We start from the raw sequence: 72089 nt of genomic DNA, 5'->3' as shown, positions 1-72089 counted from the left end.
TCGTTGTTGCAAGAATACGTAACGAGTGTAGCGCCTAGCATTAAACCGACCACGCGCATAACATTAATCCGTATTACGCTGTTTTACGCGATCCCCGACGCTTACCGGGAATAATGCGGGATTACGTTGTAAATAATTCCGCATTGTTACGCGAATCGTGGGTGCACGAGTGGAAGATCGCTTTCAACGCATTTTTATCGATAAAGTCTAAACGACCGCAAATATCTCAAACTCATTGCATTCTTTGACTTATTAAATACGCTTGTAAAGAATGCATGCGTAATACAAAAGGTCTTTCAGTTAAAAGCAGCCAGCATCGTGGAAAAAAAATATGTATTAATACACTTCAACATACATATATACGCTGTTAAATTTATAATTATTTAAATATTAATAAAAAGGGCAACGAGCCAAGGTAAATTACAAATACAAAAACAATAGTACATACAATATAAAACAGATAAAAATTAAAAATTAAAATAATAAAGGGTAACCGAAATGGGGGTCGACGTTACACCTTGGATTGAGATAGTTGGAATTTGTATTGAAATCAGTGGCAACTTCAAATTAAGATTACGATTTATCGTTAGCTTTTTTCCAGATGTACCGGATATTATAATTATTTATATATTATACTTGATTAATTGAATTATTTTTAATCATTTTTCTTACATATCACTGCTCGTATTCAATATGCTATTAATTTAACTAAAACAATGGAGTTAAATATTTGAGTTAACAATTTAACTCAAGATATTAGATTTGACTCGAATTTTAATTTTAATATGTATTATATGCGTTAATACTAACATTGTTTACTTCAAAAATAACCAATGGAATGGATTAATATACATTTTGATACACATGGAAGTTAAAACAAAATGTTATTTAACTCAAGGGATCACAACATATTACCAGCGTTTTTTAAATATATTTAACAGTGCATCTTGCATTATCCTGAATAGATATTTCTATATTGCACATGTTTTGAACATATATTTTTTTTAACTTTTATAAACTATATTTTAATTAAGCTAATCGCTATCTTCGTTCATTGAACGAACGGTAACTATTTTGTGTAATCCCAAATAATTCTCTTTTCTCTCACTCTATCGAATTCTTTCGAAAACCGTGACGGTGGTCCCTATTATTTTTCTTAAATCGCAATATAGTGCGAGACTTAGATACACAAACGAATTTTAATACTAAAATGAATGTTTTTGCGACGGTACAATCGTAACCATTTAAATGAATTCCCACGACGCGGGCGGCTTTGGAACGGGACAAGGAGTACGATACGAATAGCGCAGGAAGACGCAGTGCAATCTGGGGGTAGAAACGGTTGGAGTTTCCCTAGTTTCGATATTTGCCTTTGCGAATGTTATAGCGAGCAGCGCGTTGCGCTCAAATATTTATCGGACACGCCTTACATTCCCAAACTAAAACTCCGGATTCCGGCAGTTACGACGTTATTAATGGTTCTCTACGAAATACTCGTAAATTTCCGGGAATTTAACGCCAATTCTCCTTTACATAAGGCTCGGCATCAAATTGTTTATACCATACCGATCGTCCTACTTTTCCCCGGTCTATAATCAGCGATTCTCTATACTGAAAAATAGACATCCATCTTGTTTCTTCAAATTATGAATCTGAATATAAGATCGGTATAAAGTCGGTACTTTTCTACGCATAATTAATAAATCATACGCTGTTCGTAATACCTGGTACCTTGCGCTTTCGCCGTTCCTTCATTGATCCTGTTACGTCGAGAACGATATATGAGCCTCTTATAAAGCGTTGAAGACACTGGTTCTATCTACGTATAATGCAATGTATAAAATTTACGAAGCAACTTACTAAGCTTGCTTTGTAGAACTTTTAATATTTCTGTAATGTACAACAAAAAGTTCACGGTGAAAACAAATTCTACAAATTTTTTAATTTGTAACAAGAAATAATAATTTATATTAATTATGCGTGATTTAAGATTTACAACTAATGTAATATATATGTAACAATTTTATTGAAGTAATTAAAAATTTAGTTACATTGTTAGATATTAAAGAAACAATGATGATCCCTTGAATAACATTTTGTTATTTTTAGCTTTATTGTGTCAAAATGTGTAAATCAATCCATTTATGTGATTAGTTTCAAAGAAAACATTGTCGATATTAACGTATGCATTTAGTAACAATCTAAATTTGAGTCAAATTTAATTTTCTTGAGTTAAGTTACTTAACTCTATGTTTTACTCAAATTAACGATATATCGGATAGGAGCAGTAATGATCTACGGAAATGTTTAAAAATAATTCAAATTTATGGATATAATTTTTAACATTATGAATTTAATGTAGATACATACATACATACAAATTGATACAAAATTTTGTTAGACTATTGAAATAATTATGTAAGACACTTAAGTAATTGTTAAAATGTTGAAATATTTTACAGCATATTCATCGTGTTCGATTTTTCTATATAAATATTTTAATGATTTAATGAAATTATTTTTATTAGATTTATGTACAACTAAATTTTTGAACTTTTCAAAATTATTCTTTCCATATAATAATTATAATATATTATACAATTATACAATATTTTGTTTATATCTTATCTGACTATGTGTATACTACATCTTTGTTTCAATATAGCTTTGTTTTTATTGTATTTCATACATGTATGAAAAAATAAAAAACATCGATATCACAACTAACAGAGGAAGTTGATATTTTTACATTCAATATCCATCTTTACTTAGCGAGTATAATAATATGCGCAGTTGTTATTATTATTTGTATACGTTAAAATATATTAAACGTAATACAAAAGTACACGATTTTTCGTATCAAGCATATTTTAACATTGTAACATTTTATATGACGCGCTTTAAACTGAGGTGTCTTAAAGGTCCTGGATGGTACGGTCTCTGTTGCAAACGTACGAGGCTTTACGCTCCACTTGCATATTCCCGGGTGTTTCTGCAGAGTATACGTCGACGTAAAAGCATCGAAGACGAAACGACATGGGTTAAGCTCGTCTTTTCCCCTTGCAAATGAAAAGTCGCTCTTCCGAAAGACGAACGAGGTTGTAACCGCGAATCCACGGGCTCTCTGTCGGCGGTTTGCACTGACGAATCGAAAGGGGAACCCTTGAAAGCCTCGGCTTGCCCTTTGAGAGAACGGTTAATTTGCGAATGCTTTACTGGAATATCCTTCGTATTTATTCCAAGGGATACGAAGATCGTTTGATATAAAAAGAGCGAATGCATCATCGTGAAATAACGTTAATCCGAGCGAAACTAATCCTTTCGACTATTTTCCATATGCTTTCCCATTTAATCTTTTATTTCTATCGTAAAATATCGAAGCTACGATAAATTGAGATATTAATCTCGATCGACATCCTATGGAAATCGTTCGAAGCACAAACGCTTTGTGAATGATTTTTACTTGTGAAAATGTATACCTATAAGAAAGATGAAAATCGCAAATAAGGCGTTCAATGTTTCTTTCTGGAAGGAACATTTGAGAGCTGAACCATCGACGTTTACCACCGTTTTTCCCCCAGCACTTCTCTCGTCACTCTACCCAAATCCATTAATAAAATGGAGCAAGTGAGGCAGAATGTGTCCGTATATATGCATTTGTATTCTCGTGTTCGCGCGTAAGACTAGAGGTGGTAGATCGGTAGGAAACTGCAAGGACAAGGGAATACGGAAGAGAAGAGGGTACGACGCAGCGGGCCGCGTAGCATGAAACGGAGTACTACATAGTGGATTGTGTAGCTGCTCTACATGTAGAGTGTATAGCGCTCATAGTACGTCGTATATACGCACGTTACGCGCGTACCTATATGCGTCATACGCGTGGAGCAGGGCGCTATTCGCGCTATCGTGTTCTCGGCTCAGCTCGCTCCTCTCATACTCCAATATCGAAAACAATGCGATTTTACTGCATGGCGAAATGCACACCATGTGCGTCTCCTTCGCGCGAGTATACACTGAGAGGCTGGTACTAAAAACCGTGCGTGAAACGCGGGCTCCATATTATCGTTATACATCGCGTATTCGCAAAGTACGGTCGAAGGAATTTTTGGCTGGGAGTAATAGCGCGATACGCTGCAAGTGCGCCGTTAAACTTTAAGCGTTTTGCCCAGCAATTTGCGTGTTTGTGCAGTCGAGAGTGGCCCCCTTGCATCGCGCAATATTGCCGTAAGTATTTGTCTGCGTGTGTTGCATATACGTTAAATTTTCGCCTGAACTAGGCGTAATTAAGCGGACGAGGACGGTGTAAAAGAACGCGTCCCTTTAATACTTTATCCGCTTTAATATTCAATGTATACGTCTGCGCATATAATGGTTTCCGAGCTTATTATCCGAACGCATTATCCGAAATGGAGGAAGAAAATAATTATGGAAAAATATGGAAATATATAAACAATATATCTATTTTCGCAAGTTATATTTCTTCTATATCGATAGACTTGTCGATCTTTTCTTTGATTTTTACTTATTACATATATCTATCTGAATTACAAGTTATACGGTTGCATAATCAGTGGTTGGATACCACTGAGAGCGACGTAGAAATGACATGCAGAAATGCACATACGCATGGAGCAATTTTGTCCAATTTTACGAAATTATCTGATCTAATTGCACGGAACGAAAATATCGTTGATCGAAAAACAGTTGATACATTCTTAAAGTGATGTGTATCTTACAAAGTTGCTGAGAATACAGCCACTTCGAATTTTATTTTCACGAGAAAAACTGGAACCACAAAAATTACATTGATTAAATCTTGAAGCAAATTTTATAAGCGAAGTCTATCTGCAGTCTATCTACGCGATATCCGCCGCAGCGATCGACCCCATAAATTCCTCAAAGTATTCAACGATGCTTGAAATCTCCTTGGTAAACGACGTCCGCTCGCTCGGGTCGAGCAACACGGTCTCTGTCTGCCCGATTTAGTTTAACCTCGATCGAGTAGATAAGATTGAAATATGACGTCGATAATACCGATATCGCGTTACATGCTTCGACGCTACGGTTGAGTATATCGAGTAACTCCGAAGCTGGCGATGGATGCAAACCATTAGACTAAAGACACTACCTCCGCGAAATCGGATATGAACAGATCGTTTCATGATCCGTGATTGGTGAATAGCAAAATTAATCTAGAATTAAACGAAAATGTATACGGAATAAATGATTTTAGTAAAGAACACTATTAAATTCACAGTGCCAAATTATAATCAAATTGAGATATATTTAATAATTTCTATAAGTCGTCACTGTTTTTCAATGTATTGTTAATATAATCAATCAATTTAATCAATCAATGTAACTCAAGAAAATACATTTTGATTTAAATTTAATTCATAATTTATAGTATTTACTAAGTACATATATACATTAATATATGGACATTGTTTACATTGAAAATAACAAAATATTATTTTCCTCACGCGTGCACGTAATACGCCCTATACCGCAACGCTTTTGCGTGCGGTAAATAGCCAATACCTCAAGCCGTTGAGTTATTTCTCTAACCCCACGCAAAAGCGTTACGTTAAAAATAACGCAACGCAGTGGTAGCGCTCCTACAAATATCCTACAATACAGTATCTATAAATATCATTCAACTTACAATAACGTTTAAATTTATAATTTCAAATTGTAATAATCTCACAATTATAATTAATCGCCCCCCCCCCCGAACCCCCCCTGCTTCCTGCGCCCCACGCACCATCCCATAAGTCGCACTCGCTTCGCACAATAAACAACTTTAACACACATGTTACATAATGTACTATTAATGGATTGGATTATTATTGTTCTTTTGAACGTATCTAAAGGAAGGATTAAGAGGTTTAAATCTTCCTCTGAATAGTTTTATTTATTTTCTGTTTTTAATTATAAAAAATACAGTTTTACTTTCGATTCTTCTTGGTTTTATTTGTCATTTCTTCTTTTCTGTTATTTAATTTTAATTTAGTATAATATTTTTAATAATATTCAGCAATGTTTCTCATACAAAAATTCTTTCCTTCTTTTTACGTTTTTCTAATTTTTTCTTAAATTCCTTTTTCCAGGAAAATTATCATGAATATTTTATACATTTGTAATAACAATAATGATAGTGTAATATTAAAAAATTACACGTTTTTTTAATAATTGTATTTTGTCTGTTTTTTTTTTTTCAGGAACAGATAAAAACTGTAATTTATAGAATATAACATTTTTCTCATTTAAAATCAAGGAACGTCGAGGAATCATTCTAAGTTCTAAAATATTTGAAAAAACCAACTTATTAATACAAAATAATCAATTTATTAACGCAAAAAAATATTGTTTATACGATAACAGAAAAAGGTGAAATCTGTTCCGAAAAAAATTCCGATTCTTAGGCTCCTTTGATATAATAATAGTATATCTAAAAATTTGGATAGTTATAGACTTCAAAACAATTTTTCATGATAATTTTCCTGAACTATCAAAATAATTATGTCAAGCTATGAAATATCAAAATATTTTGCGTTGTTTATCCTACTTGAGTTTCCAACATAAATATTTTGATGATTCAATAAAATTATTTTCAGATCTGTATCTACCTAAATAAATATATTAAGTATTTATTTTAAATATATATTTCAGCAAAATCGTTCTTTCATATACGTTTTACCATACAGAAAATTTTTTATATAATGCATGATTATATGGAGACTAATAATTTAGGGGTGCACCAGGAAATATCCAGTATCCGGGAAATATCCAGTATCCGGTATTATCCGATACTTTTTGCTATCCGGTCAGATAGTAGGATATCATTAGTATTCGGCAATATATCCGATTAAAATTTTATTTAAAGTTTGCGTCAATGATGTAGACTTCTATTCTTTTCAGCTTGTCCCGGAATTCGATCGGATACCCGGAAAATATCGGATATTCGACTCAAAAATTGCCTTCCCGATATTACATTCTTTTTGGATATCCAATGTCCAATAATTTTACAATCCAGTGCATTCCTATTGGTAATAAAAATCCTAATCACTTAAAGAGACACTGTAAAACGTCTTTTATATTAACTAGAAGAATTCAGGCAACTTGCTAATTTAATCTTTTACGATCGTACCTTTAGTTGAATATGCTCCACTGCGGAAATTTAACGCGCGTATTTGTAATAAAGAGTGCCATGCGCCATTCTTCTTTTGGATACAAAAAGGCATTACTGTGCAGTGTTTCGACCCGACGCTCACTACGCGAAACAAAGGCATTCGTTACATAGACTGCACTGACGACCGCACGTGGTAATTTTTCTTCCGCCGATCGGCGAACGCTTAATGATTAAAAGACCATTTCGTGGCACGAGAAGTTTTCTTAATGGAAGGTGCATAAAATGACTCGCAATATCAGTTACTGTTGCCATCGTTGCGATCTCGTGTACACTGAGAACGTAATTATTTCATTGACGTTAATGATGTCGAGCAAGGAATAATGAAATTATTATTGATTGCTTGCGTTTATAATGTTGGTCCACAGTAATTAATTATTATATCAGCGAAGATAATATATATCGCGTATTATTAGGAATGACACAATAGGGGTATAAAAATCCATTACGGATTGAACGGATTCGTGTTAAATATTATTATGAATTACAGTGTGCGCATTTACGTGAAATCGAGCACTCAATGTACGGATAAAATTGTCAGATTTGTTATTTAATTTTATCTGCTATCAGATTATGGCAAGTCGGTAATCTGACCGGGTATTATAGGGGTTAATAACAGCATATATCTACATACATATATGTATGTACGTATATATATATTGATTTAGGTCGCCTAGCTGCGATGGTTATGTTGTTTAGCTTGCACTTATCTGAATTACACGTCATTAAACCGAAACTTTTATGTCTGCTGACGCTAGTTGAAAAGCATTATCAGTATACAGGAAGATGAAACGAAACCAACTTAATATCTTGAAATCTTTATTTCATGCATTTTATGCGCTATATTTTTCATTGAAGACTTTTTGCTATCTATTTTTATGACTTTTGAAAAGAAGTAATAAAATACGTTTCAACGTGATAATAAACGCGTACAATATTTTTATCAAGTTTTATCACTTCTTTCTCTCTATTTTTTTTTGATTAATTTCTCAGTCAAAATTTCTGCAGGTTCGAGCAAGCGACAATTCGCGACGATAATGCACATCCGGCATGCGCGGAATTTCGGTACAAGGAAATCCGGTTCGTCAATAACCACCGCGTAATCGCGATAACGCAGTAGCAAATGGTGATGACGCTTCCCGTGGCCGTTAATTCGTCGAGCACGACTGTAAAGCGCTTTCGCTTTAGCGTACTCGTTAAAATGCGCTCAATCTGCGTCCTCTCGTCGTCGGGCCGACACGGCAGACGGCGCGGCGACGGCGCCGGCACGTACCGAGATGGGCGAAACTAATTTCCGCTCGGAGATGAAACAGCCACCGTCGTTTAATTCGTGCCTTAGTGTCAATGGGGCCATTAACGCTTCATCGGGGTGTGGATATTTTGCGCGTCGTCCATTCGAGAAGAGCGCCGCGTCGCACCGTGGAGGGATTCCGTTTTTAACGGATTCATTTCATTTTATAATGCGCGGTAGCACGTCGCATCGCGAGCTTTGCATTTTGATACCGTGATGCCCCGCGTTCGCGTCGAATATGCTTCGTTATTCTGCCGGTTAATGATTTACGGCGTAAAACGTGGCTTCGGAACTCGAACACGTCCGCACGCAGCACTGGCTCTCTGCAGTCCCTGTCAACCCGGCAGTTAAATTACTCGATGCGTAATCACGAAATCACTAATTTCAATTAATTTTTTGTCAAACTTTTAACTGAATCTGCCGCTACTGAATTTATTTACAATTTGTGCAATTATAGTTGTGTACCAATTGTTGTTATGTTATTAACTGATTGTTAATTGATTGTCCTAATCATGCTATTGCTGCTATTATCTACCACGTGATTTACTTATTTTTGGAATTAATGTAAATGGTAAAACAAACATTGTTACAGAAAATATCTTTATATTTGAATATATGTGTCGCGTAAAAAATTTATCTATTACACAGTATTATAATTTTAACAATTATATTAGTTTGCTGTAAAATATTATAATTAATAATTTTACCTTTTGTAATGTATAATACTTTTATCTGCTAAATACAAATCTGTTTTTAAAATTTGGCTATTTTGTCACAATTAGGCGACAAAAAGGCAAAAAAAAATGACAACTTAGAGGATTTTTATTACATTGCAACACTGGCGGCAATTTTATTTTTAATTTTGTTAATGCCACGCAAAGGTATCAACTTTTAATTTCAAAATGCATTTTGTTTCGGTATAACTTTTCATTCAGTCAGATAATGATTCAAAGCGTAAAAATTCACAGACTGATGTTATCGATAGAACCAATCGATTTATTTCGGTAAAAGGTCCCCCGTGTTTCGAGATACATCGAAGGTATCATGTTTTAGTGAGAACAAACAGAAGCGTCGCTCGTGCCATGCGAGAAAGTGCAATGGCGACGCTTTCGTCGACCGAAAGCGCAGCTTTTCCCGGCTGGCACACCGCATAAATGATACATAAACACTGGCATCGCGTAAGAGTGTACATAAGCGGCGCGAAGCGTGAAGGCAGCCTTCGCCATACGTAACGAAGAGGTGGCCCCCTTCGGCGCTGGGCAAACAAATGCAGAAATTGGAGCCTGGTACTTCGCCGTCCTCACCGCCGCCACCGCCGCGGCCGTCGCCGTCGCATCGCCGCCGCTATCCCTCCAAGTGTTGCAAGCTCCACGGTCAATAAACACCGACGCCTCTTCCCTTTCTTTCTCCGTATCATTCTCCTCTTTCGGAAGTCGCTGTTGCGAATGATGAATTGCCCTGAAATACGCGCGCTTCGCGTTCTCACTGTAAATTCGCTATAAGAGGATTTAACTCGGTAATTACGTTCGTTGCGTATATTTATTCGCGAGAGATGCTTCGCTACGGTGCGTCTTGCAATGCACTTTATTTATCAGGTTATTTACAACATTATTTTCTCAGGCAGATGCAAAAGCGTTTACGTATTATACATTATCTGTGCAACGCACACAGAGAGCTATCGTCAACTTTGCCTTATAATCGTCTGAATTTTGATCTTAAGTTGCAGAGTGGCATTTTGTTTGTTCATTAAACTCGCTACTCTTGTCGTAAGAGACGTTTTGTATAAAATATCACATATCTGTTCGACACAAATGTTGGTGATTTTAACTTATAACGTAATGATATTTATTTTAATATATCGCTATACGTTTAAATATTATTAATTATTAATTAAAGAATTAATTAAAAACATACACGTTTCTCTGTGACGTTATTGTGCGCGTGATATTACGAGAAATCCGAGTTTCTCTAAATGCAAACTTCCACTGTATACCAATATTTTTCACACTTTTTTCATTTATTCTCATTGAATCTCGGGAATGCGTAGATATCATGCAGATGATATCGATGAGATAGCAGTATGCGCATAAATATAAAAAAATATACGCACTTTTTATTTCTATGCACACATGAAGTAAAGATATGAATGATATCTGCTGACGCTTTTATATTTCTTGCTCACACAGAGAAAAGCGATACCATGGTGACTTTAATGTTTGAATTCATATTGGCTTTTCATGGTTGTGCCGATTGCAAAAAGGAGTGTTTGTTTTTTAAAGCAGAGTATGATAAAATACCTATATTTGTACAGAATATTTCGAGAGATTCGCAAATGTAAATTTTTATTTTCAACGATAGTTTATGAAATAATAAAGATTAATTATTGTATAAAATAAAAATGTACCCATAACTGCTTTTACTTAACTTTTTGTAAACTTTCTTAGACATTTTGATCTGCAAATTTCGAGACACCCTGCACCTAGACATTATATAGAAAAGTTTTAAATTTATTTACTTTAAATAATTTTCTGATGCCGACAAATAAATTAATGTTTATAAAATTTACTGAGAACTCGCTCCCTATATGATAGTAAAGTTCTCACGATTTGCAATGTTCAAATTCCCCTTGAGCATCGTCGACAATTTCTACGACATTGTTCAAATGAGTTTCCAACTGTCTTTTGTGGTTACTGTATGACAGTGAGATCGTTTCTAAAATAAAGCGGATATTGGGAAATGTCACGGAGAGATCGAATCATACTTCGCTTCGTCGATAGTTCTTCGAAACGTTCCGTTGTACTACTTTGCAACAGCACCCGAGTACTACTTCCTTACAAAGAAATCACTAACATCTGTCGTCCTCGCACAGATCTTTTTATCAAAGCATTCCTCAATGTTCCGCTGTTATACTTTTGTGATTACTTGCTCGGCATTAAACTTTCGCAAAAGTAACAATAATAGAAAGTGTTCTGTTAAAAATCTGTTCAAGACACATCTCGAAGAAAGTTTAGTTTATAAGTACGGTTACAAACCTATACACATGATTAATATACTAAGAAAACAAGCTGTTTGTAATTATAATTACTATAATTATGATTATGTGTATTATAGTATTAATAATAATTATTATATGTATAGTTCTATAGATAATACGAGTAGTTGGCAACCGAAAATAATTACAATTTTAGTTGAAATCGATACATGTTTATTGTTTATTAAAGAACCCTTAAAGATATTTTATATCATTAACAGTTTTTTAATAATGTCAATTTTAGGCATTCTGCTCATTGCATAATTAAAAAAAAATTACGGAATTTTAAAAATAGTAAAGGATTTTTCGACTCATTTTAGTTTGCTCTATTTACACGTAAGCGCTTTGTCAAGTTGCTGGAGATTTTATGTTTAGTTACTATTACTAATACTACGTCATAATCATAATTATAGCAATATACAATTACAGTTACAGACAGTTTTTCTCTCAGTGCAGTATTGGATAATAATTAGCAACTATTATTAAATACATTAATATATATACGTACTCTCTCTATAAATTAGCGACTTGTTTTCCCATTTTTAAAAATTAGTACTTGTTTGTCTATACTAAAACAAATTTTGATTAAATTAACAAGAAGGCTAAACTAGATTGACATTTCGGTGAGTCCAAACAAAATTTCTGGTTATCATAAACGTTTTCAACTCATCGTACACAGTTTAATCATTCTTCCGTGTATATTTTAAACCACAAAATAAATTTGTTTGTTTCGACTCCAAGTTACGTATTTCGCTATTAGGATTGTCCATGTGCGCATCGTATTCATTAAGATTCCTCGTGCATCAACGATGCGTTTCTCTCGTGACTTTCTTAAGAACTACTCGCAGCGTTCGTTGCTCTGTGGTTTCTACCTCTCTTGGCAAGCTTCGTAAGGATAACACTGGATACAATAATGGCAATTATACGGCTTGGAGTGCCGTTAATTGCCAGACGTAACTCACGACTGCCGCGATGTTCGCCGCACGCACGAAGTTCGTGAGTGGGTTGCGGAAACTTGCCTCATAATGCGCTTACATAAGGTCGTCCCAAGTCACAGCGGCGAGGAGGAGTAGGGGGTGGAGGGGGAGGGGGGAGAGAATGGGATAGAAATAAATTAATTTCTGTCAAATGAGAAACGGGGGCACAAATTACGCGAAACGGTAGAGCACATTAAACGCTCGCGGAAACGGTCGAAAGCGATGCTGAAAGGAGCTAGGTGAACTGCATAGTAGACGTTTGTTAGCTGCGAACGATAATACGAGAATGTACGGTCTGTTTGTTTGACTTTTTCGCAAACATTTGCGCGTAATGGAAAGCAAAGAACTTTAACCGATGCCTTGCATCATTATTGCACCACTCCTCTTGCACCGCCATTAAAGTTCATAACTCTCGACGAGTTTTTTTTTTTTTACGAAAGTTTTTACCTCTTTTCTGAATTACAGGATATGCCAAATAAGAGATATGTGTAGCTATACCTATAATATGATATTCGCATAATGATATTTTCAGATATCTTTAGGATGTTAAGCATGCGTGTCACTGCAATTTGCTTGTGACTTGCTGTGATAAATAATGCAATCATTTATAGCAATCGCGATAGAAGATACGGCAAGTCCATTGCATTGTTTCCTGCAATTTTACGATTTCTCGAACAAGAACCGCATTCGGTGTAAAAGGTCTCCAAGGCGTATCGGAGAGTAAGGTTTTCACTTCCTTGATAATTTCATCACTGCTTGTAGAACTTTCGCTCTTGGATAGAGTACTTTCCACTGAGATTGTCTTTACAAAATATATATATATATTCGTGAATATTCTAGAAATCTAGATTATTTCCTTGCAGTTGTTACGAAAGGTTTCTGTATTTACAACAAGGCTCATTGTGACATTATAAATTTATTACGTTGATGATGTACGACAATACTTTCTGCGACTTTCTTTGTTAAACTTTATACACTTTGGCCCGTATTCAAAACGCGCTAACAACGATATAGCGCGCTAACAGTTTACGTCACGTATACTATAGAATTTCAGAGATAAAGGCGCGCTATTATCGATAAAAGTGCGTTCTAAATACGGATCTTTAAATATACATATATAACACGATAAATGTACACTGTTAAAAATACAATGTTAATTTTAGCACTTTTGCTAAATGTTTTAGAAAATCCACTATATGTCATTAAGTTAAAATTAACATTTTATTTTTGTAGTGCAATAGTAAGAATAAACTGCGCATTTCTATGCAAGTGTCACTATCAATTTAGAAAGCGTGAAGTGGCTTGAATTTTCTCTCTCTCTCTCTCCCTTCCCCTTTCTCTATAAAATATCGAGTTAAAGAGAGATGTACGTTTAATTCTTTTTCAAGAAATGCGCAGTCTGTATATGTATTGTATTAGATCTATGTCTGAATAACAATTTCTTTCAATAATAATTAGGCACACAAAAAGACAAATTTTATTAATACATACTATTTCATACAATGTTTAAATTGTATTTTTTAAATGACAAACAGGTCCCTTATAGTTGACAATTTTGTGCCCTAAATTGTTGAAAAGTATTCCGGTCAGTAAATCTCAGATTGTTTAACTTATGTATCAATCAATTTATTTAAAAAACTTCGTCGAGGAACTTACATCCCGTGTTTAATTTGCTAAGATTGCATAATCATCTACCGACACAAATGTCTGTTATAACTGTTGTCGCTTTGCGAGAGAACGCGTGTCACGCAAATTAAGATCCTCAAAAAGATCTTAATGAGACAATAAATGATGATGATATAGTGTACACGTGTTTACTTAAAGGACCTTCGATAGATCGGTTTTTATTTTGTTTAAAAAAAACTTGGGACAATATTTTAGATTCATCAAATCTTGACAAAGATTCATCAAAAATGATATGTCAGAATGAAAATACATCTGACAACAACATTCTTGCAAGTCGTGTGAGAAAGAATTTCCAATTACACTTGGTTTCCAAGTTACACAAGCGCCGACGAGAAACTGTCAGATGTTGCGTAATGAAAAAGAAAAAAAACTTTGAAAAGCTTGGCTTAACGTGGCGTAGATGAAGCGTAGTACGTTATCGCAACACACTCATTCGAGAAAAGCTTTTCCACTTAGAGAGCCATTCGCAGAATTTACGCTCGGTAAAATGTAACACTTTTTAAATCTGGACAATCCATTCTGCATCTCATTATTAAATTGAAATTTACATTAATATTATAATTGTGCATTGTAATAGATGAGATTTCTAATTCAACAAACATTTCTAAAAATATTTTAATTTAAAAAATGTGTAAAACGTAATATTTTGGTTAGTAATATTATAAATATTATAAAAATTGTATAAATTATTATATACGAAAAAATACAATAATTTATAATATTATTAACAAAACAAAATTATAACATTTCTATATTTTGTCGTAATTACAATTTATTCTTTAACAATGATTACCTGTAATAAATTTTATATATTGCACAACATATATTGTACACTGTATAATCTATTACAATCGTTATTACAATCTTTACAGTAATAATGTCAAATTCAAGGCTGTGATAGAAATATAACTTCGTACAAGGAAATGCTTTTGCCGTTTATAATTTTCGTTTTATCTGTATTGCGCTATCTCGTTTACACATAGGTATAGACGGTAGTTGCTGCTATACGTAAATCATTTTTTCGCCCTTCTTTTCCGCTGTTGTTACGAGAGTAAAACCATTTTCTACCATGTTCTTTTTACTTAATTCCGTACTCGGCTATACCTCCGCATTTTTCTCTTCCTCGCATATACGCGCTTCTTTGTTTGTGGCTTTGAGAGACGCGCATTTTCTTCGATATTCTTTCTCGGTCGTCGATGGCGCTAACAGTGAGTTCTATATGTATGATTCATCTCGGAGATTTTTCTCGCAAGTCATAGCCTGATTAAACGAAATCACGAAGAATTTATGACCTCTTATAAAAATTTCGAGCTTGTTGAAGCTCGTGCGAGAGACTATTCAAAGAGTAAAGGCAGAAAGTTGTACCCTGAAAACGGCAATGAAATTACTGCGCTCTTCGGATTATATCAACGTTCTTTAATCTGCTAGATTGGAAGATACTGAGAATGGTTATACACTCATAAAAGGAAAGCTGTGCAACAACAATAGAAGTATCGCAACTTGTTCCTTATTCCAATTAACCGCCACATAAATTCTCCAACCTCTTAACAATGTTTCTCCGTGTGGACAAAGAAGATATCCAGATAGCTTTCTAGTAATAGAAAATGTTACGTTAAACCGTTTAGTGTAATCTTTTAACTCTTTTTATGTAATACGAAAAGAATGATTTTGCTAAAAATTTACTTAGATCTAAAAGTAGTTTTTTGTGCTATTAAAATAATTATGGAGGAAAGTCAAATATAATGAATAATGCTGCAAAAAATTTTAATGTTCTAGTAATCAGTATGAACGTCATTGTTTTTACAATTCAATCAAATAATTTCAGATCTATTATCTAGTTAAATTTTTAAATACTTTAGCAAAACCATTGTTTCCGAAAACTGTTTGATGTTAATAATACAGAAATTTTAAAATAGCATTAGTGAGCCAAAGTATGTTTATATTGGAAAAAAGGTATCTTCTTTCCTCATGATATCGAAGCGAACGAAGATTTCGAGAAAATCTTTCTTGATTCTTATATTCTTTATACTGTAAAAATGGTCAGATTATCATGAAACGTTGCATTAGCTGCGAGATTCGCGAGTGCAGCTATATACACAAAACGTACGCGGCATTCGTTGCGGCGATCGTTCCGGCCGCGTTTTATACACTTCCGCGATAAAACTCCTTGAAGAGCCACCGGATAGTCGTCGTTATTGTCGAGGTTTTAAGAAGTACAATGGCCGAGTTTCGCGGTGAGGAAGACGTGCCAAGGGCCGAAGAGACTGAGGACAATTCTCAATGGCATGTGGCTTCCGCCATCACTGCGACTACGCGACAAGACTTTTCCATCCCCTGAAAAGTCTTATTTTGTCGCGGACGGTTAAATCAAGCCGTGCACATGCGAGTTACAAATTCCATTAATTGAAACCATTAATTGAACGAAGAGGAGAAAATAACGTTGCGCCATGGCGAACTTACATTTTCTTTAGATTCTACTTGATTCTAGAACCACGCACGACCATTGTATCTATCCGCCTGCTGTGGTCGAGCTTGCGAGTCTCGACGTTACCAAGGAAATAGAATGGCTGCAATTAATCTCGCCCTGTACAATCGGACCAAGAAGGTGCGCCCTACGTTTATTACTGCAATATCTCTCGCACTGATGACGTTCGCCAGTCGAGTGCACGTTCGTCACGTAACATATCCGCCATATAACATCGTTACCTACTCGTTGTACAGCTTGTTTTGTAATATATTGTCGACAATTTTTGGTTTAATTTTAATTAGCCAATAGTAACGTAAATCTAATAGAAATGACTATACTGCCCAAATTTTAATTTATATATTTATATAATCAGATGTTTTTAAAATAACAAGGAGATGAGACACAACTTGTGAAGTTTCTGTCAAATTCTTTTTATAAATAATTTTTAATTTTTCTATACATGGAAAGTATAGTTTTGTTGAAGTAACTAAAAATTTAGCTAAATGCAGATCTGAAAATAATTTTGTCGGAACGTCAGAATAATTATGTAGAACGCTCAAGTATAATGATAATGCTGCAAAAAGTTTTGACATTCTAGCAACCAGTTTGAATATTCTATTTTGATAGTCCAACAGAATTATTTTCAGAATTGTGTCTAACTATATTTCAGGTACTTCAGCAAAATTATTTTTTCCGGATAGAAATAATTTTACGTATCAAAAATATTGTACAAGTTAGTATACGACGTGTGAAAAAAAGATGATCATACTGCACGTAAAAAAATTATCATTTATATATTAATACGGTTCTGTACCATTGAAGAAAAATAATCATTATGTAGGTCTCCGCGGAACTTTCGTTTATTTCAATCTTGCTTCATTACACGTGTACGCGTAAGAAATACGGCTTTTCAGTTTTCGGTGAAATTTCCGGCAGAATTCGAGCGTGCGGACGGTGCAGAAACACATCGGGTAACTGCCGCTTGAGAGTTTCAAGTACTTCTGCAAGCAAGAAAGATATCTGTTCTAGCTCGCGTAGCAGGTGAAGGCGAAATAAGATCGAGGAAGGAGGCGGGATCTGCCCAGCAACAGCTGTTAGAAAACTTTACAGACCTTTGGGGTAAATAATCTCGAAATGGCGAGGCGCCCGCTCGGAAGAGAGAGAGAGAGAGAGAGAGAGAGAGAGAGAGAGAGAGAGAGAGAGAGACTCTCGTTTCTCGAGACTGTCGAGTTATGATAATTCTTGCAGTTTGCTTGGTCGCGCGAATCCAAGGAGAGAGGATGACAGAACTATTAGGGAGTTTAGAAATACTGGCAAAAATTTCATGCCATTGATATGGTAGGTGATATTTGTAAAACGATCAAAAATGCTTAAATCTTACTATAAAATATTGACTTGAATGACTGAATAGCTTAACGAAAATCAATAATATCTAGGACACATGTTGAATATATTGAGAACAATAAGAATCTTATTAGGCCGTATACATGAGAACACAACCAATAAGAAATTGGAATTAAAAGCCTATAACGGTCGAAGCTAAATCTTTGATGCCTAAATAATTCAATGTGAATTATACACACACACACACATATATATATATGTACATATATAATACATACATATATGTATAACATATTTAATAGTTATTTTGAACTGCGCGCCGAAATTTTATCGGACTTAAACATGCAGCTAAATTGAAATAATATTACAATTATATTTTGATGCTCAATATCAGGTATCTATTAAAAGAAATCTTAATATGTCGGAAATCTCTCTGTAAATAAATTTATTTATTGTAAAAAATACGATATTACCTCGGCCAAGAGTTAAAATGGATCTCTAACTTTCGTTGAATACATTGCTTTAATTTCATATTTTGATATACAAAAAAGTAAACAATTTTTGTCACTATAGATAATAAAACGTTATCAATTTACTACAATATTTCTTATGTAAATTTATCAGCGTTATCGCGAAGAACTATTTTCATCTACATTTAACAAGTTATAGAGATTTTTGCGAAACGGTTCTATGGAAATAAGAAGCATAGAACGGATTTACAAAAGGTCTTTGATGCTCCCTCTCTCGAATGTGCTATTCTATCGTTCCAGGCACGCCAGCATAACTCACTTTTGTAGAGAAGCAATCATATACATATTTACTCGGATATATACATCTTATTCATACCTGTTACAGTTAAATTGAATATGTACACCTACCACTTCCTTTTCGATCTCTCTTTCTTTCTTGTGCTATTTTAACCCGTTCTTTTTATCCACTATCTGCTGTGACTTTTTTTTTAGCTTCGCAACCTTTCAACTTGGCGGCCTCTCGTCGACAGCGAGAAACTTCGTCTTTCGTGAAATAGACGTTGCCAATTATTATTATGAAGGCGCAATTCCAACCACCACATCCAATTATATCTCACGAAACTAATTCGCAACTTTCTTTGCTAAATTTCACGTAATAGGATTTTGAAAGCATAACTCGACTCAAACTCTCACGCTGCTCACGCGAACGAAATTTTTGCTGACAACGAAGAGCGGAAAAAATGGGATGACGTACGTTATGAAGTGATGAGAATATCCCACCGTGAGATAGACGTCACCGTCCTGATTGTGTTACTGCGAAAATGATAAAAGAATTTAATTTGCATGAGTTTAAAAATAACTGAAAGCTTTCAAGCAAATTATGCGGGAGTTTTTAATGTATTAGATAATATAAATTTTGTGCAGCACCACGTCACGGTTAAAACACGAATGAAATACAGTGATGGAAGAGAAGAAAATAGTTTTAAGAAACGAAAAAAATCTCTTATTTACAATATACAATTTTATTTTTACATTTGTATAATAATAATTTATTACATACATAATTGTATATCTTTTTCATCGAAATTGCTACTTATTATTATAAATTAAAAATAACTATGTATAAGTAGCGCGAAAGTAGATTTTTATATGCATTTTATTATTATTCTAAACTATTGCTATTCAAAGTGTTATCCTCGCATTGAATCCTCGCATTCGACCACGAAACAAGACGATTCTTATACGTTGTTGCATGCATCGCAGCTTTCGCCGGAATTTTGCGCATTCTATTCTCAAGAGAAAACGTACAAAATCTGCAAATATTCCTTGTTTTCCTTGTATCCCTTTCGATGGATGGAATGAGTTCAAGTCAGCATGGCGATGCATAAAAGAGAACGTGCTGAAAATATATCTTCGTTGATACTACCGCGCCTAGAAACTTTCACCCAAACGTCATTTCCTTATGCAGGCGTCTCGTGCAACTCTCACGAATATTTGCAAAGCGTTACGTACAGTTCCAGTCGAGTATGCCTTCAGAATCGATCTCGTCAACGGTCGTGATACTTTTCTTACGTAGAAAAGAATCTGCGATGGAATTATTTGTGAAGAGAATAAAGTAAAAATATTATTAATATTATTAAAATATTAATGATAGATATATACTGCCAATATTTAAAATGTAAAACGATATATATAGATTAATCGACCAAACAGGAGTAAACATGACAACAAAAATGTAGGAAACGAAATAAAAATTAAAAAAAAAAGTTCAATTTAGTGTAACTCTGCAACTTATAATGTAATTAAAACGTAAAAATGAATATTAATCATAAAAATATTTGCCCAGAGCACAAACCAGTTTAAAAAATATTTTCCTTTTACAAATTTTTGCAAAAAGATAACCTTTTTATGTACAAAAGGACATAATAACTTTTATCTAACTTATGCGCGTAATAAGGATGTACGTGATGCAATATACGTGACGATAAGTATCACGGGTACGTATAAGAAGAACAGATGAATCATTTTTATGATATTAAGATTATCCTCGTTCACACAGTACTTCCGAGTGGCGGCCGCGACGCAGAGGATATAACTCTCGATGTCGATCTCTTCGATGATCGGAAATACTTCTCGTTCTTCCTCCGTGAGACGTTCCTTCAGTAGGTACACGCGATTCCTTTCCGCTGGCCAGGACCTCGATGAAATTGACTTCAAAGGTTCAAGTGCATTACGAACTCTGTCGTACTCCGCGAGAATCCTAGGGAGCAGTAAAGGTTTTACCTTTAGTACCGGTCGTTTCTTTTTACCTCTTTCCTGCCATTAATGCCCGTCTCGCCCGATCCTTCTGGCACTCGAACTCTTAACGATTTCGACTATTTGCGTCTTTCTTTACTTTTTTCCGTAGTACGGGAATCTTTTTGCGATATTTAGACAAAATCGTAGTTTTCTCGAATATATATGAACACGTATATGCGATAGGACGAATAAAACGTCTCCAAAATTGATTTTTAAATAGCCATTTCAATCGTAGTCGAGAAAAAAGGGATCGCAAAGTACCATTAAGTGTGAGCGGGATAATAAAAAAAACTTTCTCCGGTCCGTCGCAAACTATATAATTTCCAATCCAACTTATTACGAAGGAATTGCAGAAAACTTGACGGGAGAGTTTCCTTTCAAGAAGGAAGAAAGCTCGGGCTAAGTTAGTGCGCAAGATTTACTCTGCACGCGTCTGAGAGTAAACGAAAAAATCAGAAAAGTATTTGACAAGACGAACGCCGAAAGCGAAAATATTTTCGTTCGCCACTCGATCCACGAATCGGTTTCTATAACAACTTTATTCTCTTTGTTCTTCCTCTTCCTTTTAATTGCACTTGAAAATGAGACAATGTCTATTATTTAATGTAAAATTAATATAAATGGTATAATAATGTCAATCATTTATTTGAGATTCTAATCCTATTTTTCTATAGCAATCTTATTTTTCTTATTATATTTCTTTTCTTTCTAATTGTGCATAAAAATACACATAAATGATAATGTCAATTATTTATTTCAGATTCTAATGCTGCTAAAAAAAACTTTTTGGAAAAGTCTCTCAAGAAGTTAATCAGTGGCCATTGTTTGAATGTAAATTCTGTCGATAATAGTCGCTGATCGTGCCATTGCATTGTAATAAAGTTCAATACGCTCTAAGGGCACATAAAAACGAAATTTCAATAGCCCGTCAAGATTTTCCTAGTCTTGTCGCGACTATGGCATCGCACTTTATTTCTCAAAGCGATCAAGCATCGAATGGAGTAATTATTGCAACCGCGGAAAAACGAGTTTTTCCGTTCGAAGACGCAATTTTCCTTTTCTGAATATGGTATTCACTCGCGCGAGCGAAAGTCAGCGAACCTGTTTACGTTACTCGCGCCTAAATCGCAGTTCCAGATAACTTTTACTTTTACGATTTGCGGCATGTTAACTGAGTGCACCGCTACAGGCCTTTCACGATGCGGAAAGTTGAAGAGACCGAGCGTAAGCGTTCGTGATCACGATCAAACTTTCGCATGAGTCTCCTCGTCGAAACTTACTCGCGATCGCGAGAGTAGTTATCGGTGAAGTTCGAGGCTTCATGTATGAATGGCTTTAATCATTTCTTAATGTTCGCGTATGCAACGAAGGATTATCTCCTAGGTGCATCAAGATTTAATACTGTTGGCTAATCTCGCGATCTCTCGAATTTATGATCATCATATTATATAAGCGATTAAATATAGAGACATTGTAGATTCTGCATAAATTTTGTTATAAATAATAATCCTGTGCAATATTTTGCACAAATGGAAATAATCCTATTAAAGGAAGTTGACGGTTTTATAATTTAGTTGAAAAGTTACATGGAATTCCTATTTTAATTTTTAAGATGCATATTTTAACGCAGCGTACAAGCTATTTATAACTTATAAATTGAACCGTAATATCAAGTAGTAAAGCGTTACGCTCTTGGAAAATGACTTAGTACCTTTAATAGTGTTGCGTTCTCTGAACAAGTTAATATCGCGAGCAAATTTAATATTGCCAGCTGTTGCAGAAGAGCACTGCGAAACCAACTTTAAACTTAGACAATACACCGGTACAAGCAGCTTATCCATGACCTCTCAATCAAGTATCTAATATATAAAGAGTACGCGTAATACGAAGAGTAAAGTGTAATATCTATTTAAGCGATAGCTTCGCTGACAATTTATGTGTTCTGTTTACATAAAATATCAATAAAATGCGGATTAAAAGTTAACGGAGAAGAACAACCTCGATACTTTTCAAAGGTATTAAATCATTTTACACCGCAAAGTTAGTGATGGCGATAAAAATGGCTGTACTGAAATTTCCACGAGACTACGAAAAGACCGCGCCAATGAAGACGTTGACGAAACTATGACGATAAATTCGTGACATTTCACGATAAATTTCGAGTTCGTGGTACCTCTGTTTTCTGCCGCATAGACCAAAGACAATGTCGCAGATTAAAGATGGCAGCCATTCGAGGAATATCACCAAAATCCAGTACAGCGACACAATGGACGTCATTCCACGAATTCCAAAGGTTGGATAGGGAAACTTCGAGCTGGCCCGTCGACTCTTTTTAATTAGATCATCCCACGTGCAGCCCAGCAATGGCGCATTATAGACGACCGGTTTTGCAGCGTTGGCTCTACGCGAAAATGAGAAAATGCATGAGAAAGAAAGCATATTCAAGTGCCATGTGTCTGACGATAGCAATTATTCTTTGTATGTCATGAAATAATTAATTGTTTCACATTCGCAGTGCATTTTATTTTATTCTAAATCGTATTTTATTTAATATGTAATCATTTATGCGAATCATTTATGCGTATTTGCATTTGTATTAACACATCGTAAATTTTAAAGCTTTAAATTTTATTATACCTAATTTTATTATATTTTATGGTCATTATTTAATTCATTATAATTTATTTAATTATAATTATATAATTAGAATTTTATTTTTCATTATAATGTCCTTTGTTATGATCAGATAACGAAAGAATGTATCATCATGTTACAAAATTAAATATTAACCTTTTTGTGTATGCAAGAAAAGATAATTCATTGTTAGAGAAATTTTTATAATGCAGGTAACAAAGGTTACAATTCTTATAAGAGCTTAAGTAGATTTACTTTTACAATTGTCAATAATTAATAGTATTTCTGACTAGTGATTCCTCTTAAATACGAGAATAATCGGTGAAAGCGAACGGAGAAGGCACGAGAGGCAGATATAGCGCACTTTGCTTCTTGCAAGGCGAATGCAATCAACTTATTCGCAGTTCAGTCGTTCGGAAATACTTCAGAGTGAAACGAAGAGATGCTTCTGGTTGAAACTAGAATCAAACGTAAGCTCTTCGGGTTTTCTAGGAAAAGCCCGGAAAAGCCTAGCTATAAGTTTTATTCGATTGGTTCGTTGTTGGCTGACTTAAATAAAGATTGCGCTTTAAAAAGTCCAACTTGATTCTCGTTATGCGTATCTTCTAATTAAAACCTTAAAAGCGGATAGAAAACAAAGTTTGACAAGAGATATCATTGAAGGGAATTTATCTTAAAGAGAAATCGTTTCTTTCGTGATTTAGTACTCGTGTCGACGTCCTCATTACAGTATTATTTTAGATTTGAAATTCATTTTCATACTCTGCATAAACCACTTTCCTAGTTGACGTGCCCTACAAGTGTAAATCAATGCAACATCTATATCTTTTGATTACTTTCTTTGATAAACCAATTTGATGCAACTTAACCATTTCTACCAAGCGCACAGAACATAATTTAGCTATTGATTTTAATTACCTTCTCGCACACAATTTCCGATAATCGCTTTCCTCATTAGATAATAATCGCACAATCGTCATACTTCGTGCAAAACTAAAAAACACAACTAATATAAAAAAATATCGTATCCTTTTTTGAAAATTAATGAGAAATATAAATTTTTCAGTTGATATTATTTAAAACTTAACAGTATATTGTTGCGATCGTCAATTTAAATAAAACACGGTTTTTTTTAATATCACGCTATTTTAACGCAATGCCACATTGTAATCATGTAACGTATTAAATAAATCTCACGTTAACAGCAGCAGGAATTAATGAACAACTAGTCATGGAAATTGAAACGAGAGTAATTTTAAAATTTTAGATAACATTACAAGTTTTTCGCGAAATAATATTGAAATAAAAGCATTTAAAAAATGACCAGTAATAAGTACATTTTATATTTTCAATATATGGGGCATAGGCAATATATATTGTTGATTGTAATTAGTCATTAAAATTTTTGTTATTTAGTACAGTGTTATTTGAAAGAACTCGCAGTTTTGTTCTGTCGATACAATGAATGCCAATTTACAATACTGATTGACAGTTTATTACATATAACTGTGCTAGAGAAGTTGTCGGAATATTCATTAGTTTTTTCAACATACGGAATTTATGATTTCGTCAAGACGGGAGTAATCATGCTTTCACCGGTTTGAGGGGTGAATCTCGAACAAAAATCGAGAAGAACGAATTCCGCTTTTTACAATTGGAACGGAAGCGTCGAATTCGAGCAAACAGTAACAACCACGGAAACCGCGCGCACATGCAAAACGTGTTTGCCCGCATCCAATATTTCGCAGTGGAAAACTAGATAAGCCGCGTCTGCAACAAATTCCGATATGTTAAAACCTATAACAACGGATCACGAAAAAGGTTTCATATACTTTTTTTATTATTAATTTAATTATTTTAATTAAACAATTTATTTTTCCGGATTACAGATCCGTTAATTCAAATAATCAAATTTATATATATATATATATATGTGTGTGGGATTTTCTATGGATTTTCGCGCATTTCAATTTTTATTTATTTTGCACTTTATGATTTTCACAAAGGCAAGATTCTCTTACCGATCCTAATTATAATAACACTATTCTTTTCTATAATCATTTTTAATTTGCGCTTGATATCACTTTAATAACATTAGCTACAAAAGAGATCGAGCAGCTTCCTTTTTCAGCACCAAGGTTCTATTGAAACACAGTACTGATAATTATTTTTCTGAACTGAGCAAGAAATACTATGCTTTGAGAAAAAATAACGGGTTGCGCAATATATTCTTTGAGAGGAGATAGTTATCGCTGCTTTCTGGTTCACGTCTCGTAATTAAACTGTACAATGTTGATTATTATTACTATTCCGTAACGCTGTACGGCGTGTACACGTGAACGCCTTTAACATTGGGGTTAACTTTCTCTTTGTAATTAAATGAACGTAATATAAGAGTAACTTGATAATCCTTACGTAAATAGGTATATTGATAAATGGCTTTCTGTGCAGAAATTTAATTATCACAATGAGACGAGTTATGGCATGTTAAGTTTGATTAATGCGAACGTAATCATAAAAGTTCGCAGCAACGAGGATTAAAAGCGCTTTAAACTCGAGTTAGTAGATTAATCCTTCTTTGGACTGTCATATATCCTTATTATTCTTATAAATGAATAAAATTTTTAGAAATTATAACGTAAAATAAATAAAATAAGATTTTATACGTACATGCCGACTTCCCATGCGGCTGCAATCATCATATTTACTGCTAGATCTACAGGGATGATTTCGGCCGGCAATTCCGAATTGCCACACGCGAAACCCGCACCAATCATGAGAGCGGTGGGTCCTTTGAGAGTCTCGACAAAGCCAGGCATAGGTTCCTTGTAAGCCGGTCCGATGTAAGGAAAACGCACCAAGGCAATCGGTAAGTCGGGAATTTTTTCATTCTGCAGGCATTCGGCTATCCTGCCGCGATGCCTGAAAATGCTGGACGCCACGACGATGCTCTTGAGCTTCGGTAATTCCTGACAATATTCCAGGAAGGAGTCGTGAGGCCCGGCGGCATGAAAGGCCACGGTGACCTCTCTCAACGAGGCTTTGTCCTCGACGCTTAGAGCGAGATCCTCGTAAAGCAGATTCCCCTCGAACGTTTTCACGCGCGAGATCGCGCCCGGCATCTCCTGCCTCAGTCGCTCGTACCTGCCGAGCAATAATAACGTTGTGACGCAAATCGGCTTTGGAATTTACTGCTAGGAGGTTTCATCAAAATGGAGATGCGCCGCGGCGCAAAAAGTAAAACGCACGCCATTAAAAATATCAAGCACAATCATCAGATTAATACACAGAATTACGTTATGCGATTTAAAATCTCATTCCTGAACTTATATCGCCGGAATGCACGCGACTACTAAAGATATCCGGAAATTAAGGTGCGCAACGCAAAATTAAGGAAAATAATGAATATTGATTATTGTAAAAAAAAAAACTTTGAATTTTATTTTATTGAGAGATACATTTACATAACAAATTATTATACAATTAGAAATTAATTTATGTTCCTTTGAATTCAATATTTATATTTTACTGTATATTTAAAGTATATAAAACACACAAATTTCTAGAATATCTTCCAATTCTATGCACTTTTTGCTGCGTTTTTTTTTTGAAAGAATAAAAGTAGAAAGACGACATATTGTTATTTCGAATCCTGCCTAGGAGATTTTTACAATTAACACCGTAACTATTTTATGCGGAACAATTTACGAGAAATCGCAAATAGTGCGAGGAAAATCCGACAAGCCGCCACAGCCGAGAGCGATTTCGCCGAATGTAATAGCGTTGAAGCGGTTGCACCTTGAACGCTCGAGCTTCTCGTCCATTTGCATTTTCTCATTTACGCGCGAGGCGATTCTCTTTTTCAAGCGGAAAACGCAGCGATCCGGCGGTAACTACGATTTCCCGGGGGAAGACAATCCTTTCGCGGATTTTAATTTCGCGAAATTCAAAACGCGCGGACGAATTTTCCGCGCGGTCGCGGATTTTGTGAATGTGAGAGAAAGAGAGAGAAAGAGAGAGAGAGAGAGAGAGAGAGAGAGAGAGAGAGAGAGAGAGAGAGAGAGAGAGAGAGAGAGAGAGAGAGAGAGAGAGAGAGAGAGAGAGAGAGAGAGAGAGAGAGAGAGAGAGAGAGAGAGAGAGAGAGAGAGAGAGAGAGAGAGAGAGAGAGAGAGAGAGAGAGAGAGAAAGCACCCCGGGCCGCGTATACTTCATAATCTTTCTAAAGGGGGCACGGAGGCGTGTGCTAATGAAAATAAATCTCTCTACGAGCTTTTAGCCGCCCCTCCCTGAAGGCCGACAAAGGCGGCCACCGCCCGCGCCATGATGCAACGGTGCTGAGTTCCACCTTGTGAGTATCTTTGCGATTCGGGCGATCGTTACGATGAGACGAGCATGAGACGAGATCTAACAAGGCAATTCGATTTGCGCGATTGACTATAAACACGTGCGTCCGATCGTATCTCGCTTACTCGTTCTTGATCCTATCGTTATTACCACGCGATTTTGAACGAGCAATTGCAATACTATTGCAAGTACGATACTGTTATTTCACTCGATATCGTTTGCGGTAAGTTTCCAATTGTTAAAATTACAAAACGGTATGAATTTTACCAGGAGATTTAACAAAGTGCAAAAATCAAATCGAAAGATTCGAATTCTTTTGTTTTACTAATCATTTATCTATAATTTTTATTTTTTGTCTGCAATATGATGGGCCTTTTTGTCCAACCCAAGTTTCTTTTTACTGTTCTATAGACTTTCAAAAAAAGTAGAAATATTTAGGAATACTTTTCAACATTTTTCATCTCGAATAGTTTTTAACTTTTTAAGTTAAAATATAATCTTTATTTGATAATAGTTAATTAAGTAAAAATAAGGATGAAATTTGAGAATCAAATATTTATGCCAAATAAGAAAGAAAGAAAGTTATCTTACATGTTATTGTAAATGTTGGACGGAGAAGGAAAATGTTACAAACAATGTACATAGTTTATTACATAACACTGATATCAATTAAATTTATATTGAGCGAAATTTTTTATCACGATTATCACGAATAAAGAAAAAAAGAAAGAACCTCACACTAATTTTATGGAAAAAGTGATTTCAGTCAAATTAGTTGAAACTGTAATATTTTGTAACTTATGAGACGTTATCCTCTCTCTCTCCTTCTCTCTCCTCCTCTCTGTGATTGAAAATTTCCACAACCATAAAAGATGGACAGATTTTGCTGTGACACTATTTGATAATGGCTATTTTTAATTTAATTTGACCGAAAATATCTAACTACATTAATTTTTTAACTATACATTGATACAATTAATCAGAGTGTACTTTTGATCATTATCTTAGAAATTACAAAATATCACGATTTTAGCCAATTTGACTGAAACTACTTTTTCCATATAATTAATACAGAATCTTTCTCCATATTATCCAGCATCGTTTTTCATGATTACATAAAACAGTATAATAAGAACAATAACAATTTCATTTTGTGAAAATTTTTGAAATGTGGCGTCTTTCTGTCACTGCACGTGACTATTTCTGAAACGAAAATCTAATTTTGCAATTGATTCCCAACGTAAGGTACACTACGTTCCCGGAATTCTTGCGGAAAACCACCGAGTGTAAGGAAAAAGAGAGAGAGAGAGAGAGGTGTCGTTTTCAGTTTGATGACCTCTTAAATAAATTCGGCACACGCCCCAGACCGGAATCGCGGTCACAATTTAACGTTCACAAAGGCGATATCGAGCGACCGGCGCGGCGCGATTTACAGGCACAAGGTGAACGCGAGAAGGATATCGTTCGTACCCGGGCGACGCGAATATCTTCTTTAGCCGTTCCTCGCCGTTGAGACCATTTTGGGATCTGAGAACGACATGCACCCTGACATCCGGTAAGCACCGTAAAATCTTCTCCAATAGAGCGCGTCCCAATTCACCGGTGACTCCCGTAAGGAGCACCTCGCGTTTCGAGTACCACTCGCACAGAGACATTGTCGATGACTGGCGGCCTGCTTCGAAAAACGAATCGCGGTAAACAGTACGAGGCGCTCGATTCTACCTGGTGATAGTACCTGGCGGGATACTTACTCGCGAGAAAGGGAAGGAAGCTACATATTCTGGCCTGGTGCAACGATCAAATGCATGTTATTTCAAGATTATAACGAGTAAATTAATATCATTTTACATAATTTGCGGTAAAATAATTTCCTCAATTAATGAATTATGCATAGAAAAAAAATAACGTTGTATTAATAGCATTAACACAACGGTCTAATTGAAACTAATGTTTTTGCTTTATAATAATAATTCAATGATATACAATAATAAAACGAATAACATTTTATTAAATCAAGAATATGGTATTTTGTTTTATCAATACTGTGTGTGTGTATGTGTGTGTTGTGTGTGTTATTAAATTAACAAAATTAATTCTAATTTGAAATAAATGTTATAAGTTAGTGTTGTTGATATGTACATCTTTTTTTAATTACATTAAATAATAGTATGCCAAACATTACAAAAGAGAGATATCCAAAACTGCATTTGGAAAACGTGTACTATCAATGCTGTTGTGTTCTTGTATTATATCTAATAAATAATAAAAATAAAATGACACGATATAGCGTTGTTAGCACACTCCCCGAACGCAGTCTAATAAATAAATATAATAAAATATAATGTATGTGTACGAAAGAGTCTACGAACACATACGAAAATGTAGAACATCTTCTAAAATGCTTTTTAATATGTTTCTCAAACATTTGCGAAATTATGCGGCTTTTTCACGCAATGCACATGTTTACCAAAGTTTGTGTACCTGTGGACTACTTTCTAAATGCGTTTTCGATGTTTTTATCGTATGAATTTCCTTAGCAAAAAAAAGTTTCGTTTAAACATTTCTTTCTAACCTGTGTATATTGTTTCGTAAGAGCAAAATTAAGAACTCTAAACTATTTTGAATTATTATTTCAAATAATTCAGATTATCTTCCGCAAATTAATTCTCTTGAAATAATTAATAAATTATATTCAATATATAGAAACATCAATCTTTAATTGAATAAATAATATAGGTATTAAAATTATACATTAAGACATAAAATCGAATATAGTATGGCAAATTGATTGGGTTATACAATAGTGATACATTTTGATGAGACGTGTCTTCATTGTTGCAAGTATCGGATAATCAACCGGGATAAAGGAATTGAACTGGTAAGGAATTGGCAGTGCAAGGAATCTCATTGATATCATTGATATTTCGATGTAAATGAGAACGACATTTATCGCAGCTACACGTTTACCAAGATTGTTGGTTACATGGGCTTTACATTATCATAAAATCTATAGCTTCAACTGCGGTCAAGTGCTTCATTGTACTTAAATCAGAACACCACACGTATCTCTGATTTACAATCAAATAAATTAACGAATAAAAATGTCTGCAATTTTATCACACTTGATAATTTCGATTTATATAGTGAATAACTACAGTATTTATCAAACAAAAAGAAAATTAATGTACCTCCATTACTGATTTAATGAGATATAGTCTTTAGTACAATATTGTATTATTTTCAATAAATATCTATATTTTCAGGACATATGAATTGCAGTAAAGCTGATTATGTAATTAGTGTGTAGTACTGTAGTCTTAATCTTAATCGATGAAATCAGTTAATTGGCCAATTAGCGTTAGTCGTACAAGTTGGCTATTGATTAACTTTACCGATAAGATTACTTAGAATTACTGACTACCGACTCATTGTACAATCAGCATAAAATATTGTATATCAGTATAAAATATTTACGCATCGTATGATTTCTCATTACGATTAAAAAATGTACAAAAATACTTAGATTTTAGATATAGATTACATTTGCTTCGAAAATGTATAGATTGTACAATATAGAGAGGTGGTGTTCTTACGACATCGGCGGTGAAATGGCGCGCTCCATTGATACGATTCAAGAGTCGAAATTGATATTAGGACGGTCAATTGGCACAAATAGATACGGCGCAGGAAATATTCGGATTTTTGACGCGTCCAGCTATTCGACGCGCAATTTCCCTGTAACGTCGCGCCACACCCGGCCTCGTTTTTTTCCTGCCGGCATTTCCATGTATGAATATGTGCATTTTTTTGTTCTGGTGCATGTTTCGTTTCATACATGCCTGTCCACGCGCGCCTGTTGTTTTCAATGCCCAGGCTCGACAAATCGCGCCCGACGGTTCGCTGTTTACGAATAAAAAATCAAGCCAATTTGAAGCAAACCGTGGTTTTACACACGGATGAAAATCCGCGAGCTTTTCAGCGATGGCCGTTGCCATAAAGGCCGGTCAATAATGATAATACGTATAATGATACCATGTATGCAAAGCAAGCGGTCTCGCACGTTTAATTACTTTTTCTGATAAGCCATGCTGGTTGTTCAATATTATTTGTACTAGAATTTCATTATCTATTTCTATTATATTTCATTAGCATGCACAATAATAGCATGTGCTAATATAACTAATAAAATATGTATATCTATACGTCTATATAGCACCTTGACATAATAATATTAATCAATTTAACTATAAAGAGATCGGTATTATATTTTTGTCTAGATTTTTTCTCATCTACTTGTTGTAATGTATAAAGTATTACATTAACTTTTTTAATTTCAAGGTGTTGTGAGATAGGCCGACAGATTTTAATAGCATGTACACACAAAGCGCGGGCACAATGCAGAGAGCATTGTGACAATCTTTCGACAGTCTAATTCAGATTCATGTTTGTAATTATGTTTGTAATTATGCTTGAAGTAGAAACTACACTACACACATAAAAAGCTACAAAGTGTGGCCGAAAGTGGTATCTGCATATATGACCGTAACATCATCAGCTCGCGTGAGTGCACCAAGATAGAACCGGTTTAACACGGCGTTGCATAACGAGTATAGAGATCGCATGAAAGTGTTCGCGATATCGCGATTCTTCGTATCGGTGGCCAAGTTATATAAGCCCTAACGACTGTTTGTTTCTCTTAGTTTCATGCCGATGCACTTTGCCTTGCGAGATGCACAGCAGAAACAAAAGGAAAATAACAATTAAGCACGAGCACCGTTAACTGTTTTTCTTCCATTTATTGTACTTCGCGTACTTTCCGTTACACCTAACTTCTCATTTATTTATTCTGTTCCCGCGGGGATGACTGATCTGCACAGTTATTTGGGCTTAGTGAACCTACGGACTCGAATTCATTACACTACAGACAACCGTATACATTTATATATCACACACGTATTCACATATACATGAATTTTTATGAACAGTAATGTAATAATCATTTGAGGAAAGATGGAAGCAAGATACAACTTAATTTAAAACATAAGAAATATAAAAATACAACTAAATTTAAATAAAAAAAACGTATTTGAAGATAACGAAAAATTAAGATAATAACAAAAGTTTATGTTTGCATCATTTAATTAAATAGAAATTAATTATAGAGTCCGCATATATAAAAATGTGTTTAATAGTACAATAAAAATATAAAGAAAAATAAAAGCAAGATACAATCTAATTTAAAACAAGAAATGAAAATAGGAATGATAACTAGATTTAGATAAAAAAAAGTATTTAAAAAAACATAATTTAATATTAAATATAATAGCAAAAAAGTTTATTTTTTATTTATATCTTATAATAAAATAAAAAATAAATTATGCAGTCTGTGTGCATATATAAAAATGATTGAGTTTTTATAAATGACAGTATAATAAAAATTTGAAAAAAAGTAGAAGCAAGTATAATTTAATTTGAAATAAGAAATATAAGGATAGGAATAATAATTAAATGAAAAAAAAACCGTATTTAAAAAGAAACGAAATTTAATATTAAATACGATAACAAAAGTTTATTTTTTATTTATCTCTTAATTTCATAAAAATAAATTATATAGTTCGTATATAATACATATAAATATATAATACATATAAAAACGAGCGCTTCTCAGAATATGTGATCATCAATCTTCCCGGCCCAATAAATCGAAATAAACGATTACTAGGCGATCATACCTTGACGAATGATATTATACATCGGAAATAAGGAAAACCAGTACTTTATGCATTTATGTATTACACAGAGCCGAAAGTTTCTTTGGCAGAAAGACGTAGCAGTTCTACCATTCGAACAGTCGATGAATAAAACAGCATCGCCAGACACTTTACTCGATCTATCTATATTTTTTATCGTCCGAACTCGGACGCATTTCACGCATACATTCTGTATATGTACTGATTTCTCTCCGTGTGCAATATTTTTTATGTCGTAAAATTTTACAATAGTGGAAACAATGATGTAGTACATGCCACTTGTCAGTTCACTCTGTATGCGTTACATACCTCAAAAAAATTATATTGTTTATGTTACAAATATAATAAAATATTTTTTGAATATCTTATTTAACTGTTCTATTAATGCGATGTAAATTCATGAAATTTTTAATAAATCAGTGACTTTATATTTTTTATCGAAATTGACGATGGCATAATTTACACATACGATAAAATGCGATGAAGTTAAGCTTTGTAATATTAATATATATAACATAACATACATTTGTTTTTACTATTTGGCTTTGAAAATATTTTATACCGTATTTGCATATAAATGTTGGTAATGTGAAAATTCTTCAAAATACAAGTTATTGACACAGTTCAACAAAAAAAAAGCTTTTTTGAACACTGGAACGAGACATTTCCTGCAATTTTTTGGATACTTAATATGAATCCAATTTCGTATTTTGTCATATTATAATTATGATATGTAATATGTTGAAAAAGTTTAATTACAAAATTTTTATATTAAAATTATGAAAGATCTTTGTACATCAATTTTTATAATATCTGACATTTTTTAAATTTTGACATCTGCCATTTTAAATTTACCATTTTGAATTTATCAATTTTAACATTAGATTTGTATTCAGCGAATCCTTAAAAAACGCTTAAAATACATAGCACACAAAAGTGTAATACTTTTTTAAATAATATATCTTAATGTAATTATGTTTTTACATAAGAATCTTAAGATATCGTAATCGCGCGCGCGCGCGACATAAAAAATTTCTTTTAAGATCTAAACATATTCTAACAACTTAGTCAGCTAAATCTGTTTAAACAGATTGTACATACAAGTGAAGTACAACCAGGAAGGTTACAAATTTGATACTGATTTGTTATATCATATGATAGAATGCCATAAAAAAATATAACAAAATTTAATATCACTTGACAGCATAGGTACTAGTGGTAGAAACCGAGCAGATTTACACATAAGTTTGACGTAGATTGACAGCAGAAATTGAGCAGAATCTGTGTTCGACAGATTCTGCTCGATTTCTGCCGTCAATTTGGATCGACAGGCTTTAGCAAAATTTTAGATCGACAAGCTTGGCAAAACGAGCTTAATGCGGACACAAACGGTACCGAATTTGCTGCCTTTTTTTATCGAATTTGCTGTCGATCCGTTGGAATCCTGCGGACAATTTGTTTACTGAGATACTTAATTTTTATTGCAATACAATTTCTCGAGATTGTAATTATAATATGACAGAGTACGTGAAAATAACTCGTTTTTGCAATTTTAACTGCAATGTCTCAAAATTGTGATGTGATGAAGTAATTTGGAAATTGGATTTGCATTTAACATAAAGAATTCGATGAAATATGAATAATTAATTTTTTAATTTCTTTCTTTATTGAACTGTATCAATGTCCTTTAATATTCCATTGATAAATGCAATACAATTTCAGAAAAGATTTTACTAGTAAGATTAACAGAAAATGAGGAGGCCAGAAGTACTAATTAAAAGGATAATTGGCTGTTTTACAAGTTTTAACGTCTTTAAGAGTTCACGGATGCTTCTTTCAACTTGCGCAACTCTGGGTTTACTTTACCGTTATGATAAGTGCAAAATACGACATACTTGGAAGCATTGTTTTTCCCTTAGCCAGACAAATAACCGTTACGGAAAGGGTCATTTGTGATAGTGTGCAAAACACATGGATTCGCGTTATTACGCGGACAAGATTAAAATTTGAATTGTAACAGGTATAAATTTCTCCGTTATGGTGCATCCTAAGTGGCCAGATATTTCTAAACGGTAACAACGCAGTTTATAATGTTGATATAGATTATAGTGCATGTATACTGTTATTAAACAATTCATACAGCATCCGTGTTAATTCGATAAGAGAAACTACAATAATGTTGTCGACGAGCTTTTCACAATTTCGCACTAATTTCATTAAATAAGACAACGATCATGATATTGTTGCAAATTGTTTTCATTGACGAAAATGCATTATCGTGTAAGTTATAACGGTACTATAGCATTATATTAATTCGCTATAAACTTCTTGATTAGCTCAAAACTAATATTTTATATAAAACCACATGAGATTTAATAATAAAATTAAATGATAATTATTAATTAGTAAAATATTATTTGTTTATGTAAAAATAATATATTAAAAATAACCTTCCATAGAACAATTTAAGATCTTTATAATCGATCTTTTGCATTTTTTTGTACTAATTTGTATTTAATGGTTTCGACGATCAAATAATTTGAATATTCGCAGCGCATAAGAGATGATTTTTTTTTATGAATTACGACACTTACAAACATAAATAACTTTACAAAGAAAGTCTCAATTTTTTTCGCAAAACACGTTTCTCATATTGTTATACCAATTTGTAGAATATATCAGCAAATTAAAAAATAAAATAAAAATTACAAATATTTCGAAGGCGTCTGGATTGACGTGGAATATCTTATTTACGTATCAAGATTTTTTGCACATAAGTCACTTATAAATGCATAATATAAGAAAAGTTGTTTTCTACCTCTTGCGACGCAATTTTATAATGAATATCTAACAGGTTACTCGCGTTTTTATATATTTAACTATAATTTATAAATACAAAAAGTTTTGTAATTATATGTGACGTCACAAAATATTGAAGATTCTCCGAAGAAAGAATAAAAATGTTAAGAATATATAATTTATAAGGATATATATAATATATATAAACTTTTTTAAAATTTTTTTCTAGATTATTGTATTATATTTCATATCATAAATGTGCTTCAACGAACGTAAATAACTTTTTATTTAAGAAACATACATTTATTTTATAATATCAAACAGATAAAAAAGAACCGTTTAATTCTTAAATTAAATTAAAAAAAGTCGTAGTATTAAAGATTCATATGATACTGTAGATTAATACAATTAAAGTCAATGGACGATTGACTTTGTAGTCATACACATAGCCACTTCCGGAAGATCTGGCAATAACTCGAGCGATCTTGACGAGCAGATTTCTCGTTTCTGCGGCTTTCGGTTTTTCCACGTAACCCTTTAACACTCTATCAATGTCTGGACTGTGAACGCACTGTCCTATTTCTGAATTGTAGACGTAGCCAAGTTGGCAGACACAGACGAAATGACCGGGCAGATTAAGGCAACTCTCAGCACCTCGTGTACAATTGTGTGTATCTCGAACGCACTCGTTCACATCGACGCACAGCCCGAATCTGGAGGACCACTCGTAACCGCGTCGACGACATTCGCAGCTCACATTAATCTGATTCGCTCTGAGCGCCTGGAAGTCGCGATTCTCGTCCCGGTTCAGCATGCATTTTCGATGCGCTGCGAACACGACCAATGGTAATGGTTGGTTCGCTTGAGGGTGGAAAGACTTCAAGGGTGGTTAATTGCGCGCACGACGCACGTGGAATGTAAACGAGCATGCAAAGCTCGACCCTAGTAAAGTGCCGGCTCGTTATGTTTGTCGTAGACAAAACGAGAATCCCATCCGTGGAGTTAACGTCTTTGGAGTTTACGATAATACGGCTCTGATTTATTCACACAAATTTAATTGTATACGCGGGTAATACTAGCGATTTGATAGTTCCAAAATTGAAATTAAAAGGTTACTACACGGAAAAGATCATTTTTGCAAAGTATCTAAAAATTTAATTGAATACGGATCATTAAAATAATTTTGTTGAACCATCAAATTATAAAAAAAATCATTTTTCAAACATGATGAGCAATGTAAAAAGTTTTGATATTTTAGCAACCAGCTTGGACATAATTATTTTGATTGTGTTGTGTGTGATCTAACAAAATTATTTTTAAATCTATATCTAACTAAATTTTTAGATACTTTAGAAAATTATATTGTTTCCTAGTATTGTTAGGTAGAAATGATATAGTCATTGTACTATATGACAGAATTTTTATCAACGTAATGCAGTATGATTATATTATGTAAATATGTACTACGCAGAATTAACTTAGCTAGAAAATATAAATGAGCTGTTCTCGCGATGCAAGTGTCTGTAACAAGCGTCCACGCACCTGGTTGATTCTCAGCGTAGCAAGGGTTGCTCTGCGACTGATAACAGTCTTTCATGTACCGGATGTGCTTCATGGGACAACAATGGTCCGGGCAGAAACTGTACAGGGCACAGGCGTACGGTTTCGTGTCGTCCGCTCGTGGATCCTTGTTATGAACGCCGTATTCATCAAGGCAGTTGGCGTGATTGTCACAGGGTTCTCCGAAGGTAGTTAAGTCTGGGACTCCTAGCATCGTGTACCAGCACATATAATAGCTAACGGTAGTGCGCCATTGGAAGCGTTCTAAAAATAGCATTCAATCTTCGTGTGCGATTGAAATAACATTATCTGATATTATCTCTATTAATTTATTATTTTTATATCAGAATCAAACGATTTTTATGTATTGCAACCTGAAGTTTTTTTTACGCAAAGAAATTATTTATATAATTTCTTTGAAATGTCCTTGTTTTTATGCTACCTCAAGTGATTATTAATACAGTTTCTTTTTATTAAATATAATTTAACGTAATTATATCTAAAGAAGTTGATATCTATACTACATTATATCAGTAATATAGTCTTTAAACAGAATCACTTTTTAACCGTTTATAAGTTATAAGTTGAAAACTTATACTGGATTAATGTGAAAATATTTGTTTAGATTCTAGTCTCTCTATAATTCATAATGTTAAACGTCATATTATTATATTAGTGTCTTGTGTGGTCTAATTTCGAAGAAGCAAATACATCAAGTCTATATATTGCTAATTCAATTATTCAGTCGGAAAACGATTTAGCCGCTAGCATGTGCAAATTGAGCTTAATGTTTCAATGTGATTAGATATGCTCATGACAAATTGATGCACTTGCCGATTGGACCCTGAAATGGAACTACAGTGAGACTGTCTCGCCTTTGGGCTGTCTGGCAGTCTCGTTGAACAGCCATAATCTGCTTGGTATCGTTCACCAGGTTCCATTTTTGCTCCCTCATGATTGTGACGGTGTCGTTCTCACGCTTGAGAGCTGTAAGCCTAATAATCCTTTCGAGATACTTGAGGCACTCGATGAAACTCGCCTCGCAATGTTTACGCACCTCCCAGTGCAAAGATCTCAGACCGGGTTTCGGGAATTCTTCGTACAGCTTGCTCGTAGCCTCCTCCGCGCTCTTGAAGTACCGATGATCATAATCGTGAAACTTATGGGCGCGAATAAAATATGCCACGTCGCGAATCACTCGATTCCTGTTCAAGCTCGAATCCGGTATGTTCGTCGCTTCCGGGTCCACGTCGGGCACGTCGCTCACCCGTATGTTGTGATCCATAACCTGCTCGGTCAGCGGTACACTTGGCATCTCAACCTTGTCCTTCTCCGCTGTCGTGCTCAAATCGGTGACGGTAGACTCGATAGTAGATTCTATTGTTGGCGGCAATGGCGTTGTGACGGTTATTATTAGAGGTAAGCGAAATATGATAAGAGAAATAGAAGTGAGACGTAATATACGTTTAGTGAACTCCATCTTGAATGTTTACTTTTTGCAAAAAGATTTTGTTTTTTTTAATGTAAAAGAGACGGATTCTATTTATAGTGTAAAAATGTAATACTTATATTTATGTATTTATACGTATTTATAATATGTACTTATTTACGCGTTATCAAAATGTTCCCAAATGTACTTGTGTGCATTTTGTATGCCTTTATATGTTTGTGACAGGCTTTTTTAGAAAAAAAGAACAGTTTATTATGTATATAAGATTGCGAACCTTTAATCCAGTATGGAAACTTTGGAGTGGGGAAAACATCAACAATTCATATATCATATATATATAATACATATTATTGTAATAGACGGTCTGTATGAAGTTTTTATTAATTTATATTTTACATAAATTAAAATATACTGAGATAAACAGTATTTTTTCCTTTTCGGATTCATTCTCTTTAAAATTTCGCCCATTTGCGAATTTTAAAAGGAATAAAAGCATCTCGTGCCGGATTTGAAATAAGTATATTTTTTATTCCCCTCTAGTTTCATGAATGTATCTTGGATGAATTGATATTTTCTTCTCTGGTCGCGTTGCTCTGAGTATCGGGCAAGCTCGGAAAGCGCGATGCATCCTATTACCTGGCGCGCAGATGCACGTTCAAATTACTCGAATTGCAAGGGAGACGCCACCGCCTATCCGTCTCCAGCTCGCGACGCTGAAAAGACGAAATGAGAAGACGCAGAAGCACGAGAAAAGGAACGAGGTACACGGGAAAAAGTTATATTAAGCCGTATCCACTGTGCTCGAGCGTTATTCATCTCGCGCAACGTCCGCCGACTTACGGTTTACCATTATACTGGCGAGCATCTTACTAGGGAGGGTAAGTATCCTGTTATATCTCATTCAGTCGCGGCTTTATTCGGCCGGGTGACTTCGCGTTGAAGACGACCTCGCTTGTCTGTGTCTTAGCGCGAGCTTACAGAAACTTCGTATAGAAACGCGTAATAAGAGGCACCTTCGCGAAACGAGGTGAATCAACTTAACCGGTTCCCTCGAGAACGACTACTTATTTAACCCTTTAAAGAGTACTATCGACTTTACTTCATTAAATGTATTCATAGTATACATGAAGGATTCTTGATAGAAATCATCTATTTAAATGAAGTTAATCAAAAAATCACGTACCTTTATATAATAAGGTGTACAGAACATGAAAGGAAGAACTTAATTTGTGTTTCTTTGTTATTTTTATTTATAAATAAGAACCAAAATATTTTAATAACACGTTCAGCTTAAATATTTAAAAATTTAATAAGAGAAAGAATTCTATTTTCGGTCGAAATACCAATTTATGATTGTGTTTTGAGTATGACAAATTGAATCGGCGTGCAATTTGTAAAACTGAAAAATATATTTTTATATCTATGGTATACACACACACACACACACACATGAATATAATTAAGCACCAAAATTCGCTTTGACTGATAATACGATTCTTTCTATCTTCAGATTTATTCTTATCAATTTAATTTGCACTTATATTTGGAAAATTAGTTATAAATAAGTATACTTATTTATAATTTTAACATTGGAAATTATGAATAAGAAAACTTATTTAAAAGGTCGATTATTTTCTGTTTAGATTCTCATTTGACATTTTGGCAATACTTATAAAGAAATTACTACTTATATAAAGAAAAGTTATGAAATAATAATCGGCACACAGTTAATGGAAATGAAAAATGTATTTGTAAATCTATATATGTGAATATTATTTAGTATCAAGATTAGAGTTTTGACGATAATATAATAAAATTCTTTCTCTCACTTGATTTATATATTCCTATCAATGTAATTTCCACTTACGTTTTAAAAATCTAGTTATAAATAAGTATTTTATTTAAAGTTTTAATGTTTAAACCGTGCCACAGTATTTTCCATTCAGGCTGTTTGATATAAAGAAACATAGTTCTGAAATAATTTTTTATATCATATGTGATACGTATAATTGATATATACCTATATGATGCAACCTTTAGACCTTTATCTTCATAATAATAATTTTCGTAATTTATTTAACCATTATGAAATATAATGTATATTATGTAAGAGGATCCTAAAGTAGTTTATATTACCGATCCGACTAAACACATATAATTTTTGTATAACAATTTCTTTTTCACAAATTCGAAAATTCTTTTCCAGGTTTAAAATATTATACCCATTAAAACGTGCGAGATCGAGTTTATATCGAGAACAAAAATTTCGAAACTGAGATCTTTATTCTTTTTTACCATTTCTTATAATTAGTCTAACATGGCTGTCATATCATGACAACACTTGCTTCACATAAAAGTTGCGCAATTTGTACTTACGAAATAGCAATCCACAGACTAGTAGTTTGCATGAAGAAATAACTAGGAAAAATAACTGTAGAGTTCTTAAAATTGGACTTATACGTCTAATTATTAGAACGTAATTATTATGTGAAAATGTATGTGTTGTGTGACATGCGTGAGTGAGATATTGATGTAGTGATTACATGTCAATGACACGTAAATCGTGTGAGTATTATTTGCAATATAACTAATCGTCTTTAGAATTCCCTTAACAAGCATAACAAACGCCAAACAAAAATACCGTGTATCACTGGTGACCACATAATGCGATGGTCAAGTCATTGAAAATTGGTCCGGCTCTGAATGTGTTAAGTAATTTATATGCTTCGTAAAGATGGAATGTTAGTGCCGCACTGTTGAGCTTTATCTCGCAATGAAACTTGCTACTCGTAAATATAAGAACCCGCGCGAACAGCCGCGAGCGGATATCTCTCGTCGAATTTCGGACCTGGTCCAACGATCTCGAGAGTTTCTGCTCGTGTGGAAGAAAGAGGGGCCCGAGTGCCGCAGCTCCGAACTTCTCGCTCATCGCGTATTCCAGTCAGCACTTTCGAAAGACAGAGTAACGTCCAATCCGACGGCGAAACTAGGTCAACATTTGCTCGGTGATCTGAGAAAACGGCGAAATACGCGCGCGGTCCCGTCAGACGAACAAGAAGCGTCCGCCTCCGCAGAATTTCATCCGACGCAAGAGCGATTCGAAAGTTTCACCTTCCCCTATCCGTTGAGTGCCCCGTTGCGCCGAGAGACCATCGTTTATCTTGAATAATAGTGAGCAAAAAGATTCGAAGGCTTTGCAATGGTGCTTATTAATTCCTTGGCCAAGCTGACTGCAGAGCCAGTTGGCGAATCACGAGCTCGTTTCTCGATCGCAGTCCGTTTGAGCTCTTATTATTATCAAGGCGTGAAAATTAAAGGAAAAACTTTGGAAAAAAGAATTTCCGTAAATATCTTCTTATATTAAAAAGGTAAATGCGAATTTTATAAACAATCTTGCAACTCATTTTAAGAAGACCAGAATCGATTTACAAACTTAAGTTTAGCAATCTGTCATTAAAATATAACTCCCTCTCTTTCTCTCGTGATGGCATAGTATGTCTGGCATGACTTCGATTAACGTATGCACCGTTCCGTGAAAAGTACGTTTGTGCAAAAAATTCTCGCAAAAATTCGCTAGAAATTTCGCGCGTACATGTATTTCAAATGGAACATGCGACGGTATACGAGTGGCGGCACTGGGAAAAAATCAAGTGGATCATATCTGCATCCAACGTTTGGGGAAACAGTAAAATCCGACGTGTACAGTTTGATGCAACAATGGAGAATATTATTGATCGACATAGCACGCGACCAATATCGAAACTTCTGCAATTTCGTCAGAGTATACTGAAATGATAAACCATAATGGAACGATGCGATTTCATCTATTCGTAACGAAAGCCACTGTGTATACACTAAAACTGAAAATACAATTTGAAAAGGTGAATTTAATTGAAATTGGAGATTCTTAAGGGCTTAAAGAAATGTTTATAATGTACATCTTTCAAAAATTTCTTTATCGATCTTAAGTGCACGAAGGAATCTACGTTGAAAACTAAAAAAACGTAGAATTTTGAGAGAGAATATTCGCTGATCAATGACGAATATCTTATAGGTACTTACAATTAGAGCATCCTAAATAATTGGAGATTCGATTATATGGATATGATGATGTAATTTCAAATGTCAAATGAATAAATAATAAGAACGTCACGTCAGCCGAGACTCAAATGCCTGTATTCATAGTCAGATGAATTTGATGAAACCTTAAATATAAGGTCTTACTGTAAATAGAAAAGATAGGTATATGTACTGCGAATTATGAGTAATTTAGCAACGATCGTGTAATTTTACTTTTCGTTTGAACTTTAAACAATATTAAAACTCTGCTCGATTGAGACATGCAAGGACATGCGGGGAGAAACGTACACTCAAAACAAGCGCGAGTCAACATTTGCTCTGCTGCGCTGAAGAAGAAAAATATACGTTCGCGATTTCAACTCGTCGTAGTATTGATCAATTAGGATATTGTGCTGTACCGTTTTGATCTGCGAAACGATAAACCATAATGGAGAAGCTCGTTTGTCGCTAACATACTTGAGATTACATATCCGCGCTTTACCGGAATATTCTGAAGACTGTACATTTTTCTACGAATAATAGAAATTCGTTTTTTTTTTTTATACCGGCTTGTAAAACTCTTGACTTCACTGTGCGAATCTTTTCTTTCATCTTACATCTGTCGACATAAATTCACAAAGAGATTTAAACTGACAGAGTGCTACAAAATTACTTGCAATAAATATGAAAAGAGGAATAATTGAATATTACATTATATGAGACAAAACATTATTTTTTAATTTTAGCTTCTGTAGCGGTTATTTTAATTTAGACCATATCAAATGTGATATGTGTCACAGAAAATAAAAATTAATTACTAGTGCAAAAATCTGAAACACTTTTCGGATGTTACATTTTATATTATACTGAAAAATTTAATTACATTATATATTCTTTTATAGCTGTTGTAGATGATTTTTAGTTTTAGAATATCGTTATTTTACAAAGATTTTTACGTTATTCTTGATAATTTTTTCTGACTGCTTTTATGTAGACATGTTGAAAAATTTTAATACAGTTTTTTGTATTTTGTAGAAACTTAGAAATACTAAGTTAGAAGAAATTTGCATTAAGAAGGGAATGAGATTCATTCCTATATACATACCATGTTATACAAATGACACAATACTGATAACACACGGAATTTGTCAGAAAATTTGATTTAAAGTTACATTTCCTGCTCGAACTTAATCCATTTAAAATTACATTTTCTGCTCGAATTTAATCCATTTTGGAGAATACGATCTAGCCAGCATTCTCGACTCGTCGTCTTTTAAAACAATGGAAAAGAACACGAGTAAACACATTTACTCTAAATGTTTAAGCATTTATGTCGAAAGTTTTAAGCATACAAGTAATAGAACCTTGAGAAACAGCATAATATAGAATATTACAGTATGAATAAATATATGAAGTGCAGTTGAACGACATATTACATACAGCAATATGTGTATATATATTCCGTGCATATTATTTTAATTTAAAATTTAGTTATGTTATATTTAAAATTAACTATTACAGAACCTTTATTTTAACAAAAAAATTGATTTACGTGAGTTTCTTGTATATGAAAATTATGATAGAACGTCGTGCTGTTGCTCGAGTAACAGATTTCTCTTAATTTTACCTTTAGTACGCGCACGTTTGATCAAGAGAAAGTGTATACGAGTTCCGGGATATTGTAAGTACACAATTATCTGAATTATTCTTAAGACTCGTTGCACAGCTATAGAGAGTCGTGTATAATATGTACATTCTCGGCACAGCCTCCTTTCTCAAGTATATCGGATGGCATTCACCCATTCTTTCTCTTTTTCTATCTACCTCTCTCTCTGTCTCTTACGCGCACGTTGCGGTTACGTAACAGTACGTTGCAACTTCTCGATAAGATCAACTAGTTACGTCGGATACATTGATTAACAGTACATTCATCAGCAATGAACGCGATACCTGTCTCACTTTCTGCCACTTGTAATTTCTTCCCACAGCTATCCGCACGGAAGTTTGTAGACTTTACTTTATGTTAGATGCTAGAGAGAGAAACCGCGAGCTTCCTAAACTTCGCTAGATAATACAACGTTAATTAACTTCTCGTTTACCTACCCGACCGCTTAATGAAGCTGAACGTCCCTTATTGTTATCATATATCTTCGATGCTTGCCACTTGTGTTTGCTCGCTGTCGCATAATAAGTTAGGTATTATATACAGAAATTTTTTTATATCAATTTCTCACGTAAAATAAATTTTTTGTAATGTAATAGAGATAAGAAGGCGTTTGAAAATTTTTCGATATTAATAACTAGTCCTATGTAATAGTAATAACGATGGTAGTACTTCAGATGAAACTATAGAATTACCTGAAGGGAATGAATAAAATATAATAATATCGGGTTTTAGTTTTATATATAAGAAGGTACTTGACAAATTCATAAGAGTTACTTAAATTAACACCAACGTACACATACGAAGATTTTAAAGACTCTTCTCAAAAAATCCGTGAGGGAAAATAGAGCGATTATGTGAAAACCTTATCGGCTGATCTTCTTTCACTCGGAAGTGGTTAGAATTAAGTATCTAAAGATACCCTGATTTAAACGAGATCTTTCTCTCAAAGGATGGCTGACATTCTTTCGACTCTAAAAGAAGAGAGGAACTTAAGGCATGACTAGGGGGATGGATGGCGACGGATAACGGTGGACGGTTAAGTAAAAAAGTGGAATCCGCAGAAAGTTTAATTGCTTTCGAATATCGATGAGTGTTGTGAGGCGTCGTCTAATTTGGAAGTCAATTGCTAGGATGCGTCCCCATTGCGCGTTCCTCGTCTCGTCTCGTCTCGTACGCGATCTTATTTACTTCTCTTCCTTAAGTGAGGGAAACTCGCGGTAGTCGGGCATTAGCGTGATCGAATATCCGCAGACTGCCACCCAAGCGCATCGCCGCGATTGAACGGCAGGTAGAAGTAGAACGACGACGACGACGACGACGACGACGACGACGACGACGATCGAAGCCATTATCGGGAAAAGTTATCGCTCGTCGAACAATCCTTCGGCCATGCATTCGCGTCGCACTTATCGTTTTACGAACAGGACCTCAGCGTTATGTACCAACATCACGCTTACGTTCTCTCAAAGACGGTTAATGATATTGCTGAACTGACGATATTATAGTTCCAGGACAATTAACGTCACTATAGTGATAAATATTTTAAACTGTTTCGTATAATGAAAATATGCAGGATTAAACTTTTTTTTATTTTAATTATGTTCAACAAATATATATTAGTTCCAAAAATTATAATATTTAAGAAAACAAATGGCAATTTGTATGATAATATATAATGAAAAGCATAGAAATTAACTAGTTATGGATAGTGACACACAATGCGAAATTATAAATAATAAGACTTACATAAAATATTATAAAACAACAATAGTACTTAAGCGAGAATCGATTAAGAAATGTTCACAAAAATAAGCGAAGAAAATCATATTCGATCAAAGCAGTCCTTGGATAATATTTTTGTGTGAATTTTTATAATTTCTAGTTTAAGTAAACTGCGAGCCGATTATTTGTGTTTTGCATTGAAACTGAAGTTTCTAATAATATCACAAATTAAATTGACAGGTAATATAATATTATTGATACTAATGAGTATCTTCAAAGAATTTTTTGTGTAAAATATTGCCTCAAAATTCAAACTTGGATTTCCTTTATTCTATGACGAATATCTTATTAATCTGAGGCAAGATATGATAATAATAACTAGTATATAGAATAACTAGTATATAGAACTTTTTTTCAAACGATGTATAATTTTGTAACAGTTCTAATAATATTTTTTCATTATAGTTTAATTAATATATTTTGTTAAATTACGTCAGCCTGAAAAAGACGTTATTCTCCTACTTTAGATAAATATTGCGAAGAATATTACTATATCGACCCGCCATCAGAGGTCTATAGATGTTCGCAAAAATTCTCGCAAGTGCTAAGATACGCGTGTATCTGTATATATAGAATCTCGATTTAATAACTTAAACAGGCGTCTAAGGTAGGCTCCCACTACATCACCTTACTGATGAGTCTAGTAGTGGAAGCCGGGACAAAACGCCAACTTGTGATATTCTTCGCAATCTTATTTTTCACAGATAGATTTATCTTTACTTCAACATTACATCGTTAAAATTTAATATATGTCTTTCAACATATTATTAAGATCCAATAAGATGTTATAAGCATCAAAAATTGTTAGATTGCTTGTCAATTTAACTAAGTGATATGAGGTAGTAAGTATGTATGCGTCAATGCTGAAAAACTATCAGCGTCGCAATTTATCGGGGAACTACATATGCAGTATATAAAATTCACACAATTATAAAAAGCACTGTGATCCAGCTTCGACCGTAAATGGCTTTCTTTTCTAGTTTATTATTGTTTATCAATTGTACGGTCTTAAAAATATTCTAGTATTTGTTAATTAATATATTTTTTATACATTATTGCTCATAAAAAAAATGATTTCGGAAAGGCATTAAAAGACGGTTTTAACGATATTATGCAGGCAGTGGTTGTAAATAACTTTTTAACAAAATTAGAGAATTATTTGAAATTAGTTTATGTAATTTTGCGAAAAATAGTCAAAGAATCATTTTCGAAAAAAAACAGTTTTAATCGTAAAAACTCAGCTTTTAAACTCCGTTAATCATTTTTAAATCTATTGTACAAAATTGACAAAAACTCTTTAATTTTGAGATGACACACGGATTTGGAATAAGATTGTTTTCAACTTCGTTTTAAAAAGCATCTCAAATGTTCTTTTAGAAATTAAATTATGATTTTTGTTTGTTGAATTATCGCGAGTTAAAAATGTACTGATCAAATCGAACAATCGTTGAAAATGATACTATTCGGAATTATTTGACACAAAAGTATCGTCGAGAGAAAAGCTCAATTTGAAAACATAAGCTTTAGGCTTTAAATTGATTATCTGAAAATCGATTTGCAATTATTTTTTCGCAAAATTGCATACATTTGTTTTTCACCGTTTCTGCCATTGATTCGAAATGGCTTTTTAATTTTATAGTCGAGTAGCGTATTAAAGCTATCAGTGACATTTACGATTTACGGAATTATCAGCAGACAAAATATTCATCATCGCGACAATTCTCGTACGAGTCGGTTATCATAAACGTACATTTCATGTAATTATTTTCAACGACGCATGAAAACCACTTTCAGGTATGCTCATTTATACGTTATGATTCAGCCTTTATTACAAAGCGTGATATCATGCAATGAATAATATTAAGTAAAGTATTTTCGCTTGAATATTAATTATAACGGTATGTTTGGAACGGCGCTGCATTTTCAGAGGACGTTCAGAACATCAAAATGCGGCTGTCGACCCGCTTTCGCACGGTCGTCATAATACTCGAGACTAATCACGTCAGCTCGATAAAATACGATTAATACGTACAACAAAGGCAAACCGAATCTTCCAATGGATGGAAATCACGTCACGAGTATCTGGCATATCGCGCGTTCGCACATGGTAAACCCGCGATCGTTGATGCGCGCACGTGCGCAACCGCGTATGGAATTCTTTATCCTCACCCCGTACGAACGTTCATGACTTCTATGGGATGTCGCGTCGCGCGTCGTCGTGCTATTTTGTCGGATATTAATGGAAGCCGGCTTGATAAATGAGCCGGGGGGATGTGAGGAAAGACAGGGAAGACACTCTCCGGACTCTCCCTACGTTTCGCGAATGACACCTCCGGGTTTTAAAGAGAAAAGCCAGACTATCGCGTGTGCAGTATGGGATGACCAATGGCATTTATTCATAACGATATACAATAGATGGATGATATTTTCAACACGTGTCTTGAATGCAACGTTTGAATATGCCACAGAAGTTATTTTTGAAATTTTGTGAGCATTATTCGCTACTTTTTCAATTATTCATAGTTTATAGTCATTTTTTATAATTTCTTGGTTGCCGAATACGAATGTGTGCACGTTTTCCAAATTGTTCCATTATACACGCCACAATTTTGAAAAATTTACATTTAAAGTTATAAAAAAGACTACTTTTTACGTATTCTGTCATATTATAATTTCGATGCTGTACTCTGGAGAAGTTTTATTGCAACCGAAATTAAATCCATTAGGACTTTTAGCCCTCAAAAGTCGTAACAACGTGCTTCATTTTGATTGCAATGAAACTTCTCCAGCACGTCACATATCAGAATTATGCTGACAAAATATGTAAAAATAGTCCTTTTTGCAACTTTAAATGTAAATTTTTCAAAATTGTGACGTGATGAAACAATTTGAAAGCCAGATTCATATTCATCGTTCAAAAATTACGAAAAATAACTTGCCTCGTTCTGAGCTTTTTTTTTTATCGATTACTATTATTCATTTATTACTATATTATTAAAAATTATTATATATATACATATATTTGTAGTTCCATATATTGTTCACAACGACATAATTAAAAAGTTGTCATTTCAAATTATTTGCAGAAAGAATGAAAACATAAAAAAATAAGGAAAAACATATTGTTATTCTTCCTGATTTAGAATCGGTTATATTATGCAAAAAATACAATTCAAAATTAATATTACAACATTTCAATGATGCTTATGTTCTAGAAAACTTTGTCTTTTTTCAGTTATGCCGTTGTTGCAGCAAACGACCGATATGTTCTATTCATTTCCTATAGAAATTCTGGCACAATAAAAAAAACATGTAGGTACAACTCGACGTTGTACCACTTCCATTTTTTGGAATTTCTCGAGTACGGTTGAAATTTTAAAAGCGCGGTGCGTTTCGCAATATCGGGCAATGGCAATGTGGGGGTTCACTTAAAAAAAGGTCACAGGTTTACGCGTTTGACATTGCGATTACGTAACGAAGTTTTCGCATACCGTGGTACCGACGAGCTCTTATGCCGGGCACGTTGCGAGCTGTGCGCACAAAAAGGATTAAGCTCGACTGCTGCAAGGCTTTATTAGCTTCGCTTATGTGAAACGCTCACCTGTAAGTGCAAGAGACGCGCATATACGACGGATCAGGTTTGCAATACCGACCACGTGTTCTCATTGGACTCAGCCGCAATTACAACCTGCCAATCAGCCGGACAAATGTATTCGCTAGCCTAACCGCATTTAGAGACCATGCTGCGATCATGAGTATTGCTGTACCTTATAGCCTGTCACACACGTTTAACTAACGACGTATATAACTGTCCCTATCTCCCGAATTGCTTTTATGATTAATATGTTTATGAGGAAGATATTAGTATTTGTGGCAGTTATGTGTGATTTTACATTAATGTTTATTTACACAATATTATATGTTTGCAGTCACAGCGTAATCTCCTGTAATTTAAATTTGAGTAAAATTATCGCGTACCAGTTTAATTCCGATATATATTAATTCCGATAGACGTTGAATATTCGATTAAAAACGTCTTCGAGTGAATTATTAGAAACTGAATGAATCATTAATAATGCGGCCAGCAAATAGAATCGGCGACTTTAATTATTGGAAATTACTCCTCCACTACTAACGTTATAGCATTAATACAGTCCGCAGCATATCGTAATTGCAATACGCTCACAAAAGCTCTATGTAAACCGCCATCTCAAATGCATAGGTAAAGCACGACCGTTAGCTCATTTTGCACAAAATCAGTACGTCCAACTTTTATAAATTTTTCAATAGTTGCATTATGTGATCCAATTATGCAAACATCATACCATCTATAAATTTATATAAATTTCAATTGCATTGGTCATCGTTTATAGCCTCGTTAAATCACACGATTACCAGTATTGTTTTCAACATCGCGTTATTAAAAAAAAATAGATGAAATAATTCAATATCTCCGTTATTATCCACGCTCGTTGTTACCCGATTGTCGCATTAATCAAAGGATACGTATGCATTCGATTGCTCACGTAATGTCGAATTGCTCGCTATTTCTAACGGATTATTGGCATTAATTATTAGCTCATGACGTTTCAAACAATCTACTGGAGAAACTATTAATTATGGGTTTGATTTCCACAATAAACGGATTAAATCCAACCGCTAAAACAGTAAAACATGAATTTTTGTTTTCTGTAGGCAGGTAAAAAATTAATTTGAACAAAAGCTGTATTTGTTTTCTTTTCTGGATGTTTGTTAGAGAATGTTTAATAAGCACGATGATCATGAAATGCAACAAAAGACGCGAATAATGAATACTGATATGATGTTATTGTTGTACAAGCAACAAACATGCCCGTCGTATCGAGAGATCGAGAAATTGTTAGGCATACAATATTCCATGGATATTAATTGAAGTTGGAATTAATTTCTCCCCTATTACGAACCATCGGAAAACTTGATTAGTATTCCCCAGGAACGGCGCCGACACGCTGATGGGGGGGTTTCTGCGAATAGTTGGAAATCGAAGTAGATATAGGGTCGTATTCGCCATGCTATCTACTAAGTCGTTCATCGGCCTACGGAATACTTCCTTCTCAACTTCTATTTGTTACAGGTTGAGTAAATGACACGAATAATTTCGCAAAACTGCTTCTATGTATTCGGACAAGCAAGGATTTGAAATGCCGCAGAGTATATTATTAATTGCTAAAATAAACACAACAAAGTAGAATTTCAATTATTTTCAGCTTTGAGTATCAACGTAGTTTTGCAAGGGAAAAGTAACCTCAAATTTAACTAATTTTGTGGAATTTGATCATTTTAATTAATTCCCTGTATCTCCATAACTACCCGTATACTAAACTTAAATTTTTCCTGAAATTAATTTAACTATCACACAAATGCGCTGAGTAAAATAATTGCAATTAAATGTTTGATTAATATGACCAAATTTTTAGTTACATTATTATGTTTAGTAATCTTTACTATTTAAAAAAATAAAATTGGGGTCACATTAATCGAACATATGATAGAAATTATTTACTCAACATTTGGCATCTATTATCAGACTATTGTTTCAGTGTGTTTAGAGTTATTCTTTGTCGATCGAAATATATTTTATAACTACAACTGTAATCGATCACATTTATATTAGATTTGTTAGTATTAATTGAAAATTAAAAATTTTTTGCACTTAAAATGAGATAAATATATATTTAGGTGTTAAAGAGAGAGAAGGCGAAGATTCCAAAAGGTTAAAAATATACATATATTATACATGTATATCAATCAATTTTTACTTGAAAATAAAATGCAAAATAAAAAGTGCACAAATTAGATTATTTAAATATATTGGATTGATGTGATAAGATATTTTTGCGAAATAACGAAATAATGATAAAATAATAATTTTTTTAATAACGGTGAGCAATGAGGCGATTAAGTTTACGTCTGTCGAAAGAAGAAAGCTCTTTCCTCTCATGATCGAGGATTGCGACGTGAATCTACCGCCAAAATGATTCCAAACTATACATTTTTTCTTTTCTAATCGAGAGCATCAATCGCAACGAAATAAATCACGAAAAGTTGAGGCTGCTTCGGCTACGTGGGGCACAGACGGTCCGCGCTGGTCCGAGTTGAAGTTTTCCGCGGCTATCAGTCCGAAAGAATTTTCGCAGTCGCGTCGTGTCTTGCGCCCCAGGGACTGCCTCCTTCGAATCAAACTTCGACATCCGAGACGCCATTAGTATCCAACGAGTCTGCAAGTTTTCTCGCTCTGTCGACATAGCTAAGGTAAAAGAACGGAGAAGGGCTGCTGTATGGTCTTTCCTCCCATTATTTCCGAGGCTTTCGGGAGTTAAAAAGGTCATTCCGCATTACGCGCCCTCCCATTCCTTGCTGCTGAGTTTTCGAAGACCACACTACACATTCGAGCAGTATTTTACATGTTAACGCAAAACCGAAAATTGTTCTCAATGCTTTAGACTTATTTCTTAGAAAAGATCGCAGACGTTGAACTTAGTTTTAAAAAGTGAATTAATATTAACGTAATATTAATGGAAACATATTGACGAAAATTGCTCAGAGTTTGCATTTAATTTAATTTTAAATTACATTATACATATTTAAATAATTACGACGCATGTAATGTAAAAATCTAGCGAAATATTTTATAAATCAAATGCAATTTTTCCAATTAATTCGATATATAATTAAAAGGAATATAATGTTACTTCTCACAATCAGTACAAGCATCTTTCAATCTATCAATGAGCAATGATCGATCAACTGACTGCTTCCGAACGTTTCCTCTTCTCGTTTCTCGACACGAACATCGCTGTGGTACCTACCCAGTGTGCTATCAATCAATCGGCGGACATTCTCGTATCAGTCCCGAATTTGTGGATCGGCATTCAAGGATCATCGGGTGTCTATAATCCCTCAGAGTGCGCGCCATCCTCTCGTCAAACCCTGTCAGCGTCTGCACACGCTCACCTCAGTCTCTTCCGCTCGAGCATCATCGAGAATGGGTGTAACTGCGAAACCGTGATCGTCCTAAATAGGCTTCCTCGCCAATCGAGCTTATACTTTGACTTGGCGACCACCGTTGACGCCAATGAAGGAAGGAAGGAAGGAAGGAAGGAAGAGAGAATAGCTCGCGAGCCAGTTGATGAAATTGAACACGGAAGACACCGAAGACCTTAGAACGGCTGATGCCGAGTGAACCGGAGAGAATGTACGAGAGTGAAGTAGAAGAGGTGTCATCCGAGGAACAGATCGAAATAAGCGGAGAGACGACGAGGCGACGCAGATGGAGGAGAATGTAAATGGCACGCTTCATTAACGTGAGTTACCGTCGCATCCATTATTCGCGGTAACCAGACTGACAAGCGCGATTCCGCTCTGTCCAGAGTATTACCATGCGGGAGGAGAACAGGAACCTCGAGCGTGTTACTTCTCGGAGAGGAAGAGAACCGACGGCGGCCAAATTGGAGCGAGTTCCGTCACCGTTACCGAAGCCGTCCGCGCCGTACGCTGCGGGTGTCGTCCCGGAAAACGTTCCGCGTGGAAGCGGCGCGTAATCGCGCGATACCAGAATAATGGCTGCTGGGACCGGAATCCGGAAGAGCGTCACGTGACAAAGGGAGAGAGAACACGAGGTCGCGCAATCGAGCGCGAAGATCTCGCATATACCCAGTTAGATTCCACATTTCGGTGATTAAGATTTTCATTAGTCTTATTGTTCAACGAGTGCACCATATGGCGCCGACGGTTAAGATATTGTCGCAGCTTCTATATTTAGCTTTCGTATTTATTGAATGAGAATATGCTCAAAAAACGCTTATTATATATAAGCAGAGCGATCGATTGGCTGCATTGAAATTATAAACGATAGGGTTTAGTGTTGAAATATTTACAAATTAGATACAATAAAAAGTGATTTTGTTGGACTATCAAAATATCTATGTAACTCTTAACTGCTTGCTAGACCAAATATTTTAACTGCTTGCTAGAATGTCCAAATATTTTAACTTAAATTTTTATTTACTCATGCTGAAGTTCTACATATTTACTTTGATGTTTCAACAAAATTTTTTTCTGATCTGTATCTGACTAAATTTTTAGATACTTTAACAAAATAGTTCATTCCGTTAAAAAATGTTTTGATGATAAAAAAATGTAATAAAATAATTCGTAAACAATTTAATTGGTTTAAATAAACGTTACGAAAATGTAAAAACTTTATGTCCGTTTTTACTCTGTATTATTCTATTCTATGTATTAATATTTCCATTGTTTGCGATTTTTTTATCAATATTTCTCAATATTCTGCTGTATCCTGTGGGAAGCATAAAATTTACAGGAATAACGATGCATAGAATATTTCGTTTATTCCATTATATTTGCATCTATTATCTTTACATTTTACAACGCTTATTGGCTTACTTGCGATTCGTATCAATGCCGAAAATGTAACTATGGCATGGCGTGAGTATTAACCAGCCCGGTTGAATTTACAGCTTCAGCTCGGCAATACAACGTTACGCGGCTATATTTAATAAAGACTCGTGCGCATGAGCGCCGTTGTATTCCCAACTCCAAAGTTCCTATGATTAAGATTTTCATTAATCTTGTTATTCATCGGTGTGACACGTATCGTGCCTCGCGTGCATTAGCTTGATACAATACCTGTGACAACAAACAGACGCGATCTTTCATACTGTGCATAGCTCTCGCGAGCCGTCATATTACTTTGTCATAACGTCGACTTAGGCCAGGCATGCCAGCGTAATATCTGTTTAAAATAAAAAGTATTAATTAAGCGAATACCAACGTGGAAAGTAATATGCTACAGACGACGCGAAATGTCGCGCGCCAAAAGCTTCGTAAACGCACAATCTTGTTTAAAGAGAAATACCGCGCTGTCAAGAGGTATTCTAATCTTGATACTTGAAATATTTTCCAGCTACCTTATTTCACGGCATCTCAATGACAAAGTTCTGTCTATACACATTACACGTATATGCGAATTTGTCGATATCTCAAGTCTTACAGAAATATTAGATAGGACATTGTTTTCCGGCGCCATGATTTGTCACTACCGTTGCTACCGCTGTATGTACCTTCAATAAGAATAAGCGATATACTGCAGCTCGTAAATAAGTGAACTGCGGTTGACGTGCGAAAACTCGTGGGAAAAGACCGCATGAAGACATAAATCGAGGAATTATTACCTGATTTCCGCGGTACGACGAAATTCCTTACGGACGACGGATTGCTATTAGAACATTGATCACCGTAAGATTTTTCTCTGATCCTGTCGCACTTTGGAGTGTTATACAGGTTCGGACTTTTTCCCGTCCGAAAATACCTACGTAGATAAGAGGCTGGGGACGAAGTTCGGGATCGTAAATCAGAAAACGGGGTGGTCAGTCGTGGCGCAGAGCTTCATCTCGTGTATGAGCGTGATTTATGCGGTCACCATGTGTATATACATACATACACACCTACCTACATATATTTGTATGTAGGCGCATATACATGTAGTAGGTATGCGTGTACAGGCATCACGGTCTCGAGCCACCTTAGAAGTGGTCTCAACCTGTCATTATCCATTACTGATTAGACTACTATAATTAACAGCTCTCCATTAAACGAGATCGGCGAGGATACCAATTTCTATATTATACAAAAATTTATTTTCCATTTGTAACTTGGATCTTTTTTGACACAAGCGAAATTTCACTCTCAAATTTCTTCGAAATAAAGGAGAGTAGAATCCGATTCTCATTAAAACATTTTATTAGTATATAATGGAGTTTAATACAATAAAAACGGTAAAAAAAAAGGTAACTTGATTTTTCCACATTTTTTGAAAGTCTAGAACAATACAAGAATTTGGACTGGATAAAAAAAGCTTCAAATTGCAGGCGAAAGGTTAAAGAAAAAAACTGACGTCGCAACAATTGCTCGATGTGATTGAACTTTTTGTTACTAAACTGCAAAGTAGCTCCGGTGTCGATTCATTCTTTAGATTTAAAAATTTAGGATGGCAACTATACGCGTGGGATGGCTTTCGAGTTAAATTTCCACAAGCGTTTGCACGAAATGTGAAAAGTGTCACGAATGCAACAATCACGCCGAATGTCGACTCTCGGGCAAACTGGGTTCAAGCATCGAAGCGAATTTTTGAATTTTTATTTCTTTTTCATAGTGAACCCATTAAACAACCACGGACAGCTATTTCTGGATGGACTCAAATCGACAGCGCCGGCAGGGAAAGGCACCAAATGAAATTCTGATGCAATCGGGAGTGTGGAAAATCATAATGGAATTACATTACGGAACTATTAAACCGAAAGAGCGCCGTCACTATCGGACGAAACGAAAAATGGACGTTCTCCATCAAATATTCCATATTTTAATCTCGACCGATTTACTTATTTCCATTAGCGCGATGGGTGGCCGGATCGCAGTCATATTTTCTCGCGTTCTCTTACACCCGAAGATCTATAATTATTGAACAACCTAATTACGATCGTAGCAGTGTTTTATGACATAGTCCCTTAGCATCGATATTTTGTAATACGATATGTATGCATTTTATGCAAATATTGTATATGCGAATCGTGTATTTTCTCTACTATTCTGACGCTCGATAAAGATTAAATTTTGCACGCTCAAATGAGTTTTTTTGTGTTAAAGATTATTGTTGTGTTGGGCATAATTTATTATTTAATAAAGTATATTAAATAATATTTAAAAATGTTGATAACTCATGAATCGCGCGACCATACGCAGTGGATTATTTATCTTTGTCCTACGTTTTCTCGTTTATGACGTTATTTTTGCATTCATGTTTCACTTCGTAATATGCACTTAATAAACTTGAACCAAATTACCATATTGTTCAAAGACGACCTTGTTATTCTAAAGATTAATAACAGCCGCCTCGTGAGAACGCGCGTTATCATCGTTGTAATTAAACGAAACTGCGTCGCGTATCACCTGTGCCAACTATGAATGCATGAAATAAGAGCTATACTTTCCTGTAGATACTGCGGCGCTCACCCTTCTCGTGATATCGCCCTGTTCTCATGAGATGCGCACCCCAGTCTAATAGAATTCATTGGATTATGCATCGGAGGGCACTTAAATATAAGTGGTTAAACGAATTACTGCGCGCTACCCTTGGCCCACTCGAACCCCACTCCCTTCTTGTCCTTCACAATTCTGCACGAATATTATTATGCTAATCCATAAAGCTAAAACTTTTTTAACAGCTATGGTCGTGTAAACACTGCCAACCGTTATTGCCCTCTGCGGCAATAAAAGTGCTGAAACTTTAATTAGATCACGAATTAGCATGCACGGTTTCAACTTTTCGTAAATATACTTTCCTATCTTATGTTGAAGTATTAATATTGTGAAAATATGTCATTAAATAAGTGTTAAGCTATAATATTATCACGTCGAGAAGAAAATGAATTGAATGATTATATACATTCTTAACGTATAGCCAACGTATATGTCATAAATAAATTAAAAAGCTTTAATTAAATTTTATCAAAAATAATTTTTTTTTTAATAAGGGACAATATTATATAAATAACACAAATAGAAAATCTTTTATTTGATCTGACCTATATCTTACAATTAGTAATTAATAATATGTCAATATGAAATATATTTTTTGTTTATTACGAATTAATTTCTATTCAACATTTAAAGTTGTTGTAAAATTTCAAACATTACGTGTTCCGCTCGCAGACCTGTAATTATTCGAGGACGGATAGGAGGATGGAATGAAAAGGGGTCGGTGATTAGAAGCACCAAACCGAAAAATACTTTCTTTTTACGATGAACCTTTCTGTCTTTGTCATCTCTTCTACTAAGGATGAATTTTAGAATACGTTGAATAATTCTGGCGTTGTGTTACGAATTCGTTGCCTTTCATAATTCATATTTTCTGCGATATATTCATTAATTATCTTGACATTCTGCTGAAAGTCATTATCAATTAATAAGAGAGATATGAATTTTTAAATAGGTATGTTTTGTACCGTAGAGATGACTAATCTGCACAGTCATTTGGACTTATTAGCGAATCTACGGTTAATACATTGCTGAACGTTCACATACATTTACACATATATCTACAATATATGTATTTTTGTGAGCAGCAATACAATGAATATTTGAAGAAAAATGGAAGCGAGATACTATCTATAATTTAACGCTTCGTTTGCAATTTGAATCTTCTTGGACACAAACAAAATTTCGCTTCTATTTTTGCTTAAATTCAATTTATATTAAATGAATATTTTAACATTCAAGTTAAGGAACTATTTAATGTATTAATAAAGATGTTGATAAATAAATCTTGAATTAAAAAAAAACTTGGTCGAAACAAATTACAGACGGAGGGAATAAAAATATGATTATACAGACGAAGAGTTAAAAATAATAAGAGGAATAAAAATAAGAAGCTAATGCAAGTGTGAAGAATTATGTATTTTTGCAATGTGAATCAGATGTTGCACTAAATTTTTATTGTTTTTTTTTGCAATCCTAACAGGAATCAAAAAATAAAATCTACCAAATAAAAATAAGTTCTGTATGTTACAAAAGAAACGAGAAGACAAAAGCTAAAAAGCTACTCTTTATAATTAAAAAAGGGGATTAAATTCTCCAAATTCAAAGTAAATCTCAAATAAGTTTTGGTTTATTATAATAATAAATAATATTTTAATTATGTAAATAGCAAACGTTAATTAATCGCATTTAAATTTTAGTGCTTTCGTCATAATTAATATTTGTTTTGATGATGATCTTTTCCTCTGTATATGTAGTAAGTAACTATAATGGTATCACTTAATATACAGTAAGTAATTTGCGCGAATTGTCGATTAACTCTGTAGCTACATATAACAATTATCGATTATTTCCAACTTTCATACGATATTTTGTGGGCGATACGTTTCATAAATTACGAAATTACAAACGAGCCCATTTTAAGATAGAGTTGTATCCGCACGTTATTTGATACGTTCGTACCGTGAGAAAAGAGCCTGTTTATGAATCCGTTTATGGTTCGGCCATCATTAAATGGAAAAAGCGAGAGCGCTGTAGAAGAAAAATCATGGTAATGTTCACAATTGCATTCGCCCGATTAACCCAGCATGTATATCGTTTAAATTTATTGGACGCGTGACAAATTTTGGCGAATAGATATACGGATGCATTGAGGGTAAAAGGATCGGCGAAAGAGACACAGAGAGAGAGAGAAAGAGAGAAGAGAAAATAAATGCGTCGCTGGCTGGGAAAACGGAGACGCGACACAACGCGATGGGAAAGAAGCGTTAAAAAAAGAAGAAAAATAAAGAATGCACGTGACGGCGGGATAGTGAGGCACGGTGTGACGAAGTCTGTCGCAATATCCTGCAACGAAAGCCAATAAATAAAGGATGGCTTGGCCGCGGAATTAAAACACATACATCACGATACTGGGCTGTGCGTCTCTCCGCGTGCCCGCACTTTCTAGTCTCGGCTAGCGCTTCGCCCATCTTTATCTCCCTTTCTTTTTTTATTCGATACTTATAGCTCGACGGGCCCGGTTTACGCGAGAGTTGAAATTAATCCCGGTCTGATTCTGATTGCGATATAATTTCGCGATTGAGCCGGCTATTTCCGGTCGTTACGATCGCTGAAAGGCACAAGCATATCGTTAGTGGACTTGGTTTTATTCTGGCTTTAAACGCTACCCGATAACTCTTGGTTACGTCCGAATGTCTCGATGCTCGCTCATCGCTTATACGTAAAACGAAAGGTGACGGCTTGATCCGCGAGACGAATGATCTGTCATTCGATGCACATTACGTATTGAGATTTAAGCGCTTCGATGAGATTCGCCGCGCAGAGGTATGGAAATTAGTCGGTGTGCGATTGCGAATGCAAAAACGTTAAACGCTCTCCGGCTCGGTGATAAATTTATCGAACGGAATTTAATTGGCGCGTTTTCGTTTAACACCACGAATATATTTTTCTTGCGGATTGGCTATTTACGTAGAATTTATTTTATGTGTCTTTATGAAATTTTATTTATATTTATGTATTGTATTTTTATATTTAATATACTCGAGTATAAAAGATGATTTTTTAATTCGATTGCGGAGTATTTCGCGAGAAAAACTCGTCGAAAGTCCTTTTAAGGCGCGAGGAGGAAGGTTGTTATATAATATAAATAGAAAATTGCATCTCTAAAAACGAGATGAAGCAACTCGTTACGCCGCCGATGGAATTACGAGAAATGGAAAGAAGCAGTAACCGCGAAAGAGTAAATGCACTATAGAAAATGCATTAAAATAAAAAACCAGGTGCACACAAGTTTAAAAATCTCATGCGTCTTGTACGAGTAGCTTGCTGCTTCCAGCTGCTTCGACTTATAGAGTCGTGCTGTGAAATGCTTTCGGAAGGAATTTCGCGCAGAAATCTCCAGCAGAGCTTACATGTGCAAAGACCTCACATCGCGTAAGAGCCTGAAAATCTTCCCTCGTATATTATGCCAGTAATTTCCGCGTTGTATCGTTAGAATGTTGATTACGTCATTTTCCTTTGCGCGCGCGCGATCGAGTGCAAAAGAATCAATTTCCGCGTACAAATTTTCGCCGATGCGAAACGACGAGATTTTCGATCGCATAAAATTGACGAGAGATCGAGCTTTCGATCGATGCGAGAGTTCGCTGACAATTACGCGATAGTTGCGCAGATGGTACTGATGCGCCACCGAATACATAATAAAACGCCAAAAGTTTTTCGGCTTCTCAAGAAAAATAGTAAAGTTCAACACAGCGACTCAGTTGCATTCGTCTCTGGATTCCGATTCGAAGCGTAACGCTCGAAAGTGTTTCGCAGGCTGGGCCAAGGCAATAAAACTTTCGAAATCTCTTGAGGGTTTCGAGGACGATGCAGCGTTCCGCGCAACGGCGCTGTGTAGAGAGCTCATGAATATTTAATTCCCGGTAGTGGCGAATCGAATGTTAACAGTGTGCGAAAACCAACGGCAGAGGGGACAGAGATTAGAAATAGAGAAATGCCAGGGATACAGAAAGGGATCATTGCTTGCACAGCGTTCTATACAGTCGATAAGTAAATAGTTGCTACAGCAACCGACAGTTAAATACCGCGAGGATCTCATCTCAGCGACCCATATAACGAAACTCGCGATACCGCTGTCTCAGCAAAGCGCAAATTATTTCTATATTTCTTTATTTTTTTTTTGCCTGGAATCTCTGTGAGAAATTACAGAAAGAAACTCTCAACTCGATTTTATACTCGGAGTTTATATTAAACAACGTGCAAACGTGAAAGAAAACTTGAACGTTTGCGTGTTATGAAGAATTGGCAATCTTACTTGTCGTTTTTATGGAAAATAAGCGATAAGAACTTCAAAGACAAGAACTTCAAAGTAATTTTTTTTAAATTAGACTTTTTTAATTGTAGCTCCTTTTATTAATGTGAATTTTATCTTAATCTCAGTAATGTAGTAAACTCGTCAAGAATTTGCGCGTGAGAGAAATCTACACATGACTTAATACAATTCAGGATCATGTCAGATCACGTGCAATTGACAATAGTCTGATTAAGATGCTACTCTTGCTTACATTGCATACATTCCATCACCAATTGCAAATCCGCATTGTAATCACTAGTTGGTGGTCAACAAAATTAATCAGCGGCATCAAACATTTGTTCTGATAACGTAACCATATCATGTTGTATTTGCAAGCGGTTTCACCGTTACAGTGAACATACAATTGAGTCTATTGGAGGTTGTTATTTAAAGTTTAATTTGCGTGAATCTTTTTGTAATCATTTGTCAGAGACTTATTATGCTATTTTTCATCAAAGAGAGATAAATTTCAAATAAATTTTTCAATCAATTATTAAAATTTATTGTTAGTACGATAGCAATGAGAAGATTTATACTCGTATAATTGGCTGCATAATTAAATCTGCTTTGAAATTCGGTTTCGATCTCTTTTATTAACGCTTGTCTTCGACCGGACATATCTCTGTCCCAAATTACACCAACAGACTTCTGCAGAGAACTGCAGTGACACGTTAGAGAAAGCAGCAGTAAATGATATAATCGACTACGATGACATACACATTCATGTATGGATCTTAAATTTTGACATGCTCTTAGATTATTTAGATCGCAATGGGAGTCCATATATATTATATAATCGCTTAAACCTTCAGTGAGAACTTTTCTGAATCTTCTGATTCCAATTCCGCATCTTTTGATATTAACCTAAAATCGAAATTATTTTTCTTTGTTATATCGATGTCTTTAAGTTTTTGTTTTATTTAATGATTAAGTAATTAAAAAATTTAATGAACACTTGTGTTACACTGGCAGCCTGCATTTAGAAAGGAATAGCAAATTGTTCAACCAAATTTACTTAACTCGTAATGCCCTTTACCCGGAGTTTATGTCATGCACATACGCAAGTGTACTAATTAGATCTCTCTATATTATTGTATTACATAATCAACTAAGGCGAAGGCTGTCACGTACGTCGCCTTGCTTCTGTCACGTGGATTCGCAGACACTTAATGCCATTACGTGTGTACGGAAGGAAGGAGACGAACGCGAAATGGTAAATTAATGTTTCGGTTTGCCGACGAGGTGACGGAATCGCGGCACAGCGGGCTTCCGAATGCGACGCATAGTTCCTCTAAGAACTAATTAACGAACAATTAAAATTAATTTCACGCCTGGGTAAACTGGAGTTATTCGTGCGATTGGCGGTCGCCTTGGCGTAGCTACAAGTCAGAGGAAACCGGGCGGCCACGAAGGGATAATTCTGAGCATAAATCAGACAGAAATGTGAAAGTTTCAGATACGTGGTTACTCCGCGAATGACCCAGCAGCTTCGCGTCACGTGTAGTACGTTTCAAAATTCGTTCTGCAAGATATTATATTTTTACTACTTTTATACTTTTAAAATATGATTCTTCTTCTAAAACATTCTACCATCTGTTCATCTAAATCTTTAAATACAAATAAAATATTTGCATTGTATTAAAGAAAAAACTTTGTAAAATGTGTTGTAAAAATTTAATCAAGTGAAAGTGTGCGATTCGTAGAGAGTTTGTGGAATTCTTAGAAAAAAAAATTTATTAAGTTATTTATTTTAGAAATGATACAAATAGAAAACCAACTGGTTTTTCAGAATCATTTACAAAAATGATGTATACGAAAAAACATTTATGATCGACTTTGGAAGGCTTTGGAACAGCTTAGCATAAGAATATTATTCATTTGCTGGTATAAGGCGTATGTCTGTAGATTAATATTTCGCGTTTCTTTGTACATGATTCTGTAATACTCAAAGGAAGAGAATAAACCAGAATTGGTATTTTGAGAAATTGTCTGGATTACGAATGCGACGTCAGCTTCTTCGACAATGTCTTAGAAGTAAGAAGAAAAAAGATCGCTTGGTATGTGTTCGACCATTTCCAGAGCGCTCCAAGCGGTGATGTCCCCGGGTTATGTTCCGTGGTACACGGAAAGAAGCTTATCCCGAAGATGCATATCCCGAGATGCAGCACGTCCCAGACACTTAACATATAAAATGGTATCTGTTTTTCAACTTTATCGCGATGAGCTCTGAATTATAGGCATGAATGCGAAACAGTTGTTCGATTATAGTACTCCTTTCTTTGAAGATCTTAAAAACATTACCGTTTCCTTTGTTATTTCTTTGTGATAGCAAGTCTTTTCACAATTCTTTTTCTTTCTTTTGCAAAGAGAGGTACCGAATACTGTCGACAACTTTGTCAAAAACCTGAACAAACAAATTGCATATATGTACTTTAAAAAACTTATATTGTCAAGACATTTAGTGGATGCGGAAAGCTCGTAAAATACGATACAGTTTGTCGATTTAAGGAAACGGCTTTGATGTCGAGGATTATTGAGCGGCGCATACGAGATGATTTGCTTCGTTTTCTGAAAGTACACGCGGTTACCTTATCATAGTCCTAAATTTATAATGGCCATCCGCGTTGTAAAAGTCTCAGCACAAGATTGACGTAACACATTAAGACTCTTTCAGGACAATTAACAAGATTATTTTTGACTTGCTTACAAACGATTAAATTACTTACTTTTGCTTATATAGCATGTGATAGCACGCGAGAGATATAGTGATATCCATTAGTTTCAACGTTATACGCCAAAGCTTGTGCATTGCTTACCTCTATAACTTAAGTATGTCTTAATGTGTTAAGACAATCCTGTGCTCAGACCCTAACTCTGTCACGTGATCGTGTTGCTCTGCTATTAGCTTGAAGTCACCATTAATTATCTCTTGTGAAATAGCACGATTCGGTAACTAGACTGACCTTTACTAATGCTACATCGTCGGGTAATAGATCCAGATATTTGGCCATTTCGAGTAATTTAGTGAGTTTCTATGCTGGCCACATACTACTCGGTTTATCTAATTATGTGACTCATTTGTATAGCGAAATGCTAAATATATGACTAGTTGCGAATGTCATTCGCAGGGAAAGCGTCTAGCGTATATGGTTCCATCATGGAATTAATCTTCCGAGCATCAACTAGCAAACCACATATTTCAGTACAAATATATTTTAACGAATGTAGAAGCAAACAGTTGTATGTTGCCGTTAACATTATTATATTAATTCTCCATAACAGCGTATAACTCAGAAATTACATACTCATATATATATATATTTTTTTAAGCTTAGTAATTTAAATATTAAAAATTAAAAAAATTAGTAATTTAATCTTTTTTAGTAATTTTTTTACCGATTAACATTTCTCTTTTTTTATAAGAAAAAAATTTTACTTATAGAGAATTAAGCATAATCTTTAAAAATGTAACTACAAAATTTGATTAATAATTTATGCACAAAAATTAATTAAAAACCATTGGAAGTTCGATAATTAGATACAAAATTATATCACAAGTATAGAGAGGAGATATATCATTAGTAAAACAATCATCATTATAACGCGAATAATATTATTTCTCTTTGCATTGAATAATACATATTAAATTTTACAAAAATATAAATCAAAAGGAAATTTATTGATGTGTTTTTAACATTACTTGCAGACAGTTTGACAAGTCATTTGTATTGTGAAAAAATAAATAACAATGAAATAACATACAAAATAAGCAATTTTTATTATACCTTGCTTTACATTTCTAAATATATGGAATGCAAACACTCGATAAAATTTATGCGTTAATATTAACACGAGCAACCATGAAAATAGCGATGTCCTCTCGAAATAAAACAAATAAATGCCAATGAAAAAAGAAAAAATCTGTTTGATAATTTTATTATATGATTCAATAACTAATATCAATTTTGCATATCAATCTTTCGGGGGAAAAATTTACACATCAGCAAAATCTCATTGGATGCAAAAATAGTGTGGCTGCTACCCCGATAAAAATTCCACTCGCCTGCATTTTATTGGCCAGTCACAGTAGATGTTGATTCGATTACATAATAATAACTGTTACGAGAAAACTTAATTGAATTTCGTATATAGCCCGGCACTTGTCCGACTGCTGTTTAACAATCATTTCAATTTTACGGGATAACAAATGCGATTACGAAAATATATGCTGTGATAATTAAATTTATCGTATTTTATACGCCATGATGGCTTCATAGTTCGTAGTGTGCATGCTAATACCGGATTAATTTATTGGCCGACTATAAATTATTATACCCATATCAGGAGATGTTAATATAGCTTCGATTGAAATTTACTCACGTCGCAGAAATACGCGACGGTATTGCAAATAATTTTTGCACACAGCAATTATTCCAAAAATGGCATTAAACGTTGAAATGTTATTGGTTTAAAACAACATCATACAATATAATGACTCTGCTCAGATATACTGCAACGTATTCATAGTAGGATTTCATTAGTTGAACGAGTGTTTCTATACCTATTTAACCTATAGTGTCATCCGAACTTGGAGATAATTACGAATCTGTGCAAAACACGTAAATTTGATTGCTATAATAATTCTCTTGCATCGCTATCCATTAACCCTTTGAACATTACGTGTTTACATAATACGTCATTAACATCCATTCAGTGCTTTTTCACATTTATTTAAAGCCAGTGCTTTACATCTACATTTTTACCTGTTCTTTTTACAAAAGAAATTTGTTTGAACAGGTAAAAATATTCATATTATTTTTCTTCATTAATAGATTTTATTATAAATTATAACATATCAATAAATATTCTTTACAAATTTGAATTGTTTATATTTAACAGAATTCTATGTATTTATTTTGGATATTTTATATGTTATCGAGATGGTTGCAGCTGTCAGTAACGTAGATAGAATCGATAGAAAACACTATATCGAAACCGACAGATAGACTAGCGCGGTGAAGGGTACTTTCGCTATAGCCAGAAACTTTCTCCATAAGTTAGCCCTTAAAACTGTTTCACGAAGCTCTGCTGGGAAACTCGAGACATGAAATCGCAGGCCATGTCGTTTTATCGATCACCCCAGCGGAAGTGGTTACGCACGAATTCCCTATACATCATGTTTGCTCTTGAATAAAAGACGATAAAGACAAATTATTATTAATCGATTTTATTGTTGTTTAAAATTCAATCTAATTTCAAAATACTTTTTTGTGTATAATATACGAGATCAAATTTATCATTATTCTGAGCAATTTAAGCCATATATATTTAAACTCTTCATCCTGTTTACTGTTTATTCTCTTTAGGACTTTCTTAATATCTAATTTACACTCACATTTTTTAAATAGTGCTCAGGATAGTCGTAAGTGAATCTACAGGAACCTTCATGTAGTGAATATCATTGTCATCCGAAATCTCCATTTGACATTTGAAATGCATTGTACGATGCTTTTTGGGTGGCGCGTCCGATAAACAGGGATTGACCGAGAACGTTGGTGGAGAACACTGATCCGCCTACCTCAGCATGTGCGAGCATAGCGTATTTTCTTCCACATTTAAGTCACGCCACATGGTTATATCGGTCTCGTAGGAATCGAAACTCGTCGGAACGGAGGATTTCCAATCCTTGACAGACGCTGAACTGGCTTACGCCGATGTTATCGCATGTAGTCAGGAATTAAAGAGGAAGGCAGAGAGAATTATATAGATAGCAAATCATAAAATGAAAATCCAATCCACAACTCAATAGATTAAATTTAACGACCGAAATGTACACTTAAGATGATGAGAGTTTAATTGAATGTCGATAAGTTGCTTCCTTCTCTTAATCGCATTAAATTTATAATTTTTATATATATACCGATGTATATTTTTAGATCCATATTTAGATTTAGATTTTTAAACAATAATAAGTTAAACAAGATTACACAATATAAGTAAATTATAAATAAATAAGGTAGCGCTTAAATCATCAAAGTTGGATATTGATGTTTAATATAATAATATTTCTATGTAAATTTTAAATACATCGTTGTTTCGTTATATAAATTGCATCGATTATTGAAAGGTGTATCATATTTAAAATTTATATATAAATATTATTAGGCACCGATGTCTTGACCATATTTGGCGCTTTTTTAGTGATTTGTATTCTTTGACTTACATTTAGATACTTACATTTCAGATACATATTATAAATATTGTACATATATATTTTTTCTAGAATTTTAAAACTTTCAGTAGTTAGAATCTTGTTAATGTATTGTATTATAAATAGAGGAGAAAAAATTCGATTTTTCTCTTTCATATCAGTCTTATTAAATGCTGACTAAATCTGACCTGCGGCTTTAATCAACGCCGCGCAATGTTTATTTATTTATTTATTTAATTCTTTTAGTTTTTAAGTTTACTTTTTAATTTTTTAATTTAACTTTTTCTTGTTAAGTATACATCTATTTACCGTAAATGTTAGTTTTGTGTGTGTGTGATATTTGTAGTAGTAGAGTTTTAATATTTTATATCTACACACATCGACGTGGATATATCCTCTTTTACTTTTATGGAACTCAACTAATGCGTAATCACGGATACACGTCGAGTATCTCCGTACGCCTTCTGACTCGATGATACGAAAAGCATCTCGAAACGTCAGTAACCAACGAGTTTTCTCGTTCGTTCCTTTCTATGACGTTAAGGTTCCGTATTGCGCGATATCGACGATATTATAGAAACTGTCAGAATATAGAAAAATTCACATTATATCGATACATTGACGTACATAGATTTTTCTCAATAAATTTGTGCGATCGTTACACATTATCGTATAAACTGATATCAATATGATAATATAAATGTTTAAGAAAATCTGAATGATATATATATTGCGAAATACGTTATAAATATGTTGCATATCGATAATTAAAATAGCTGTTATCAGTGGCATTTCTGCATTTTTATCTGTCAATGTCGCGATCATGAAATGAGCGCTATTTATTGGACTGACTACAAAAATCTTTCTGTGTGAAATACAGAAAGAACGATTTTGTTAAAGCATCTAAAAATTTAGCGATATAAGTTAAATAAATAAAAAAAGAAAATTTGATCTGATAGGAATGTAATTGGTGCGCTTTTATTTTTCCAAAAAATTGTATTTCAGCGATGTTCTCTCATACGATGTATGTTTAACATTAAGTCATTAAACAGTGTGTCTTAAATCTTAAACAATGTATGAAAAAACATCGCTCAAATACTTTTTGAAAAAATGCACATGCATTGAATATAGCATCAATCCTTATCAATTCTAATTTTTTGTAGAACTTATAAGATACGTTTACATTTCTTCAAAATTTCTTTTCTTTTATTCCAATTTATTTAAAATATAAGGAATCTTAATATTATTTTTTATTATTAAATACAGAGATCTCAGAATAATTTTATTGAATGCCTGATTTTGAAATATTATATACGTTATAATATACGTACATCTCCTTTAGGTATTACAAAAAAATATTATTCTCTCTTGAATTTATCATATCGTATAATAAATCGTAAATAATATTAAGTATTATACAATGCTTTCGGTATAAACCATTTTACACAACAAATTAATATTATATCAGCAATCTACAGTCCAAACAAAAAGATTTTTCTGCTATGTACCGATTGAATTATAAACATTTTGACAATCTACCCCATACGACCACCAGCCCCTATGTAAGAAGTTCAAACATGATGAGGGATATTGCAAGAAATTTTTACATTATAATAATCAATTTAAGCATCCGACACAATTATTTTAATAAGAGTCCAACAAAATTATTTTTAGATTTATATTTAGTTAAATTTTTTAGTATTTCAGCAAAACTGTTTCTTCTCATGTATTAATGTACATAATAAAATAATAAATCCATCAAAAGTAAAATCAAAAATTCTCTTTTGACGTAAGATTTAACATGAATCATCGTTTAGATTTCGTTAAGGGATAGGTAGATACGTAATTCTTTCACGGGTCGAGAGAAATAAAGGGTAGCGTTCACAGTCGTTGATAAATTGAAGTGGCGTGGAGCATCCGGCACGACTGGTTTTGCCGGCAACTTCTATTTATGCAACCTTCAGCATCCGAGATATATTATTTTGCGACAACGTCAACCGTCGGTTCTCTCTCTTCGTCTCTTTCTACTTCTTTCTTCTCCGTCGTCGTCTTCCTCGCCGTGCGATTTATTTCACCGCCAGCGTTAAGAAGCTTGCGATGCGACGTCGCTGGCGGATTCTTCGTGGCGCGAGGATTCCGCTTTATTGTAAAGCGCCCGAAGATTTTGGTGGAAACGAGAAACCGGTAGACATACACGTCGCAGTCCCCGACAGTTCTCCAACGGAAAATCTAGGTATCGGGAAATTATCCTGGTATTCTCTTAGAATTTTGTGACAATGTTACGGTTTATTCTGAATCGTCTCGCATTTTTTCGCTTTTGCACGCATTGCTTTTATTTTGAATTATAATTTTCTGTTGCGTTATTGTTCCCAAATCGGAATTCAACATTTTCAAATTTTATTTATCACGAAAAGAATGTTGCAGTTACGCTGAGAAAATGTTCCGATTAAACCAACGGAAAGACCCAGTAAGAATGGCATTTTGGTGACGAAAATACAAAATTTCAAATATGATAACCAGAAATTCTGTTTAGCTTTATCAACACTTTTCTCAGTGTATCCAATAATTCAGAACGGTATACATGAATGTTACATAGTAATATCAAAATTGAGAAAGAAATATTCGAATTTCTAACTAATTATGATACACAACAAAAATTATATTGTAATTATTGTAAACTATGTTTTGAAAAATTGTCAAAATGTTTACGATTTATTTTCTCTTTTTCAATTTCGATATAAATTATGAAAAATTTCCCTAAGTCAACTGTCATCATTGTAATTGTTGAAAATGTTAGAGAGAATGTTAAACTGCAATTGATTGCAATGTCTCTTCATTTAAAATTACAGTTCATTAAATTTATTGATTCGATCGTCATTTTCGATTCGATACTAAAAATTACATATTAGATTCAATTAAACTTTAAGCAAGGAAACTTTAACTCTGTCTTTATCATAAACACGTGATCAATTTTATATAACATTCACTTTCTCGGGAGATGAAGACAACTAAATCTTAACATGTCCCCCCATTACGATTTATTTGCTGCTAACAATGTAATAAAACAATACGGATATATGTGTGTATGTGTGTATACTATTATTAAACCTTAGAATTTTTCACGTTCAATATTTTTGTTATTTTTCATGGTTTTAAATAAACAACCGAGAACATTTTTTTGTTGTTGGCCAGAATCCCTGTCGATATTCATCACTCTAAAATAATTTCTCTTTGACGGGTTGTAAAAATAAACAGCTACAGTGAAATTGAGGAAATGAATATAAAATTTCAAGAGATGAGAAAAATCTATAGAATTTCATTCTGCATATTTCATTCACAAAATCTCATATTTAGTTATTAAAATCTTTTTAATGAAAGAGCACATTTAACATTTGGATTTTGGAAATAGTCTCCGAAATGTCTCTTTTTCGATTCTAACATCAACTAAAAACAGAACAGCGGAATATGTTCCTTGTAACAATAGAAAGAGTACTTTCCTCTCAGAATTGTGATCTTTTCTAATTCTATGTGTGGAATTATTCAGCTTTCAAATTGAAGTCAGTAAATGTGCAAAATCAACGAAGCACCGCCCGATTCAAACAGAAGGAACAGCAAGGTGTTCTATGTAAG

General features: G+C 34.2%; 2 protein-coding genes across 2 annotated transcripts; both read right to left on the bottom strand.

Moving 5' to 3' along the window:
* Positions 1-20396: 20396 nt before the first annotated feature.
* LOC108775176 (fatty acyl-CoA reductase 1) lies at positions 20397-29386 on the bottom strand. The gene is made up of 4 exons (XM_018541463.1): positions 29202-29386; positions 26058-26531; positions 22927-23154; positions 20397-20715 (listed from the first exon to the last, which is right to left on the bottom strand). Exons 1-4 carry the CDS (start codon positions 29384-29386, stop codon positions 20397-20399), a joined length of 1206 nt encoding a protein of 401 aa, XP_018396965.1.
* Positions 29387-36662: 7276 nt separating this feature from the next.
* Positions 36663-39320, bottom strand: LOC108775175 (uncharacterized). Its single transcript, XM_018541462.1, has 3 exons — positions 38675-39320; positions 37823-38104; positions 36663-37108 (listed from the first exon to the last, which is right to left on the bottom strand). Exons 1-3 carry the CDS (start codon positions 39318-39320, stop codon positions 36663-36665), a joined length of 1374 nt encoding a protein of 457 aa, XP_018396964.1.
* Between the last annotated feature and the right edge of the window lie 32769 nt (positions 39321-72089).

Source organism: Cyphomyrmex costatus, unplaced genomic scaffold (assembly GCF_001594065.2).
Source record: "Cyphomyrmex costatus isolate MS0001 unplaced genomic scaffold, Ccosl1.0 scaffold29, whole genome shotgun sequence".
NCBI classification, from domain to species: Eukaryota; Metazoa; Arthropoda; class Insecta; order Hymenoptera; family Formicidae; genus Cyphomyrmex; species Cyphomyrmex costatus.
This window is presented reverse-complemented; position numbering and strand designations above follow the sequence as displayed.

Bases quoted from the DNA above. Each gene is read 5' to 3' on its own strand.
- LOC108775176 (XM_018541463.1), bottom strand. From the start codon at position 29,386: ATGTCTCTGTGCGAGTGGTACTCGAAACGCGAGGTGCTCCTTACGGGA. The intron at 23,155-26,057 runs GTACGTATAAAA...ATTTTCGCGTAG, and splicing joins GCCGCATGGGAAGTCGGCAT to AGCCAACGCTGCAAAACCGG. The intron at 20,716-22,926 runs GTACCACGAACT...ACTGCTCCCTAG, and splicing joins CTATGCGGCAGAAAACAGAG to GATTCTCGCGGAGTACGACA.
- LOC108775175 (XM_018541462.1), bottom strand. From the start codon at position 39,320: ATGGAGTTCACTAAACGTATATTACGTCTCACTTCTATTTCTCTTATC. The intron at 38,105-38,674 runs GCAAGTGCATCA...TGCTATTTTTAG, and splicing joins TCCATTTCAGGGTCCAATCG to AACGCTTCCAATGGCGCACT. The intron at 37,109-37,822 runs GTGCGTGGACGC...TCGTGTTCGCAG, and splicing joins CTACGCTGAGAATCAACCAG to CGCATCGAAAATGCATGCTG.